Source organism: Phytophthora infestans, genomic scaffold (genome assembly GCF_000142945.1).
Source record: "Phytophthora infestans T30-4 supercont1.40 genomic scaffold, whole genome shotgun sequence".
NCBI classification, from domain to species: domain Eukaryota; phylum Oomycota; class Peronosporomycetes; order Peronosporales; family Peronosporaceae; genus Phytophthora; species Phytophthora infestans.
Window position 1 is genome coordinate 980,686 of NW_003303719.1, and position 64,212 is coordinate 1,044,897.

The following is a 64,212-nucleotide window of genomic DNA, read 5'->3' on the forward strand; positions in this document are numbered from 1 at the left end:
TAGGCACTAAGTACACCAAAAGCGTAGCAAACAACTGGCGAAGATGGTAGGGCATTTTGTATGCTGACGCCTCGGTCATACACGCAACCAATTCCTCGTCATTTTGAAGGTAGCCGGCATGCAGAGCGGATGTCTCATATTTCTGGTGAACAACGCCACCTACCGTCCCTAAATCTTCGAATGAAGTAGGACCTCTGCGATGACATAGCATCACGCGAAGGCAAAATCGCTCAGCATCCCGTATCGACACCTGAATTTATTTTCCGATTCCGAGCGATGCTTGGAATTTGGTACGGCGGGTCCATTGTTTATCCTTCCAACTGAATTTTTCGGTATCTCCTGGTAAAGCAATGTTTTTGCGATTTGATTTTTGGGGCATCGCTGGCACACAAATTGAAGAATCGAATAAGCCTCGTGTGCTCGCCATTCACAAGAACGGGCTCAGGTCGGTCGTTAGACTGAAAGGCATCCATCTGCCTCTCTTTCAGATGCACTGTGAGCTGCGCGACGGAATGACTCTTCCCTCAAGCGGAAAAGTCCAGAAGCCGCATGCAAGCAACAGGAGACATGTATCGTGCATTGGGATCGCGCAACACCTCATTTATCTTGTCGCGCAGTCTACCCTTCAGTTTTTCTGCTCACCATCCCCATCACGGCTTCAACCGTGAGTACTACCGTGTCGGAACCCTTACCCACATAGCTGTATAGATTCTTCACATCCGTGATAGCCGTACAATCGCCACGTTAATGTGACAGCTATACTTCTGCGAGTAGTACGGGTTGTAAGGTACAACCCACCGGCTCGCCGTCGCATTACCATATTCCCGGCCTCGCAATTTTAACACATCCTCCGACCGACGGCGACGCCTGTACACCGGATACTCACCAACACTTGCTCGGGTAATCGCAGCCAAAGGGTTCGGGGATTCCTTGGAGCACTTGCCTCCCTTCATACATGCGCACTGGGGATTGAGGTGTCCACATGAAAAATGCATCATGCACGTCATCACTATCATATACAGATCTGGGTTGCCAACTTCGTCGGGAATCACTGCAGATGCTTTTTTGTCGACATTATCTCGTGTCCGTGGTTTGGCTTCGTCCGCCAAAATGATCAAGGTATGAACGTGAGAGAGGATCGCTTTTGGAATTCAACAACGTAAAACTGCGAGCTTGGACGCGGCCGAGTGCTCCCTCATCCAAATCCTTCAATAGGGCGCGGAGTTTTAGCTGCCAAATCCGCGCAGTTAAATCAGAACGATCCTGTGCACTATAGCCATCAGGAATCCCGTTGGCAATCTCCCCCCACTCTGTATTGCACGTTATCGTTAAAAATATATCCGGTTTTCCAAATTTGCGAGCGATCGCCATTGAGGCCTGATATGAATTGTACCTCTGCCTCGGCCCACCAGCGAATGTCGCTGGGAGAATGATTTTCTTGCCAACGCGCCATAAGAAATGATGTTCCGTAGTCTAAGAAGACCCTGGGGTTTCTAATCGGCGAGCTTCTCGATTGTACTTGGAAATGAGCCCCCGCCCTCGCCTAAAACCAAGGTAGTCTCATCCAGATATGCGTCTGCAACACCGATGAAGAGCTCCACCCGAAGCGTCTCTTGCTTGTCGGTAACCCACCACAAAAAAAGCTGCTTCACTTTAGCTTGTTGGGCGACACACCACTGCTGGCAGAGCCGACCATCGTGTTATAAAGCGGCCCCATTGTCATCTTTTGGAAATAGTTGATACGCAATAATCTCTCGCAGAGACATCTTTTGTTTTTTTTCTCTGTATTATTGTCCGTTGGTGTAGGTATCCGTAAATTTTCCAACCGTGCTCTCCCAATCGAGAATAGCAGCGGATTCTGTAGCGGGGCATTCATCGTGTAGGTCTCGAAAATACGCAAGATTCCGTGCGGCTTGGTGTACAGCTGCAGATCCCGATACTTATTAAAGTTTCCATCTTCGACCACTACGGCACCAACCTCGTTCACAGTAGGTAGATTGGTTACCCCGTTCTGCGCTTGTCAGCATGTAGATGGTACACCACGTTGACGTAGTCGTTTCCCTCTGCCATATCGCTTCGGATTTGCTCTCCATGGTTGAGGTATTGCTAGTCCAATGGGCTGCAGGTAGCCATCATTAGCTCTAGGGTCGTCAGCTTCTCATGGTCGAGCTCAGCGAAGATCCCCTTTCGTCTCAACGTTCTTTGCCTTAAACCATCATCTACGATGCAGATCTGCGCAAGCTTAGCTGAAGAAACAAACCCAACCGAACATGTGGTACATACGAGGTAGGAGAGGGCTCAAGTATTGGCCCATAGCCTCTTGGGCTCTGTAGGTGCACATCCCGCGCTATCCTTGCACCGAAGTATCTTCTCTAACGCCCTGAACCCCACGGTAATCACTGCGAGCAACCTCGATAGAGGTAAAAGCAAAAACTTGGTTGTACGCGCGAATATACTTCCTGAACTCGCGATACCCATAGTACTGTAGAAGCACAGAAGGCACTCGCCTTAAAGCCCGTGGCCGTACCCTGCCTGAGATGCAACACGACATTTGAGATTCATCTGGCCATTTCCAGGCTCCACACCAACCGCACGGATACATGCCAGTGTCGGCCATCTGAAACGTTTTCCCTGAAATCCGAGATCTATCGAAAACGTCGTGGTTACAAAGTGCATGCCCCTTGCGCATACATTTACGTCGAATTTCTGCTGTCTCCTTCACCGTCTCTTGCGCTTCAATAGTTTGAGCCGAACGGGCATCAGCGTGACGCTAGGGATCGATTTTACGGTGATGAACTGCTTGGGCTTGCGTAATGTGTTCACGTATTTGCCGACGGAGTTCTGACTGGTATTCCCTTGCCGTTGCTTGAGCTTCATTCGAATGGCCGGCACGATGCGTGCGGTGCCGCTCGGTATTTGTAGCCCTCTTCACAGAACCCGCAGCAATTAAAGCAGGCTCTCCTTTAGCTTCGTGCGTACGCAGATCCTCCATTCCTTGTTGAGTCGAAGTCGTTGCTGGTTCAGTCTCGCCAAACGCCAGTGCTTAGTATCCGAATCTTCCACACCGTTTGGAGCCCTGTTTACTTGCTCATTTACGCGCATAGTTTTCTCAATCTCAGCACTTGTTCGACGTCGCCTGACCCGTCTGGTACCACCTGCCTGTTGGGGGAAGCCCACCAACCTAACTACCACCAGATTGAGGAGTACGGCATGCAACGAATCTCGTGCCTGGCATAACGTATTGTGTCACGAGACAGTGGCCTCTCCCACGCGAATACTGCATGTCCATTGATGTATTTTTCGCCGCAACGGCTAGGCGGGCATGGTACGAAATTCAGCAATTAATGCTGATGTACTGCACTCGGAAGCCGAACGGGATGTCGCGTCTCGCTCACGCTTATAACAAGCTGAGCAACGCGACAGCTCCGGCCCAGACACCAATCCCACGAAAGGATGTGTTGCTGAGCAATATGGCCGGATGTTAGCTGTACAGTGCGCTGGATTTCGCTAACGGGTACTACCATATCATGATGCAAGAGAGCGACTTCTCGCTTATCACGGTGACCATTCCAAGCTGTATGCTTTGGGAGTGACTCGTCATACCGCAGGGTCTGTTTAATTCGCCGGCGACATACAATCGCTTAGTGACGCAGCTTTTCATATCGCTGCGTGCCTTCTTACAGACGTACTTCGACGACATCTTCCTCCACAACCTCCGTCGAGTGTTTGGCTTCATTAGAGCAAACGAGAGCTACGTCAATATCGACAAATGCGTATTTGCGCTACCAGAGCATAAGGTTCTCGGTTGCTTCGTCAGCAACGTCGGCGCTCGAGCTGACCCAGACAAGGTCAATACCATTGCAGCATTGCCGACGTCTCGATCCCAGAAGGATCTTGAACGTGGTTGGGCTTGAGTAACCATCTTCACACATACAGCACAGAATGCAAGGGTTTCGCTAAGGCCTTGGCGGGTCTCCTTAAGAAGAACGCTGACTGGCGCTAGGAGCGAGAGCATCAGGCTGCTTTGACAGCACCATTGTCAGTCTCCAAGCGGCTTCTGACCTGGCCCTGCCAGACGAGACGAAGCCGTTCGGCGTCGTATGCGGTGCCTCCGACTATGCAACCGGTTGTACATTGCTGCAGACCGATGCAGCGAATTACAAGCGAGCCATCGCGTTCCAGTCCCGGCAGCTCAAGGCCGCCCAGCGGAGCTACCTTGTCACGACACGGGGTTCCTGACAATGAAGTATATCCTCGTGAAGTTTCGGGTACATCTACTGGCGCAAGGCCCTTTGTGATCTAGTCAGACCACGCATTCAAGTGGACGACGATGCATTTGCCGCTCCTCTCCCAACGGATGACTAGGTGGCTGCCCTTCTTCGCGGAGTACCACTTTCGCGTCGAGGACAAGCCGGGCAAGTTCAGCGAGCTTGCCGACATCCTGGCGACTGGGCTACGCGTTAGCCCGCATCACGCGGGTGGCAGCGGATCTCTATGACCGGATACGCGTGACGTATCGAGACGACGAGGCTATTGCGTCTATCGATAGATTCCTGGTGGCAGGAACGACCGCACAGTCCGACCGGCTTTCGTCGCGACACCGTTCCAAGCTCCATTGATATGAATTGAAGGATGGCCTCCTCTATTACCGGTAGGACCTTCGGACCCACCACGGGTTGGCGTGCCCAACGACGAGGATCTGAAGTTTTACATCCTCGTGGAGGCGCACGATGCGCTCTCCAGTGGTCTCTTGAGTCGTGAGTAGACATTTCTATCGGTCGCTTAGGCCTTCCAGTGGACCCACATGTACAAGTGGGTCGCCAGGTACGTGAAGACATGCGAGCCATATCAGCGGGTAAAACTTGCAGAGCACGCTTCGGCTCCGTTACAGAGCCTTCCCGTGCCTGCTGACTGCTGGAAGTCGATATGCCTTGAATTCGTATTTCGACTACCCGTCGCTGCATATGGTAACATCGGGGTTGTGTTGTTCGTGTGTCGGCTGCACAAGACGGTGCATCTTGCCCCAGTGCCCTGGGACCATCACACTTGATCAGACCTCGAAGTTGTTCGTTGACGGCGTGTTCCGCTATCACAGTCTCCCGGAGACGATTGTCTCGGGCCGAGACACGCGATTCACGGCCGCGTGCTGCTCTCTTTGTTCGATCTCGTCTGTAGATGTCCACAGCCGACCACCCGCAGACGGAGCGCGTCAATCGAGTGCTCGAGGACACTCTGCACAGTTTTGTTTTGCGTGGGAACCCGCACGCCTGGTAGACTCAGCTCCCGGCTGTTCCGTTTGCGCTTAGCAACGCGGTGCACGAGTCCATGGGGCTCACGTCACTTTACGCGAAAGGCCTCTGCCATCCCAGAGTGCTTCTCACTATTCCAGGAGACGCAGCGCTCTCTACTTTAAGTAAGAAATTAGATCACACTCCCCTGCTCCCCGGGTTTCGGACGTGAAACCGGTTTCGCTGCTGCGTAAGTGGGTTCCTTTGTGGACACCAGCCTGAGTGTAATCAGCAGGGTCTGCCATGCAATAGTGGCGACCCAGAACAGCCAGAAGGATCACTCTGACAAACATGGAAGAGGGAACTTAGATGTGTTCAAAGTGGGTGATAGGTGTTACTCGACACACGTTACCTACCGCTAGACACTGTCAGCTCTGTTGGCACCAACAGGTTGAAGCTCCGTCTCATCGGACCGCTCCCCGTTCTGGCCAGACACGGTGCGCAATTCACCATCGACCTACCCAAGTCAATGAAGACCCACCCAACGTTTTAGCTCGGACGTCTTAAGCGGTACCATGGTCCGCAGGTGGTTGCCGACTCGCAGACTCACCTTGTCCCAGCTCCTCGAAAGGGAGGAGCGGCCTCAGACATCGACGGCGGCGCCGCCAAAGTCTCGCGCTGGGCGGCAAGGCGGCGCTCGAGACCGTACGCCGGACGGACCCCAGGGGCGTATATCAAGTACGCCGAGTACCTCGGGTACGCACTATACTCATACAGCTGAGAGTGCGTCTAAGGCGGCTTAGGACATTGTTGTAGATCCTCGATACGTCGGAGCATGGAAAAGGCCTTGTCAAGATCAAACAAGGCGGTCAAGCAGTCAACCTGCTGATGCAAGCCCGAGTCCTCCCGTTCCAACTAGTTCAAGCAGCCTGCAGCTCGATCATGAACGCCTTGATTCTCGGACACAATAGCAGCATTACCGCCAGACTAAGGCCAAGTGCAATTTCAGGCACGAAGACGCGTTGACGGAGGTGGTCCAACCTCTGGGCCCTGCGTCGTACCCGCAGGTGGTAGAAGGGCTACGGAGGCGCCTTGTAATCGTACACGTACGACGGCACCTCTTCCCCTGCTTGACTAAAACGGAGTAGCCCGCTAACATGTAGAGCGGGCTCTTCAGGAGCGGCGACTTCGCAGAAAGATCCAGCTTCTTGTGAGATGGGACCACTCCGGGAGTTCGTGGGAGCCGATTGAACGCATCCAGGCTGACTGCCCAAAGAGTGTCGATCTGGAAACTGAAGTGGCACCTGCTTCATAGGTATTCCGGGGCTTCTTGCCCAAACAAGGTACGGACGTTGACGACAATCCATACCCGCGCTCATTGTGAAGCCGCGCGCTTCAAGATGTCCCTTGGCAGCATGTACGTGCTGAAAATGTGGGCGAACCGGACACGACGATCGCGCTGGTCCAGTATGCGGGACAACGGCTGACCTTCATGGCGTTCTCGAAACTCCGAGGGTAATTATTTGAGCGACGCCGCCAACGCCAGAATATGTCTTCGCATTAGCTCCAGCTCGGACAGCACTCAGGAAGAACCCAGGGGTAGCCCCATTTAGAGTAGAGGCGATCCCGGTTCTAAGGCTTCCCACGACAGGTCGTGAAGTTCTTAGGAGGGATTCGGTGCGGTGCTAGAAGCACGCATCGGGCCACCTCCAACCTGACGGCGAAAACCTGCTTGTTCTGGATCAGGGCACGTTCAAAAACGCCCTTCAAAGTGAAGTCATCAATAATATCACGAGGAGCAATGCGTGTCTCCAGAAAGAGGTCAGTCCCAGATCTCTCTTTGGGAGGCCAATAACCTCTCGGGTGGATGACAGCCCCCTGACAGACCGGTGTCGCAATCGGGCCCCCGCGCATACGCTGGGTAGCTTGGAAGGCCCCCTGTCGCCGGTCGAGGTCAGTAAAGATTTTCCAGGGCTCATATATGGCACCCTCCCCTTCCTCATGTTCCTCTTCATTCGAAAAACCGAAGAGACTTCGATCAGAGCATCAACCTCCTCCTCACGGAGTAAAGACTTCGAAGTCGTCGGCTTCTCTGACAAATTGGCCTCTTTGGCTACTGCTTTAGCGGTTATAGCGCGCGCAAGACCCTCGGTAAACGAGACATTCTTGAGAAGTTTATCTTCCTTGTCATCGCCCGCTTTGAACGAGTCTGTAATGGGCCCCTCCAAACCATAAGTAGGTAGATTTCTTTCCATAAGTAGGTGCATCAGCACACGACTAGCGTGTGCTGAAATGCTGTCATGCCATTGCCTGATATATGGTGAGCCAGACCCATTATTAGCCAATTGGACTATGACGTGTATTTGAGTGGCCAGGGCTGTGGCCTTGGTCCTAATATAAAGTAAGTGTTGAATTTTACTTAAACCTAAGACGCAGTTGTCCTATTGCGCGCTTCCTCAACACTATACTGTAAGCAAGTAACGGAGTAAATAACTGACCCCTTACAGAGTCCTTAGCCTTGTCGGCAGAGCGCTCAGAGCACTCAGGCGTCTTAGGATCGTACTCCACCTGATTGCTAGCGAGCGAGCGCTCGCTGGCGTCGTCGTCCTCGCTAGGCACTGAAATGTGGCCTCCCACGGAGCCTACAGGTACATTGTGGAGGCTCCCGGCCCGGCCCCGTCCTCACTACCCGGCCTGAGCTCACGATACGTGAAGCGCGAGCTTGGACGGTTGTCTGGGGACACCGAATGTGACGGTCTGTGGTGTTTGCTTACGCGCTTTCTCACAGCTACGGCACCGATCCTATCGCGTCCAAGGTCATATCAGTAGCCTCATTGAGTGCAGAGCCTTTGCGGCGAGTCTTAGTTTTCTTTGCTTGCGCCTTTCTGGCAGCAGCCTCGTGGTGTTCTATCGTACCGCTCTTCGCAGCGTCTTGAAATATGCTCAAGGTTGAAGTGGAGACCGAGCGAAAAAGCGCGTGTGCTGCTCGAGTCTCTAATTTTAAGCTGAGCCACCGAGGCGCTCTCGCAGCCAATTCGACTTTAAAAAAAATGAGAGTTTGTGAACGTTCGCTCCCTCATTCGGGTTAGTCGGTAAACCGAATCTAAGGGAGGGAGGATGTAGCAGGGTACGAACCAAGTGTACACCCAGTTACATGAAGTGTGATTTGTGTGACTAGTAACTCTTCTGGATACATGGTACATGGTACATGGTACCAGGGGCTCCAGAGCCACCCTTTGGCTAACTACATAGCTTCACTAAAGGTGATCTATAGTTTGTATATTTAACTGAAGCTTTGCCTACCTAGGAATACATTCAATTTGCAAGCTACCTTTAACCAGTGTTGGCAAGTGGTTTTTGTTTCCGTGGATTACCAAAACCTATGGTTATACCTGGTCCAAAAACTAGTAGCCACCTAAGCCTCTGGTCTATGGCTGGTTAGTTACAGATCCAGTGTGTAGTTGTCACAAAAATAGCACTATTTGCCTTCGAACCAGACCAAGCCTACTAACGGCTTCAGGGATTTCTCATTAGACTTTGATGTTGCCGCAAATGCGGATTCGTCCTGGGATTCAGTCTAAATGATAGCCAGCATAATGCGGTTTTCGCGGCAAACACACCCTCCAAACCACGCACCAATTCCTGTCATGGGGCACCCCACGAACGAAATGTGAAGATTGACGGTGGGAACAGGAGGTCGTGGCACACGTGCAGACATTGTCAGCAAGCGCATATCGATTCCAGGCATCAAGATGGGACTCACTCACTTTCGGAGCCTAAACCGATTAAAGATCGTATAGAGAACTTAAGCGCCATCTTAGGCGCTGTTAGCACTTTATCGCACATGCGAGTTCCCGTATTGCGAGCGGTGCATCTCGTGTGATGACGTCGACGAGTGAAGGTATCCAGATTGGTAATTTACGTGCTGAAATTGAAACATGCAACACCCCAGCGCAAAAAAAAGCAAAAACGCATCGACGATTCCTACGTTGGAATATCACAAAAGGACGAGCACGAGCATTGGAACGAACTATTCTTGAATTTTAGGCGGATGATAACCTTGCGTTTTGCGTAACGCAAGTCTTTCTATAGCCTCTTTCGCTTAGTGCATGAAATGACCATTGCCCTAGAAATACCAAAACGGAGAACGTTTGGAGAGCCCATTTTAAATCGCTGTGCTGACGCATGTGCGGGTCATGGTCTTTCTTCTATTTCTAAATGTCAGAATACTACTCGAGAATGCGTCACCTTTCACTCTAACGTTTGGAAACGCATAGCCAAGGCCCATTTCATCGGATGTCTGCTGTGGTTGTTTGGGAAGCAGGTGACGTATGGTCTGTTTCCAACCGGGTCACGGCACGATGGTGTAGCTATTGCGCAGCATTTGGAGAAAGTGCTGGTCAAGATGAACGAGGCGGGCTGGGTCATTGGAGCGTTCGTTACAGACAATGCTGGCCAGTGTGACCGTGCCCGAAGCTTTTGGTCTTCGGTGGCCCGGAATTGCATTCGTGATATGTTTTGCTTACGAAATGACCAACATGGTAAATACTGTTCTGAAGTCGGAATACGCAAAGGTCACAACAGAGGTTTCTGATGATGTGAATACTCTAAACGGTTCTTAGGGCGAAGTGGTTGGTCGAGGCTCAGATTTGCATGACGGACAGCTACAGATACGACCTCAAAGAAAAGCAGCTTTCCGAGACACGCTGAAATGCACGGGTGCTTCGCTTACTTATTGCGCGTCCTTATCGCTCTAAAAATGTTGGAAACCAAGTTTCAAGGCGAAGACGAAATTCCAAGTGCATTACATGTCGTTGGCAAAAGAATATTAAAGGAGGCACTATCGGACGCTGAAGAAGTCATCCGTCCATTTGCATTTGCACCGCTCAAGCCGCAGCGTAACGAGAATACGAGCTCAGACGTCGTCCTCAGCGATCTCGATATTTTCACTGGCTTTGCGGCCCGCCTACTTACCAGATAAATAGGCTGGCACAAGTTCGAAATCGAGTGCAATACCTTGACTGCGTAGACGAAGCTAAGTCTGCTAAGAGGAAGCCCCTCACCGATCCTGCTGAACACACCGGGCTTCGAGAGCGCGCGATGACAGGTTCCAACGTATTGAAACCCAGGACAGCGATTCAGGTGACGAGGCCGTTGTTGGTCCCGACCACGCATATTTATACTGGCGTGAATCGCTTTTCGAGCTTGAGAATGCCACCGGTAGCCCTTAACAACAATGATGCAGAAAGAGGACCAACCGCTGCATCAGTAGCTGGGCAAGAGAAGACTTTACCACGAAAGTGATAGTCATTAGACGTCAATCTTTAGAGTGAATGCCAGAAGGAGATGGTACAGCGCCCGCCAAATCATTAAGTCCCCCAATTTGACGGGACACTTTTGACGATATCTCGGCTTGTAGCCCGAGTTAGGAGCTACTACTGTAATTGGTTCTCTCGATTAGGCTTCGGAAGATGCCACTTGTGTAAACAACTTAGATTTCTAAGTGTCTCACAGCGCTGGTATACAAATTCAAGGTTTTAGCACCAGCGCCAAATTATTATGAGCACCTCTTTTTGTGATAGAAATTCACTTTATGAGCAGACCATACAAACATCTATATTAAAAGTTAGTACTTAGTCAGTCCACCTTTCTTCTTGATGACCGTTAAACAGCGGCAAGGCATGGACTCTACCAGCTTTAGCAAGTACTCCAGCTGAATCGAGTCCCATGCAGCCATGATTGCTCCAGATCAGCCACGTTTTGGTACTGGCGGCCATGTGCGTACACATTGGCCGCCATCGCCGACCACACGCTCTCGATGGGGTTGTAATCTGGCGAGCGGGCTGGCCATACCATGGTGTTGATTTGCATCTCCTGCAAGAATTGCTTCGTTTCATGCGAGGCATGGATCGAAGCATTGTTATGCTGGAATACAAAATTAACACCATAGTTCGAGTGAGCGAAAGGAAGATATTCAGAAAACGTTTAAACATAGCCACCTGAGCTCTGATGTCCTTGCAAGATAGTCAGCTTACTCTTACCTGATGTGTTATAAGCGCCCCACACTATGACGCTCCCTTCTCCGTTTTGGCGACGCAAATAAGACCGTGGAGGCTGGCGCATGTCCCGCCAGTAATATTTAAAACCGTCAGGGCCATCTAGACTAAACTTCTTTTCATCTTAAAAAATGGTATAAATCCAAGTTTCTTAAAAACAAAAGGAGAAAGATGTTAGAATCCAGAATAAGTGAAAAAACTATGACAAGCTTACAAAGCTTCAGTATGTACTCTCCCGCCCATTCCATGCGTGCTGCCTGGTGCGCTGCCGTGAGGGGCAATGTGCGATCCATCTTGGTGTAGACCAGATGATCCATACGCTAAAGAACCCGCTGGATTGTCCTCACGGACGCCTTAATGCCGAGCTTGTCCTTGAGCTCGGCTGCGAGGACCGTGCCTGTCATCGCGGTACGCACTAGCTGCCGAAGCTCTCGTTCCGTCAGCGCTGGTTGCCGCCCAGCCCTTTGCCGCGCACCGATATCTTCTTGTCCACTCCCCCGATCCGCCTTGACTGCGCTCCGGACGGACGTGCGAGACCGGTCTGTCTTTCTAACGATCTCGCGTAGTGAAACGCCTCCATCGTAGAGACTGACGATGAACCAATGCTATTGCTCGATGAGGGCCTTGCCGTAGCCCATTCACCAATGAAAGGCTCGTAGCCTCACTAGCCTTCAGGTAACAGCATGTTTCTGCCAACCATCTACTTGTTTTAATCATCACTCTTTTAATATAGACGTTTGTATGGTCTGTTCATAAAAGTGATTTTCTATCATAAAAAGAGGTGCTCATAATAATTTGACGCTGGTGCCAAAACCCTGAATTTGCATACCAGCGCTGCCAGACACATTGAAATCTAAGTTGTTTACACAGGTGGCACCTTACGAAGCCTAATAGAGAAAACATATTAAAGTAGCAGCTCCTAACTCGGGCTACAAGCCGAGATATCGTCAAAAGTGTCCCGCCAAATCGGGGGTCTAAATAATTTGGCGGGCGCTGTAATTACCTGGTTGAACCAATGAAGGACTCGATTTGCCCACTAGCCCACATTCTGCCCTGGCAAGCCTAGAACCTTCTTCTCCTGCGGAAATTACCGAACATTGAGCTCTGGGAAAGGCGTTCGAGTGTTTTTCGCGCTACATAATCTGCTCAACTAACACTATTGCATGTGATGCCGATTTGAACAGTATGGCACTTCGCAAGTCCACCATCAATCCGTCGCAGGCGATAGGGCAACCAGGTCGCGCTTTTGCGGCTTGCATCTAACGTTAGCACTAGTTGCAATCCAATTGATGAATACAGAATTAGGTAGCTATAGCTTTTATTCGTCAAGCGACTATTGTGCGGCAATAGTAGCACTAGAACTGCGTAAAGTTACTTTCCTTTGTTAACGTGTTAACGTAGAGATTCAGGCATACTATGGCCCACAACCAGTGTAACACCGTGGAGCTCGATGCAGCACTTTCGATCTGAGAGGTCCACATCAGGGACTGGTCACACAAATGTTTGAGTCGATGGCCAGCGCTCCCCGACCGACTCGTGCAGAGTGTACGAATGCCGCCAACGCCGTGCTTGATGGTACTGGCGCAGTGATGCTGTCGAGGGAGACTGCGAACGGTGACTACCCGACGGAAGTGTGCAGATGATGTCCAAGCTTTTTGTGCAGACAGAAGGAGCCATCCACTATAACTAGTTGTAACAGTCTCTGCACAACGCGGGGCTTGATACTTACGGTCAGATGGATATGCCGGAGGGCGTCTGGCAGAATAAACTGCTATCGACATTAACGCGAAGATGATTGTGGAACTGACGGGTTCCGGTAACACTGCATGTCTGGTGTTTAAATTCCGTCCTTCGATGACCATGCTGGTTCTTACCGTCCTCAGTGGAACCGCTCGCCAGTCTGAGGACTTCAATAAGAGAATCACTACATGCTGCATGAAGTCGATTATTATCACTGATTTAAGATCGCCACGAGCAGCCATAATATCATCTGTCTTGTAAAAAATATCACCAAAGTTCTCAAATTTTCCCTCATTCTCAATCTTGGCAATGACCTTGATAGCGCGATCGAAAGGACGAAGCACCTGGTGGATGCTGTCGATATCCTGGCTAGTGCGCGCAAAGGAGGCAGCAATATAGTTGACGTACTAGACGGGAGTTAGACAGGTCATCCTCGTCCTTCTTTGTGGGTGTGGGCAGCATCGCGTTGCAGCTAGGCAAATTCATGTTCTTGCGCTCGCCTAAAGTGACCGAGTTGTTGGTCCGCGTCACGACACCATATTCCTGAAACTCCGCGACTGTGAGCACAAGATAGTCGTCGGCTAAGAGGATGGAGATGACAGACCGTGGTAGATCTGGGTACGAGCAGGCGAGCTTCGCATAATCTCCAAGGAGCTCGTAGTCCATGCACTAGTATAGGCTATTAGCAAGCTGTTGTCCCCGGAACCAGAACGCTTGACCTCATCCACGAATTCGCGACGAGAGTAGCGCGCGAGCACTAATAGAAAAATAAGGTCTTACATAAGCTTACATAAAACAAAACAAAAACCTGGTGATGCAACAAAAGAACAGGCGCATCGGTCGTCTTGGTTTTTGCAATCATTGGTTTTGCCAGCACTATTATGCTGTCAAATCGCTCCCTTTATCAAGGGACGTGTGAGCTGCTGTTCACTGAGAGTTTGTATACTCTCGGAAGCCGACTTCCTCAAGCGCAAGGTGCTATGTGACGCCACACTAAGTGTTACTCTTGACTTCTCTTCAGCGTTCGTCTTGACTGTGTGAATCTTCGTCGTTTTGCCAACTAAACTACCAAAAGCTGTAGATTAACCGGTTTGTCATTTATTACCCTTCTTTGTACATTAATGATCCATTTAGAAGAAAATGGTGCTGGGGCCATCGTTTAAAGTAGCGGATCGGATTTTAAAATTCGATTAGACAGCAAATATGTTTAAGTCGTCGTGGATTTGCGCCATTGCCTTGCACGGAATTTTTAAGCTTCAGTATTTAAAAAAAATTAAAGCGGTACACCCCAACATCTGGACATTACAAGAAACGGCCAGGAGTTAGCGCCTTGGCTTGGGAGCAATACATGTACCATCATTTACACGATTTCTATTTTATGGACCTAAACCCCTTTCCGACTTCTATCCGGGGTATGTTCATCATCATGCCCAACAGGGCGAGATTGGACACTCAAGTGTGTCACTAATAACAGATCATTTCTGAGTATTGTCATTTTCCTAGGACAAAAATCACAGTTTAACTTATGTTCAATAATTGGCAACAAAGAACCGGTAGCCCCTTTTTGAGAAAAAAATCTGTTATATCAGACATTTCGCACATAAGCCGGAGTGTTTAGAAATTTTGTGTCCTTTTCGCTGATTCTAGGGGCAAACTCCGTCGTATTTGAGCGAATTTTGGTTCTTTTTTCAAGGACAAAAAAAGTTGGGACAATGTACCGTAAAATTGGCAATACAATGATTGGGGTACTGTAGTAACACGGATGGTACCCACTGGCGAATGTGTTCAACGACATTTACATGTTCCATGAATTTGCCCATCGCTGGTTTTGGGTCGATGCCCAATTTAACAGGAAATTTGCAGCGAGGACAGTATCTGAAACGGCGTGACTGCAATTGACGTCGACAAGGCATGACGCCATCCCACTGACATTCTCAGGCTGACCACTTCAGTAAAACTGCATAATAGTGGCCCACTGTAGTAGACCGTCTACATCATTAAAATAGTTGTGGCGGGACTTCAGCTGCTAAACGACGCTCATAGCGAGCTTTAAAGCGTTAACAAGACTACTACAATAATTTATTCTCAGGTACCGGTTGCCACGGTGCCACTTCAGCCCCATATCGTCAGCTCAATCCTAAGAGAAGATGCACATGTATCTCTTCACCGGAATGAAGGTCAAAGGGAGGTGCCGAAGCACTTAACACCTTGCTTACGAACGTCGTATAAGACGACATATTATTTTTGTTACGTCGTATATTACGACATTGCACGAAGGTCATTAGCAAATGGCTCGGAAAAGTTTTTTCAATACTTTAATCAAGTTACCACAAAAATATAATCTGCGAGAGGTCATTTTGCTACAAGTCAAAACCAGGCCAGGGGAAGGGGATCAGCCACGCCGTGAACAGCCACTCATTCGACATTTTGCTGGATGGTGCGCATACGGAATAGTCGACGCGAGAAGCCCGCCGCGCCGGCTGCCGCTACACACGATATTGACTTTGGCCACTTATGGCGGCAGCTTCGGGCGGCGGGGTGGAAGTCCAAGCGTCCGAGTGGCCTCCAGACTGAGTGGAGCTACTCGAGTCCTGACAACACGCACGTCTTCGTGGGGGAGAAATCAGTCGTGGACTACGCGTTCGACAGTGGCTTGCTGGAAGAGGCGGATGCTGATGCTCAAGTCCGAGATGAAGAAGGTGGGGAACTAGACCAAGCAGGAGCTGGTAGTAGTGGTGAAGAGCAACAACACGAGGGGGAAGACGTCGTTCGGCCTTCCCAGATCGACACGAGTGTCCTTCTTTCGCAGCATACCATTGATCGAATGTTCGGCACCCCAAGTGATGATGACATCGAGCTGTCGCAGACTGCAGTGAGCAGAGCATTCAATCTATCCTCAGAAAATCTACAAGACGGCGGTGCCCGCGAGGCCGCTGCTGGACTGCATTTACTTTCGGAGGCTTCTGGATTAGAGAGCGAGGGTGATGTAGACGAAGAAGAAGCCGCTGCGTCTCAACCTCGACGACGGACACTTACGCCGTTATCAGGCAAAGAGGACGTGAATGTTTTGCTGGATGGGGAGAAGCCGAGTGACTACGAGAACTACAGCTCGGGTGATAGCGACGACGACGGCATGAGTGATATTAACAGCGATTCCGGAGCCGGGATGTCCGAGGAAGATGACGACGTCCTGTCCGACAGTGACGCAGTTGAAATGGACAAGGCTTTCATTGCGGCACTACAGGTGGGCAATAACGCACTTAGCAGAACCGCTGCAACGGAGAGAGAGCAGACACTACGAGGAATGCAGTGGACGCCAGTGTCTTCGGAGTACGAGACAGATGCTGCTGCGTACCCTGGACTGGGCACCGAAGAAGCAAGGCCTGTGCCCGACCTGCTGCAATTATGGAGATCGCCAATCCTCACCTTCTTTTATTTCATGCCGAAATCTCTGTGGTTTTCTATCGCGGCTGAAACGAACCGATATGGTCTACAGCAAGCTGGCAAGCGCGCCCGTAACATTCAGGCACGGCAGACTGACCTTCGGCGTGAAACTATCAAGCAGATTACACGTCGTTTGAAGGCTAAGGCAGCATACTCTACACACGAGATTCTTCACGTTGTTGGACTCCTCGTTGCACGGATGCTCTGCCCTCAAAAGAAACGATTTGGTGCGCACTGGAGTATGGTGGAAGACGGTGCTGTTCCCGCCGGTCTTTTCGGGCGGTTCATGACGCGTGACAGGTGCCAGAGTATCATGCGAGACTTGCACTTCGTAGACAACACGATTGACCACGGTAACGATAAACTCTGGAAACTTCGCCCCGTTGTTGACAAGGTCCAAGAGCGCTTTTTGCTGGGGTGGTCTCTTTCTGCTATTTTTTCGTTTGATGAGGGTATACTGCCGTCCACGTCGAAGCGGAACACGACCCGGATGTTCATGGCCGACAAGCCTCACCGCTACGGGTCCAAACTATTTATGGTCTGTGACGCGCAGACGGCATACTGCCACAGGTACGTTTAAAATTTGTATGTCGTAACTATCTACTTTGTGTTTGCCTGACAACAGTGAATGTCGTAACTATCTAGGTTCGAAGTTTATGTGGGTAAGCGTGCATCTGCTGGTGGACCTGACACCTCAGTTGACTTTAAGACTGGAGCTGCAGCCGTGGTCCGGAATTTGAAGATTGTTCTCGCCCAGTCTCGTCACAAGTGGCATACCGTCGTAATCGATCGCTACTACTCGTCCGTGCTCCTTGCGATTGAGCTCCTGAGTATGAAGGTGTATGAAGGTGTATGTTATTGGCACGATCATGACTAACCGGCTTGGATTCAACCCGAATCTCAGGGCTACGAGCAAGACACGCCCAGTGAGCATACCCCACGGTACATTCTCGTTCTCTCGCTCTATCGCCATCCCGACCATGATTTCCTGTGTTTGGTGGGACCGGAAGCCCGTCTATTATCTCTGTACGGGCTCCATAATGGCGGCGTCGACAATTGAGCTAAAAATAAAACGTATCGGTGCGGTTCGAGTGCTGTGCCCCTCTGCTGTATATGACTACCAGAACTGGATGAGCGGAGTTGATGTCCACGATCAACTCCGTCTCCAGTCGTATTCACTGCAAATGTCGACGAGGTACACGAAATATTATAAGAGCCTATTCTTAGGTTTGCTGGACATGGTCATGGTAAATGCGTATCTTACGCACAAAGAGGGGCCCAAGATCAAGGGGATGGGCTGCTATGAAGCGCTCAGAGTGGTTTTGCGTCCTTCAAACTCAACTTCTCCAACTCAAAGCCGAAGATTTTGCTGGAGTGGAGGCAACACCGCCTCCTGCGAGCCAAAAGCGCCAGCGCACCCCAGTACGCCTCACGCACGCGCTGCAGCAGTCTGAAGATTGGGTTACCGTTACTGGGGTCCAGAAACGCCGGCAGAGATCGTGCAAGGTCTGCGCGCTCTTGCGTACTGAAAAGAAGAAGTCCTTCGCAACAACGTTCTTTTGCGAACGCTGCTCCGTTGATAATGCGAAATGCTGGTTGTGCAACCGTATTCGACGGGAATACAAGGGCGTTGCGAAGACATGCTATGATATCTGGCATGATGACTTCGACGCCGGGCAAGCTATCCCACCAAACTTAGGGAAGCGCATTGTGCTCCGTCGGCCCGGCCAGAAAGCTGGCCAAAGAAAGAAGACGCGACGGGAACTTCGACTTGGGCACGATGCTGGCAGCGACGACGGCAACGGTGGTGACAACGAGAATGGTAGTGATGACGAGTGAGCTTGGTTGCGTGTCAGTTGATTAGTGATTTGTTTCAAATACACAGCTTCTTGAACCATCGTACCTTCGTCCTTGCGTTTCTTGATTTAAGTGGACTGCCTGTGAAGCAATTTAGCCATCTGTTGACTGCACTTGCAGTCAGTTACGACATTGAGCAGGCAATACTGTCGCTGAATCCCGTCAGAGTTACGACATTGAAAGAAAAACCTGTTGAAAATTAATGCACCTAACCTCACGTCAAAAAGTGCACCCATACAAATACGTAGTAACATTGATATACCGTATCTTACGACATGCGCTTACGCGTTCTGGGCAAGTACCGTCCGGACGCAAGGTGTTAATTGATCGCTGATCCTTTTATTTTTCGATACAGTGTACCAATGCCATCATCACATCGCTGGTTTTGGGTCGACGCCCAATTTAACCGGAAGTCATCATACCTCGTCTCTACTATTATGCCTCTCTCCACTAAAGAGCCATAAACGAGTCTAGTTTTGGGTAGCCCCGTTCACTATTCTAGGGTCTGATGATGCCAATCATCTACCAGTAGTCGAACCTTCAACGACATACAGTACATGTACCGCGATGTCCTCGTACATGTGCACCTCCATCCAAGTCATTCTGGAATTTCCCGTCTACCTGCTACCACCAACCGAGTCAGCGTCCAAGGGATCTACCATGGACTCGCCCGTCGCCACCGCGGAGCTCAGTTACGAGTCGGGCAAGACGCTTATGGCCAAAGGTCCGCAAGTGTTGCACGACGTCATGGCCACCAAGATCCCTGCTGCAACGGGACGTCCTCTACCGGAGATGGAAGTGCGCTTCAGTAACCTCTCTTTATCGGCCGACATCGTGGTAGCCGACGACCATGCCACTAAGTACGAGCTTCCTACGATCCCAAACGAGCTCAAGAAGACGCTTATGGGTCCCAAGAAGCTCACAGTCCGTAAGGAGATCCTCAAGAATGTCAGTGGTCGCTTCGCTCCGGGCAAGATCACGTTGCTATTGGGTCAGCCGGGCTCTGGCAAGTCGGCCCTTATGAAGATTCTAAGTGGTCGATTCCCTATGAGCAGAAATATTACTATGGAGGGGGACATCTCCTTCAACTCCGTCGCTCATAAAGACATCGTGGATCGCTTGCCTCAGTTCGTGTCCTATGTGAACCAGCGAGACAAACACTTCCCCACGTTGACCGTCAAGGAGACGCTCGAGTTCGCGCACACTTTCTGCGGTGGGAACTTGCTGGAACAGGGCAAAGGGATGCTCGAGATGGGCCAGCACCGCAGTACCGACGCCGACGCTCTGCAAGCCACTAAGAAAATCTTTGCACACTACCCGGAGATTGTGATTCAACAGCTGGGCCTTCAAATCTGTCAGGACACTATAGTGGGTGACAATATGTTGCGTGGTGTGTCGGGTGGCGAACGGAAACGTGTGACGACTGGCGAGATGGAGTTCGGCATGAAATACATTTCGCTTATGGACGAGATCAGCACGGGGCTCGACAGTGCAGCCACGTACGACATCATCAGCACGCAACGTAGTGTGGCTCATCGCCTACGTAAGACCGTGGTGATCGCACTACTGCAACCGTCTCCCGAGGTGTTTTCCTTATTCGACGACGTCATGATCTTGAACGAAGGGGAGCTGATGTACCATGGGCCTTGTAGCGAGGTGGAACTGTACTTTGAGACTTTGGGCTTCAAGTGTCCACCGGGGCGTGACATCGCCGACTACTTGTTGGATTTGGGTACAAAGCAACAGTATCCTTACCAGGTGGCTAGTCACCCTACCAAACAGCCACGTAGTCCCAGTGAGTTCGCGGATAGTTTCAGTCAATCTCGGATCTACCGCAACACTTTGGCGGCTCTGGAAGCTCCGTACGACCCGAAACTGGTCGACAGTGTCAAAGACATCATCGACCCCATGCCCTTGTTCCACCAATCAGTGTTCGCCAGTGTCTTGGCTCTCCAATGGCGTGCGCTCTTGATCACGTACCGTAACAAGGCCTTCGTGATGGGCCGACTGATGATGGTACTTATCATGGGCTTACTGTACTGCACCATCTTCTACGACTTCGACCCCACCCAAATCGCTGTAGTCATGGGTGTCATCTTCGCTACCGTCATGTTCCTATCTATGGGACAAGGTTCCATGATCCCCGTGTACATCGCTGGGCGCGATATCTTCTACAAACACCGTCGTGCCAACTTCTTCCGGACGGGCTCCTATGTCCTGGCAACTACCGTAAGTCAGATCCCCTTAGCTTTAACCGAGACCGTCATCTTCGGATCCATCGTGTACTGGGTCTGTGGCTTCGCGTCGGATTTCAAGCTGTTCATCATCTTCGAACTGGTGCTCTTCTTGTCCAATCTGGCGATTAGGATGTGGTTCTTCTTCCTCGCTGGCGCTCTACCGGATGCTAACGTGGTGATGCCGGTGGGGATGTCGTCCATCCTGGTGTTTATTATCTTCGCTGGGTTCATTGTGACCAAGGCTCAGATCCCGGATTACCTCATCTGGGCGCACTGGATCAGTCCCATTGCTTGGGCTCTCAAGGCCTTGGCTATCAACCAATACCGGTCCGATGACTTTGACGTCTGCGTCTATGGAGATGTGGACTACTGTACGAAGTATAACGGGATGACTATGGGCGAGTACTATTTGGACCTGTTCGGCATGGAGACGGAGAAGAAGTTCATCGCGTACGCCTTCGTCTACCTCATCGCCGTGTACGTGTTCTTCATGTTCTTATCGTACTTAGCGATGGAGTTCATCCGGTACGAGACTCCGGAAAATGTCGATGTGTCGGTTAAGTCGATTGAAGACGAGAGCTCGTACGTTCTAGCTGAGACGCCCAAGGGGAAGACCGGGAACGCGTTAATTGATCTCCTGGTTGCAGCTCGTGAGCAGAACTTCGTACCGGTTACCGTCGCGTTCCAAGATTTGCACTACTTTGTTCCGAATCCGAAGAATCCCAAGGAACAGCTCGAATTACTTAAGGGTTCGCTGTTCCTGGCTCCATCACGGCATTGATGGGTTCTACTGGAGCGGGTAAAACGACGCTGATGGATGTGATTGCTGGTCGTAAAACTGGCGGCAAAATCACGGGAAAGATCATGTTGAACGGCTACGAGGCTTCGGATCTGGCTATTCGACGCTGTACGGGGTACTGTGAGCAAATGGACGTGCATTCCGAAGCGGCGACGATCCGAGAAGCCCTGACTTTCAGCTCCTTCTTACGTCAAGATGCCTCGGTTTCCGACGCCAAAAAATACGATTCTGTTACGGAATGTATCGAGTTGCTCGGACTGGAAGATATCGCCGACCAGATCATCCGAGGCAGCTCGGTGGAGCAGATGAAGCGCTTGACTATCGGCGTGGAGCTGGCTGCACAGCCCAGTGTCATTTTCCTGGATGAACCCACGAGCGGATTGGACGCTCGCTCGGCAAAAATCATCATGGACGGCGTCCGCAAGGTGGCCGACTCCGGACGGACCCTCATCTGTACGATCCACCAACCTTCGGCTGAAGTGTTCTACCTGTTCGACCGACTTTTGTTACTACAACGTGGTGGACAGACGGCGTTTTACGGAGATCTGGGCGAGAATTGCCGGAATTTGATCGATTACTTTGAGAACATCCCGGGTGTGGCTCCGCTTTCGGTTGGGTACAACCCGGCGACGTGGATGTTGGAGTGTATTGGCGCAGGTGTCGGACATGGAACCGAAGACTTGATGGACTTTGTGAGTTACTTTAAGAACAGTCCGTACAACCAGCAGCTGAAGACGAATATGGCCAAGGAAGGCATCATGACGCCGTCTCCGGAACTTCCCGAAATGGTCTTTGGTAAGAAACGTGCTGCGGACTCGAAGACCCAAGCGAAGTTTGTGATTTGGCGCTTCTTCCAGATGTATTGGCGTACACCGAGCTATACGTTGACGAGGATGTACTTGTCTATCTTCCTGGCCATGCTTTTCGGATTGATCTTCGTGACCAATGACGATTACGCATCGTATTCCGGACTCAACTCCGGAGTCGGAATGGTCTTTATGTCCGGATTCTTCAGTTCTATGGCAGTGTTCCAGAGTGTCATGCCGTTGACGTGTCTGGAGCGAGAATCATTCTACCGTGAGCGTGCATCGCAGACGTACAATGCCTTCTGGTACTTCATGGCGTCGACGCTAGCCGAGATCCCGTACTGCTTTGTGAGCTCTCTGATCTTCACTGCCATCTTCTACTACTTCGTGGGCTTCACTGGCTTCGCTACCTCGGTCGTATTCTGGCTTGCATCGGCGCTTCTTGTGCTCATGTTCGTGTATCTGGGCCAGTTATTCGCGTACGCCATGCCGTCCGAAGAAGTCGCACAGATCATCGGAATTTTGTTCAATAGCGTCCTAATGATGTTTATCGGATTCAGTCCACCCGCGTACGCTATTCCGTCGGGCTATACGTGGCTGTACGACATCTGTCCGTTCAAGTTCCCCATCGCCATCCTGGTCGCGCTGGTGTTCGCGGACTGCGACGATGAACCGACTTGGAACGAAACTTGGCAGACGTACGAGAACGTGAACTCGCAGCTTGGCTGTCAGCCCATGTTGGATGCTCCGGAGACGGTGGGCCACATCACGATCAAGGGATACACGGAGGAATACTTCGGTATGAAGCACCACCAGATCGCCCGGAACTTCGGGATCACGATCGGAATCATTGTGCTCTTCCGTATCTGGGCTGCTCTGGCGCTGCGTTTCATCAACCACCAGAAGAAGTAGGCTCTCCTGTGTAGATATCAAGTTCGTATGAATACATGTGCAATGCCAATATAAACAGAAATATTTTGCATCTAAAGTACTTTGCGATAAAGAAACCAGAAGTGCATTCACGAACAAGTGGCCCAGTTCTCCAAGTCCAACGATAACTTCATTCTCGCACATGATTGCGACCTCCTTATCGACGCTATGCTGACGCAAAGTCGCTTGATATTAGAAACATGTTCGCGATTTATGAGTTTCAGTAATCAGCTCTTTAGTAAACCCGCCGTTTCTGGAGAGCAGCCTAAAGGTGAAAACCAATAGTGCTCGGATCATTCGTCCTATGGTGCTGTCAAGCGCAGATTGTAAAGTGAATTTTGAAGTGTGCTTTCTTGCCGCCATGCCGTACTATATAGTCCAACAGATTGAGCTTTCAATAGGATACCTCCTCGTCAATGGTATAACGAAGGACCCCACTGATGCAAATAGCTCCGCACATTTGCTACTTTTCCTTGTTGCTTTGACGGAGAAGTGGAAAAGGAATGGAGGTTTCTTGACACCGAGCTATGTCAATATATCCAGTACTTGGGTGACATGCTTTAAATTTAATTGTTTTCTAATTCTGCACAAGCGTCGGCAAACTTTTTGACAGATTAACAGGAGGCACGGGTGACCCCTTCACAAATAATAAATATCAGATAATGAGCTGTTATCGTAATGAATAGATACTTCAATAAACGTAACACCCCTTATAATGAAAATTACAGGATTAAATGTTGTTCTCCAGCTTCGCTCAAGGTTACACCATGCTGAATTTTGTGCATATAGTCCAATAGGAGCCTTTCATCCAGCACTGCTTGAGCAGCGTCAGGAACAGTGTGGTTGTCAAGTGGTCGCTCTTAAGCTAGCGTGGGTCAGCTGCTCGAGCTGAGGCGATCGAAATCACGCCCTTTACCGATGAGCTCCCATTTTTTGGTTAGTCATTATTCTGTTTTAGCAACTACCGGTAGCAACTATTATGATGACGAATCCGTGATTTGTTGTGTGCTACATGTAAGAACTTTCATTCTCTATTCCGCGTAAAAAACTCTTTATGCGTGAACACCTCGTTTTAAACATGCGACGTCTGTGGTGATGTTGCTTGCCAAAGTACCAGTACCAGCAGTTGTGAAGTAATCTTAGTATTCGCTCCAGTCTCGTAGTAGCTGAGCGCATTAATTCTTTGAATTTTAATTCTCCAAGTCCGACATTAACCGAAATCCAATCCGCTACTCGTTTCGGTTGCCCATTCCTACCCATGACGGAAACAGCAGAACGAGAACACATTAAATGTGTAAAATGAAAGAAAAAAAATAAAGAAAGCGTTCATTTTGGAGCAGTTGTGAACGCTGATAAATCAAGGAAAATAATTATTCGAGTACCCGAATCAAATCCGAACAGCTGCCAAATCGACCGGGAATATCCTCTACTTGTAGGTCGGGTACGCTCTGCAGCTCACCATCCGGCCCCGATCATCATCTCCCTCGTGCACACCGTAGTGGCCTTTGGAGCAAAATTAATTTGAAGTAATACACTTTGGTTTAAATACATAATATATAATATTGACACTACTAACAGGGCTACTTGCTTTTTACGTAGGGGAACTTGTAAGAAGCCATTTGTTTAGATAATTTTCTAAACAATCGCATGGAAAATCGTGCCCCATACAGATCCTTCCTTAGCTCTGAAATAAATTAGGTACAGATAATAGAAGAGGGTGTACTTTATTGAAGTATTTTGTAATGTGGATTTGTTGAAATTTGTTTGTTACTTAGAAACTTGATCTTTCTGCAGGTAGCCGATGTCAAACAAACGTGAATAATTCCAAGGCCACTAGCTACTAAATGCCAAGCACTAGCATTTTCTCCGCCAGCTTGCGAAATCGAAAGCTACAATATACATTTGCCCACAATAATGCCCCCGTAATTTCGTAGCAAGTCTGTCATTCGGGCAATATCAAGGGTCTCTCTTTGCTACTTGCCTCAATACGCCTTAAAATGGTCGCTTATACTTGTTTTTATTTTTTTATCATACCAAAATATGTTTTCATGTTTTATTTTTTTTGTGGTTAACACTTGGCTGCCTGTTATCACAAATGCACTACCCAAGATGCGCGCCCCTGAAACTTCTTGTGCATTGTTTTTTTTCCAGCTAATTCATGTCAAATTGACGTTTTCGAGCTGCGGGTCTCTCTTCGGTAAATCTCCACGCTTGACTAGTGCGTTTTTCTTCTCCGCCGCCTCCAGAATCTTTACCATTATTGGGCGCCTGCCAACCAGTTTTTTCGCGTTGCCAATCGGGACCTATAGTGGTTCACACGCACGTAAGCTTCCCAATAATGCAAAAACTATTTTTTGCCGCATATCTACTCACATCAATTCTGTAGCGGGAGCTTTCGGCCCAATCGTCAAAGCGTTGGACATCATCCATGGTGTAGGCAAATAATCCATATCCTTTGTCGCCGTCCTTGTACGTAAACTTGCCTAGGTCGTGATTCAGACGCGCTTGAATCTGCAGAACGACGATTAGTAAAAAATATTTATAAATATACAAAAAAACATTGCAAAAAAATAGACGTACCCCTGCTTCCTCTATAACCTCGCGCAATGCGGCTTTCTCAATGCCCTCGCCATGGTCCCAACCTCCCTTTGGAAGAATCCAATCGTTCGGTTTTTTCGAGCTTGAAATGAGGAGGACGTTATCTCCATCACCGATCACAACGGCAGACAGCAGCCGATTATTCTCCTTGTCGACGAGCTGGCCAGCACGTGCTACATGGGCTTCTAGATATTTCTGAGGAGCAATTTTCATGCCCTCAAAGGGCTCGATCTTTTTTCGCATTCCACTGCCAGTTTTCTTGTCAAACACGCGATTATCTTTCAGCCTTTGTTCGTCCACTTTCGCCAGCTGTCTCAGTGTTGTAAGGCTTAGCTTGTCGGCAACCGAATACTTTCCGGAGAGATGCTTCACGAGACCTGCATGCTCCATCTTCTCGACTGCTGTCTTCGTTGTCGGTGCTACGTGCACTTTACCCAGCTTACCAGCAACGTCGTCCATCTTCCCCGTTATCCCCAACGCGTCGTCTACTTTCGTAATCAGGTCATCCACCTTGTCAAGACCACCTCTATCTTCATCATCGGACTCGATGTCCGCCTCCTCTTCGAGGTAATGTCGACGCAGGAACCGGTGGACTTCGGCAGCAATAGGGAATCGCTCGGTGTTCGTGATACCGACGTGCTCCGAGGAAGTAGCCGACGCAGATGAAATCAGGACAAAGAGAATCAATAAAACTCGCATCTTTTGTGGTGGAGTTCGGTGTGGTGTCTTGAGGTTGCGAGAGCAGATTGCGAAGTGTAAATCGACCGTAAATGTCTTCACTACATGTATTGTAAACGCTGGCTGGTGGCGATCCAGATCGTTTTAAGTTTTCACGAAGCATGTAATCACACGAGATCGCAAACAAGATGGCCAGTCCAAGCACACTACCGTACTAAATGATGCGCTTAGTGACTGAAAATGAAAGGGCTTGGGATGTGCTTCACAATGTCGAAGCACGATCGTCCTTGTCGGCCAACCAAACAACGCGATGTTAAAGCTGCCAACCGGTATCCTGCATCAGAATAAACCTTTCGAGGAGTTGTTGTCACAGCCGGCAGACTGCAATTTGCAATTTGCAACCGGATGGCATCGTAAAACTACTAAATAGTGGTTATGAAGATGCAAACCATTTTCAAAATAGTTAAATTTTGAAGTACACGTATCAATAAGAAACATGTTTCATTACACACTGAAGTCGCGCGCTGTTATAAATAATAAAGCACATAGTCATTCACAGTAGTTATTGTGAAGAGGGAACCAGTTTTGGTTTTGCTTAGCACGACAGAACGGTTACTAGAGCATCTACAGTATCATGAAAAAAAACAGAAACCAGCTGTTCAAATTAATCGTCCTTTTGTGCAAGGTTATCCTAGAGACGTGCACACCCCAAGAGCATTCACACAGATCGAGTCTTTTCTGCTTGGCTACACGAGTTCCTTCTGTAGTTTACACCTGTTCAGTGCTTCTTTTCACCACTCTCTTTGAAAATGCGATCAAGATATTATAATGCTGAAAAACTGGTATGTGATCGTGCGTAGTGTCCTCTGCTATAGTCAATAGTTTTGACAGAAAATAATGATATACATGTAGCTGCTGTTTTTGAGCCGTAGCTTGCAACTCCGATTTTTCTACGCCATCCATTGCCAATCAGATATCCCCATCAGGTTGCCTACAGCAAGAAGCTATTACGAGGTGTGTTACAAGATCGGAACGTTGACTCGCGCTATTGATCGAAATGTACTGTATCGCCTATAAATTATGACAAAAAGCTTTCTTTGCTCTAATTCACGAGGAACCGAATGGCGCAAAGGAACGAGATAGCTCACTCGTTACCATACTATAACATAATTTTGCTTTTGCAAGTCATATTTAGCCGCCCTCTGTGACTAATGATGGCCTCGACACGACACCGGAGAATAGTTAAAATTATGCTTACTTAATTATTAAATCTCGAAGATTTGTCACCACAAAAATGGTTTTGTGGAAAATTATCATCTTCAAGTCATTCCATTCGATTCTATTATCTAGTGACACTTGGGAGTACTAAGCTGTACTTCTTTCTGGGCTCTGAGGAGCCTGATCGACTGATTAATTATGTTTTAAAAGCATTAGGATTTTTTTCCTTTTTTACGACTCAGTTCCTCTGACTATTTCCCAGGCCCATTACTGCTGTTACTTTGTGATAAATAGTAGTAGCATTGTAGTTGTAATGGAAGTTGTAAAAAAAACTGAGGAACCAAGTGTCAGACAATTAAAAAAATCTGATCACGTTTATCTTAAAGCTTGTCGATATTTAGAGAAATAGGCTTTATTCGGAAGGGTGCTTTATTCGGGCGGATCCGCTTGTGTTTTATAGTAGTATTGCAGTAGCCCATAATACTGATTTATATCCACTGATTTAGACCTGCGTAAGTGCATAAACCAGCTGAATATCATGCTAGAGCGAAGTCCAATATTTTGGCAGCTTTTTTTTTTAAATGTCCAGATGAAAAAATCGACGACTTTTATGTAGCATCATATTAAATCATGTTGATGCAAAGGCTGTTTCATTTGCACTTCATCGTTTCCCGCGCAGCACGAGGAAGTGCTACCTTCTGCACGTTTTACTTCCGAGGTGTATAATTTTAAGCGATCATAGTCCGCTACATGTGCACATGTCCGACTTGGACCATTTATTCTACTCTAAGTCCATTCAATTCAACCACTGTACCCATTTATTGGTACATTTGGCAACATTCTACCCATGTCCTTCATCAAGATAGCGTCTACAAAAGTGTGGTGGGTCACTTTCGACACAACTCCGACGTCGCCACCTCCGCGAAAATGTTGTTGGTTGCATGAAGAAGGGACGAAAAGCAATGATCCTGAATCTTCATTTCCTTTGAAATACTCATAATGTTGCTGCGGTTTGAAGACATGTACATCTTTACGATAGCCTTGTACGCTGTAAAACAGCTCGTCGTTCCGTTCAACATAGGCGAGTACCGCATTAAAATACTCTGCCAAATACATGTCTGGTTTTGGCTGCTCGTTCTGCATTAAGTATTTTGGAAGATCGCTTGGTAAAAAGTGTAAGCGTCATGGCCCTGTTAAGCAGAAGCTGGGATCAGGAGCCTGAGCAAAACGTTTAAAGCTCCGGTTTCTACCTTCGCGATCTTTGGGAGTGTCTCTAATAGACTACTATCATATTGCTAGTCGTCTTTATGGGGCAGACCACTTATTCTTTGTCCATCCACACGTTTTCAGCGGCTAGCTAACTGAAAAAAACAGTCGGTCTCTTCTAGAAGCACTGTACTACCGACGCGTAGCTACCTGCGGACGCTGTGTTCATGCTGGTGTAAGACAGCCTGTCGTGGATGTGAATTTCTTGACGTTAGGGCCGTCTCATCAGCTGTGTTAAGCCCCTATTGCTGTTACATATCAAAACTATCATTGCAGTAGTCGTACTGCAAATGTATAAGATATTGCAGGTATGAATCAATTTAATTATCTCAGATCGAGCTGAACAACTGACTGATCTATGCTATATTAAAGGAATTGTAACACCAGCTGTATCATGTTAACCATGATGGTAAAAAACACGATGGGCGTCATTTATTGAAATTTATCCAAAATGATTGGGAATCTCCGGCTGCTATCCTGCTTAAGCCAATCGTAGAGACAGAAACGCTACGTGGCAGGCTATTAATTGCAAAGAATTCTGCAGCAAATTGTGGGTCTTTTCGACAGCCAGAATGAAGGGATAGGGCTTCGAATTTGCAGAATCCGACGTCAGATTCGGACTCAGCACCCATTTTTACCCTATATATCTAAATGTCGATATAGGTTTTAGAGCGGCAAAACACCTTAATTATAGCGCAAAGTCCGTCCACGGTTTGGTGGCCGGGACAATAGTTAACATACCCCCGTAGCGACACCAAGTGGTATTTTGTGACCAATCCACGCTGGATGTAGGCTTGAGCATAGCCAACGATTATTGATCTAATGTCTCAGCACCTTCATTCCGTGACGGCCGCAGCATCTTTTGCACGTCTCCTGCTGCATTTGTGGGGTTTCTCGTGGAACGTTTTGTGCCATTTGTGACCAGGTTCAGTGAAAAAAAGGTGGTATTGAAAACGTTTTCCCCGAAACCTGGAAAAATGTCGCAATTTGTTTTGGGCTCCAGGTTTCAAGCACTAGCTGAACAGTCCCATTGTATACCAACATCATCAAATCGAACATTCACCACAAGGCTACGGTTTTTGAGCTCTTGAGACGTCTCACGCAGGTATCGAACGATGTCTAGAACAGGCTGTAAGCAAATTAAATAACGACATCGTATGAATCCGAGGCAGGAAATTGATTGTGCGGCTGCAGAAGCGATCGAAGAAAGAGAGAGTGATGCGTCTACCGCTGCAGCTTCAGCGTTGCTTCACGAAGACTGCCGCTTCAATCGCTGCCAAAACAAAGCTACCTGGTGTCCGTCATCCATAACGATCTCCATATCCATAGGAATATTCGGCACAGCAAACTACATATGTGCCGTCAAATGGAGCGACATTAGGTTCAATGCGTTCCACCCTGTTGTCAACCTTGTCCTGAAATGTACAATCGCCATCAGCATGTCAGCCAATGTAGCGGTGCTCTAGGAATTATAGGGCCCCTTACCAAATCTCCGTCGTCTCTAGGCGCTATCTGAGCGATGTTTCCTCGTGCCGGCTCGACGCCTGTCGTGATGAGAGTGCCAGCTTCTTTTTCTAGACCCAAACGAAGACGCCTCCATGGTGCTAGGTCTGCCACGTAGGGTTCTCCCCAGAAAGTACGAAATAGGGAGGAGGGGGTAAATGTCACGAAAGTAGCGAGGAAGCGTAGGAGCGTAGACGGCGAGTACGGCGCCGTAGACAGTTGAAGGGGGGGAGAGGAGTTGCTGCTCGAAAGCAAATTGAGAAGTGATTAATCAGTTAAAGTTGGCGGCGGCAAGCTAGTAGCTGCCGCACAACCAGTAGTTCTTGACAGCCGGATATTCACGCACCTATCCAGGTCCATCCTAAAACCTATCTTTCTCAAATCCTGATTTTCTCTGTAACTACCAATGAAAGCCTATGAATCCTAATTTCTATCTTGGTCGAAAATTTCGCACAGCGTCCCATAATCACAATTTCCGGCTGGAAGCTTGATTGTTGCAAATCCATGGGATTTTGGACCAAAAGGATTGTAGTATGATGTAAAGACACGCAATCTTAAGTTTACGCTGATCAGAATAATCTGACCAGCTGAACTCAAATAATTGACGTGGCAGTTCACTGCCATGCCATTGGCTAGTGACCACCACGTCACATGACCTCCCTTCGAAGAAGAGCCTCTCCTAGAGAAAAGGGTTCTCTTTCTTCTTTGACTTCCAGTAGAGGTCGATGAGTCCGCGAATTTGCGTTAGATTCTCTACGGGCTCCTAAGTGGCTTCCTTCTTGGTTTCACCAAGCCACCAGATCTTGTATTGCGGTTTTTTCTTGTACTTGCGATGTCCAATGACGGCTTCAACGAGTTGGCCCTTGGTACCATCGGCTAACACAACCATATTCACCTTTTGCCTCCGCTTGTGATCTTTGCGGTACGGCTTCAATAGTGACGTATGGAACACCGGATGCAGCTCCAATCCTTGCGAAATTCCTAACTCATACGAGTCTCGAGACACCTTCTTTAGTATCGGGAAAGGTCCAATAAATCTCGGAGCTAACTTCTTCGACTGTGCATACCCCTTGTGGCGGATGTCCATGTTCTTTCCGTCAAGTAACACCATATCACCAGTCTCGAAGTCTTGGACAAGTCTGTTCCTGTCGTAATAGTGTTTCATGCGTTCTTGGGCTTCACTCATACGGTCTTGTGCTACCTTGAGGAAGACCTCTTGCCGGAGTAAGAACTCTTTTGCTGCTTTCTCCAACTTGTTGAATTCCGGATCTAACGAAACCTCGTCGGGCATGTACGGAATATACCCAAGATCCGCTTCAAACGGTGCCATTCCGATCGTCGAATGCACACGTCGATTGTAGGCAAACTCTGCCATATGAAGAAACTCATCCCAATCGCTCTGGGCTGGGTTCACGACTCCACGAAGATAATCCCCGATAAAACGGTTCGTACGTTCCGTTTGTCCATCCGTCTGTGGTCTAAATGCCGATGACAGGTTATGCTGCGTTCCCATAGCAGATATAACAGCCTGCCAAAAATTGGACGTAAATTTGGAGTCACGATCAGACACAATCGTCTTCGGAAGGCCATGATCTTTTACATAGTTCTTAATGAAGACATGCGCGGTATCTTCTGCGCTATCTGTCGTCTGCGTTGCAATGAACTTTGCACGCTTGGTCAATCGATCTACGATGACCATGATGGCATTACAACCATCCTTGCTGGGAGGTAAGGACACAATGAAATCCATCGAAATGTCGATCCATCTACCTCTTGGTACTTCCAGCGGTTGAAGTAATCCCGGCGGTTTCACTTGTCTCGCCTTGTTGCGCTGACACATTTCACAAGTGTTGCAATAACGCTGGATATACTTCATCATCTTCGGCCAATAATACTTCTCTCGTACTGCGACGTAAGTCTTGTACGATCCAGGATGGCCTGCCGTTACGGCATCGTGGTTCTCGCAAATGACACGGTTTCTCAGATCTTCGTCATCCGGAATATACAGTCGCGGACTTTCATCTTCACCGGTCTGGTAGTATAAAACACCATCACTGAGCGAGTAATGCGGAACGTTGTCTCCAAGCTTAAGCTTCTTGACAATTCCCTGCAAGTCCTTGTTCCACGAATACATCTTCTTTGCGGACTGTGCCACAGTCACGTTGTTCGCTACCATGGTTGCCACAATCTCACGGTTTTGAGCCGTATCAAGAAGTTCCTGAAGGCTTACTTGCGCAGCCTTATGCTCGAACTCAGGGTTTCTTGATAATGCGTCTGCGACTACATTTGTTTCTCCTGGGATCCACTTGAACATGGGTCGAAACTCCGCGAGTTCATTGAACCACCGCGCAATGCGTCTATTCGCTGTCTTCTGCGTAAGAATCATCTCGATGCTCTTATGATCGGTTTTGACAAGAAAGGCTTGTCTAGCAGATATACACGCCATGCCTTTCGTACGAGACGGATTGCGAGAAGCTCTTGTTCGCGTACTGGGTAGTTCAGCTCTGCAGGTTTCATCTTCCGTCCAGTAAAGGCAATTGGATGTTCCAACTCTCCCTCCTTTTGGAATAAGACTCCCCCAATTGCGAAATTTGAGGCGTCCATTCGAATACCGAAAGGCTTGGTGACATCAGGAAGACGGAGAACCGGTGGTGATGACAAGCGTTTCTTTAGCTCATCAAAACACCGCAGCTGGTCCTCATTGAGTTCGATCGCATCTCTAGAGCGTTTTCCCTTGATACATTCGTGCAAAGGACCTGCAAACTGAGCGAAATCCTTGCAAAATCGAGAAACGCAGACGGTTGTCCCCAGAAAGCTTTCCGTTTGCTTCTTTGTCTTGGGAACAGGCCAATCTGTGATAATCTTCACCTTATCGGGGTCCATTCGAACGCCCTTGCGTCCGACAAAGTCACCTAAACATGGGATTTCGTCGACACAAAATTGGCACTTGGACAGCTTGATGTATAGCTTCTGCTCTTCACATCTCCTCAAAACCCTGTATAACGCGGCAATATGCTCGTCGACATCTTCACTCTTGGTGTACACGTATGTCGTCGAAGTAGATCCGCATCACGTCACGTAAATCCCTAAAAACCTTCTGTAACAACCTGTTAAAGGTTCCCGGGCTACCGCTGAGTCCCATGGGCGTGACGAGATATTCAAAAAGACCGTCTGGAGTCGAAAAAGCAGTAAAAGGTATATCTGATTCACGTAGCTTAACTTGGTAGTAACCGCAGAGTAAGTCCATGCACGAGTACCAATAGCTGCCGGCCATCGCGTCAAAGGTGTCTTCTTTGCGAGGCATCGGAATAGCCGGTAGAACCGTAGCTAAATTCAACTGACGATAGTCGTGCACAATTCGCCATCCGACTGGTTTCTTCACACAGAAAGTCGGTGCACAAAACGCTGACGTACTCGGTCGAATGATACCAGCTTGAACCATCTCTTTGGTCCATTCCTGTATCGTTTTCTTCTGATCAGGACTTTGGCGCCATTGTTTCACCGAAATAGGCGAAGTATCAGGCTTGAGCAGAATCTCATGCTCAATCTCTTCACGTACTGGGGGTGTCTCATTCGGAAGTTCCGTGCGAAAAACCGTATCCGCATACTTACGTAGCGTATCGTACGCCGGATTGTCCTTGAGAGCATCCCATCCTTGACTCTTAAAGCGTTCCGCCTTCTCCGAGTCATGCGGATTGATAACAAACACCGCTTTGATGTCCTTGTCCCTACGCAACATTTGCTGGAACTGGTTGGACGAAATAACCTTCGTTCGTCCAAACTGGCCGTTGTGGCCATGCTGCCGATAGTAGTTGTAGATCTCACGGCTCTGCACAATTCTGGCGCGGCGTTGTCCTGCCACCCAACGGGCTGGACGTGTCTTCGGCAGTCCCAACTTCACAGTCTGCGTGTTCTCCACGTTGATGCGAGGTGCAATCTGTCCAGTACTCCAGTCGATGTCAGAGTTCTGCTCCCGCAGCCACATCATGCCTAAAACTATGTCCTTTCCCTCAGGAACAGGCATGACTTGGAATGTTCCCGTTGTCAAGGTAAATCCTGGTAACTGTTGAGACATCTCTACAGTCCGACGTGGACGATGCACAATCTGATCATAACTGAGATCAACTTGCATCATGTCACCTTCAGTGACATCCAACTCAAGCTTCATCACTAACTCCTCAGTTACGCCGTTCAGGCTACTGCCGTTGTCAATGAATATCGTGACGGGCCTCTCTTGGTCTTCCGTCTTGAATGCTCGAGCTTCAGCCTCTAGGATCGCATACACTGCGCCCTGCATGTACCGGTTTGCTTCCGTACGTTTTGGCTGAGTACAACCTGGAGAAATGTGACCAACCTTGTCACAATTTCTGCACGTAGCTGTCTTTTTCCAATCATCGTTCTTGCCCTTTTTTCTTTTCGTAACGCTTGTTGTTCTGCTGTTTCGATTTAGGCGGATGATGCCCCGAGTCCGACGACCCTTTTGAAGGCTTCGAAGGTGCTCGAGGAGGTTTCCCGGAGTAGTGCGCAGACTCGATGTTCGAAGCAATTTCAATGGCTTCTTGTAGCGTTGATGGACTCTTTTCTTTGATCTTCTTTGCTGTTTCTTCACGTAACCTGTTTTGCAAGAAGAATCGTTTCTCCAACTCACTGATCGTCAATTTCTGTCTGCGACAGCAAGTCTTGAAACTTGGAGACATACTCGTGAATAGTCTCGGTCTGTTTGAGACGAAACATTCTCTCGCGAAGATCATACTCGAAGTCCTTTGGTCGAAAGCGCGTGCGCAGCTGTTGCTTAAACAACGACCACGTGGGGTTTACACTCGCTCTCTCACATTTGGCTATATAAGCGCGATACCAGTTCAACACTGACTTGCCTAAGTTGCTGGAGATTATCGTCACGAAACCTGACGAGTCTGCCTCCATTAACTCACGTCTGCTTGCGTAGTACTGCTCGGTGGCAAAGATCCACAATTCAATGTCTTCACCATACTTTCCTTCATACATCGGAGGGTCCTTCTTCTTCTGCTCACCCCTAGCGGCAACGAGATATTCGAATCTCGCATTAGTTTGTTGCATTTGGGCTTGCATTTGCGCTTGCATCTGAGCTTGATACTGCTGTTGCTGCTGCGAAATGTATACGAGCAGCTGCTGCATGGACATGGTCTCAGGTCCAGCCGCATCCTGAGCAGCATCAGTAGCAGGGGAGGCTGACTCAGCCTGTGCGTTGGCACTGGCCCCTTCTCTTGACGCTTGCGATCTTGTATTTGTTCGCATCGTGGGTTGGGTAGCTTCAGCGTCGCTCGGAGCACTAACACGGCTCTGTTGACGAGGACGAGGGTTCGGTGACGGGCGCTCAGCTGCACGACTCCTTCTTTGAGCCATTACAAGCTGGACTTGTCAGCGCAAGTCTTTTAAGATACCAGAACCCTATACCGAAGTTAAACGAAGCGAAAAAAGGTTCCGATATGTAAAGTTCCTCCCTACAATCTACGTTTCTTGTCTACGTGGATGGAGTGATCAAAAGATCCTTCAAGAATTTCTTGGGTTTGCTCAATACGTTTCTTGAGCAATTCACTAAAGTCGTGAATGACGTTCCGGGCGGCTGCGTCCTTAGAATCCGGAATTTCGTTTCGGATCAGGCGGACGAGCTTAAGTTGCTTGACCGTTGTTAGCCACAAGTCCAGACGAAGCTGATCGAGCTGCTTGTGTCGATCAGTCAAGGACTTTGTGCTGTTTACAAACGGATCTTCGGGTTGACGAGTCTTTCGCTTACCCATAAACAAGCACACTGAAACAAATGCAGTAGCAACGGATGTAGATCAAGCACAACCAGTGAGTATCTAATCGGACGTTCGCTCCTTTAAGCTCTGATGCGGGATAAGGATCCACTTAACCTGAAAGCGTTAGACCCAAGACCACCAGAAAGAGTTTCCGATTGTGTGTACCACACTAGTGCGCAACCACACCAACTAGCCACTGAACGTAACAGTTCGTGCTGAGGCAATACCCTTTGTGATCTAGTGCTTCCCCAACTATGTGGCTGGCACCAATAACCTCAGGACAACTCGCTTCTGGCTATGCCACCACGAGTGCCCTACTTGAATCGAAGCTTGACACGACAAGTGCTACTATGTCACGAAAGTAGCGAGGAAACGTAGGAGCGTAGACGGCGAGTACGGCGCCGTAGACAGTTGAAGGGGAGGAGAGGAGTTGCTGCTCGAAAGCAAATTGAGAAGTGATTAATCAGTTAGAGTTGGCGGCGGCAAGCTAGTAGCTGCCGCACAACCAGTAGTTCTTGACAGCCGGATATTCACGCACCTATCCAGGTCCATCCTAAAACCTATCTTTCTCAAATCCTGATTTTCTCTGTAACTACCAATGAAAGCCTATGAATCCTAATTTCTATCTTGGTCGAAAATTTCGCACAGCGTCCCATAATCACAATTTCCGGCTGGAAGCTTGATTGTTGCAAATCCATGGGATTTTGGACCAATAGGATTGTAGTATGATGTAAAGACACGCAATCTCAAGTTTACGCTGATCAGAATAATCTGACCACCTGAACTCAAATAATTGACGTGGCAGTTCACTGCCATGCCATTGGCTAGTGACCACCACGTCACAGTAAAAGCCAACTCGCTCGGCAACACGAATCCATGCCTGTGGAGATCCGTGTGCGACGCACGCGGGCTTAAACCCAGGACCAGGCATGGCTAAGCCTCGCTCGGCCCTATAGGGTTGAATGCCCAAGAAGACCTTGGTTTGGGCTTAGGAGGGTGCTAGAATTCACGCCAAGTCCTCCACTTTTGGAAATATACACTCTCTTGTGTCAATAGTCTCTGCCAATGCTAATTTCGATTTGTACATGTATACACATCAGCGTAATTACTATCGACGTATGTAACACTCGCTAATAGGCGCTCGATTGGATGGGGTTTTACTGCTTATTAAGGCGATATGTATCAAATCAGAAGAAAATGTCATCAAATCATCGGAAGAAGCACTAAACAGCATCAGCCAATGGGATCATTATAGCATTTTCAATACAAAAACGAAATTCCATTAAATTGGTGGGACTCAAAACTACGAGTAATCTGCAAGTATCGTATTTCAGGGATGCCGAATACGGCATTTTACTTAATCAACGAGGGAACAAGAAAATAAGCTATGGTACTGCAGTACGAATGGAGGCAACATCAATTATTTGCATTGAAAAAAATTAAAAATGAATTATGGCCCTGTTTAAACTGCATGCTAAAACGACAGAGCTCGAGAGTAGAATCAGATCGCACTGTCAACAGTGCGGACGTCCCAGTACGTCGTGTTTACACGTAGAAAGAGAATCATCTCTAATGTGTACGGGTTCAAACGATGTCGCTCGTGGCCGAACGTGATCCGAGCAAGGCTGAAAAACATCTCCACCATATTCGAGGTTGGAGGTACAGAGGTTAGCAGGTGATACGCCTGAACTTGCTGAGCGCGCTTTCGCTGGCGCTCGAGCTGCATGACAAACGACTCGTTTTCGGAGTTGTTTGTCATGCGCGAGGTATCAGCGCTGCTACCTCGTTCGAACGGCTGTAGGATGTCCTTTTCCGCGCGATTTAGCTCTGCAGTTCCCCCATTGAGCACGTTGACGCATCCAGCCTCAAAGTCCGGCGAGTGAACAATATCAGCTCGAGCGCCTAAATATATATATATGTATACATATAAAAATAGTTAGTGTTTGAAAATTGTGAGACAACACAATGACAAAATTAAACGTACCCAGGTAGTGACTGAAGCTTGGCTCGACTTCGACTAGACCGTCGAACCAGACACGGACATCCAACATCGTGATACCGTCCTTTTGGATGGCCTTGCTCACGTTTTCAACGCGTGCAAGCTCCACCATTAGTGTCTTCAAGCGCTTCAATGTCCGTGGAGTCGGCAGGAGATCCGCGATCTCGTCGTCATCCTCAGGAAGGAACTCAGCCAGTCGAAAGTAGCGCTCCACCATTCGGTATGCCGAGCCCCATCGTGTGTCTTGGCGAAGAATTGGTCGGAGAGGCGCTTAGAAACTAATGTTCATAACATAAAAAATAATTAAAGGGCAAAAACAAAATTATTGTAGCGCTGCGGAGAGGTTCAGCGTCTTCATTTTACGCATGAGAGCTTGTATCTGCGCCAAATCGTCCTCGTAGGTGCTCAAGTACACCTGCACCGCTAAATTCAGGCGGTGGCTGGCACATCCGATCAGCGGAACACCCATGCTGGTTGCCAATCGCTTGTTCACCTGGCAATTATCTCCAGCAATAAAGAGACAGTTGCTCACTTGCTTACCGTAGTCTCGCTCTAGCATTGTAGCTAGGAATACTTGGTGCGTGTGAGCACCATGGTCATCGTCCGGTTCGTTGATCAGAGGGGCCATGGACAGTAGTGGGTATTTCGTGACTCCGTCCACTTCGTAGCAGGCAAAAACTGCTAGGAAGTGCTCGGAGTCGTGCGACCATCCGTCGATGACGAGACCAAACTGGTTAGGCATCTCGTCCTTAATCTTGGCCTCTACTGCCAGCGTTACCCCTTCCATGGCCCCGCGCAATGTCTCGACAGAAACTGGAGATAGGCTAGTGTAGCTACACACAATTAATTAGTCGTGAAAACGATATAGCAGAAGAGACACAGTATCTTACCATCTCGCCCCAGCGTTCTCACAGAAACGGAGCGGTAGGTTGCTGGATATTATCCAGTCTATCCACCCGTGTATGTCCCTTGCAACGTTGACGAATCCATGGTTCCAGGGTGCCGCGACCGGTGTCCGCCTCGCGCATCACGTCCACGTAGTCAGGGTGTCGGCTACGTACGTGCTGGATGAGGTTGGTGAACCCACTTCGGGGTGCTTGTCGACGAACGGTACCACACCGGCACCGATAGAGACCCTCAATAGTTTCATCGAATGCATCCGTGACGGCTGAAAAGTAGAAACCAGAGATTCGAGTGTTGGAAAAGGCTTGGGTGGCCATGGTGCAGATAGCAAAGTGAGTGTACGTTAGACGGAAGAAGGTGGGCTCTTGATAGCCATCTATCTGCGATTTCCAAAGTTAGCCCACAAGATAAGGTAAATTATTTATGGTCAGCCTTAAGGTCCGAAAATAAATAATTTCAGGGTCGTTATTGTATTGTACGGGCAATCAATGTATTTTTCGGCATCCCTGTCGTATTTCGTGCAGCACGTCGATTCGTGTTTTCTTGCTCACAAAAATTGCGTGCGAGTATGCGGTTGTATTCTGTGCAGTTGTCACCACTTCTGCGTTTCTCGCGTGTTCTTCTTCAGTGGAGGCTAGACACGCAGCGGTAAGGCGCATATCTCATTTTCGCCTTGACACTTGATAAGCTTACTAGCGTATTCCCTCTTGATCTGTGACGAACCCTTGCTGCTTGGGGTGTCGTGCTTGACAAGTAAAATCTGAATTTATCAACCAGTCGCCACTCACGTGCACTTATGCAACCGCGCAGCACGTCGAACCTCTGTGAAGGTTGTCATTATAAAACTAGCTGCAAACACCTCATACTAAACAGAGATGTCCCATGCTGCCGCCGTGCTGGTGTTTCGCATCCTCGCCGGTTGTTCCTACATGGTCATGCTCATTAGTCCGTCTCTCAACATCTACCGGGTATACGAGGCTAAGAGCGTCGGTGTGCAGTCCATCTTCCCTCTCGTCTCACTACTCGCAAATTCCCATGTTTGGTGCGTATGCTTCTGTTGAGCAATACAGTAAGTTGCATTCTCTAAGGGGGAGGTCGGAGTACAAAAAGAGCAAAAAATTTAATAGCTTTCTTGGACCTGATTGGCCGACTGATTTTCGGTTATCTCTTTAAAAATGACCACAGGTTGGTCTTTTAAAAAAAGAGATCACACATGAAGGGGAGGAAAAAATTGGCTGCGCTCTCCCTTGTATTTGCCTCAGTGGCTACTCTTGCCAGTGACAAGCGTCGATGGCCCAGGAAACCTTCCCGACGCTTCTCCGTGCGGAACACAACATGGCAGCGAGTTCTAGATGACCCCATATTTGCAGACGGCTGGTTTCCAGTGAATTTTCGATGCAATCGTGCAACTTTCCTGGCTATTGTATCCCGTATCGAGCAGAGATGGCCGAGCGTACGCCCAGCCCCTCGCCATAACGCACATTTTCCTATTAGAGATCGAGTGGCGGTGGCCGTTTATTATGTCACTCACGGCGGCAGTGCATACGCGGCTGGACAGATTGTTGGCGCTGGCAAAACGCAAGCACTACTTTTTATTCGCCAAGTTGTTCATTTGGTGACATCGTTTTCATAGCATTTAATTTGTTACGTAACTGATCTACAACGGCCTTGGTTTCATGCTGCTTGTTAAAACGACGGACCACACGGCTCCACAGTACAGTCAGTTGCGATCTGCTCTTGTGTTTGTTAAATTGATCACCGTACGCAATCAAACGGAGGTGGAGGAGAGTACGCAGACGAGAATCAGTCCACACCAAGCGAGGTGCCTTTTAAGTAAGAGCCTTGCCAAGAGGGTCAGCCGCAGAGTCTTCTTCTGGAGAGGGGGGATCGCCTCCATGAGCACCGTGTCCTCCTTCCATCGCGAATCGTTGAATGTGAGCTCAATTTTGCGGTACATACCGATTTTGACATTAAATAAACAGGTATTTTACCTCGACCCAGATCAGCTGCAATGCTCTTTTTTATTTGCTCTTTTTGTACTCCGACCTCCCCCTAAATATTCGTGATTACCAGCGGCTTCGATGTCTTGTCTTCTTTTCGTCCATCGATACAGCGTAGAGCGGTGGCACTTATTTTCGGATGCCAAGCTCGTCGAGACACCGCTTTCACAGGCCGCATCCACCGCCTTGAGGCGGTGCGCGTTTGTATGGAGCGCTTCGCGCACCGGCTGTCAAAACTTGTAGTGCTTTCCAGCCACTGGTTCGGAGAACTATGTTTGCAGTTTTTACCGATTTTGATTATTTACAATTTCTAATGATGTAGTTTTTACAGTGGTTGCACGAAATGCATGTAGTCCGGTACATGTATCTACAGGATAATGTATGGCTATCTCGCTAAGATCTACACCTTTGCCAGGCCAAGATGGTGCTACTCCACTTCAAACCGGATTTTTTTTTTAAAAAATGAAAACAAAAATTTGATTACGAAAAAGTAGCACTAAAAAGGAAATTCAAAGTGGCGAAAACGCAGAGCAAAGTGGTCCCCTCAGGCTGAGCTGCAGCTAGGTGCCGTACTGCATGTCTTCCATGCGCTCCGCGGCAGCAACGGAATGCTGGCAATGCAGTGTCAACCTGTTAGCAAGGTGCGTGTCGATACATCCGATGCGGCGTCTCGCCGCGCGCTCCAATTTTTCTCCATCCGAGCAGCCGCAACCGTCCCGCGAGGATGCTCCACAGCCAGCCCTTTACGGGGCAAGGCAAGGTCGGCCTTGATCTTGGCCTTAAAAGCACTAAAACACCCTGTAGCACCAGTTCAAAAGTCGGTTAGTATGCCATCTAAAAAATATTGTAATACAGTATACTGCGTACCTTGAATGGGGTTACATATTGAAGAGTACGGAGCCAGCCGTACAAGTACCAAGTCGGCTCGTTCAGCGACGTGTGCTTCCGTTTGCTTCCACAAATCGACGTGATGTGGTGGCGGGGATTCCGTTGCGGGCGGCCACAAGCGTCCAGTCACCGCCGACACGGAGGCAGTCGAGGACACGAGCTCTAACAAATGCGAGGTGCGGGGCTCTGGGCATCTTGGGGTAGGTAGAGGCTTGGCTTGGTTGAGGGCTTGGGAAAAGATTGATAAGAGAGAACGAGGAATGGCAATGAAGTGCTCGCGCACACGCTCAGGAGGGTTGATCCGCTTTGAACTGCGAATAAACCACTTTGAAGTACGGAGTGCGTTTACTCGACATATTTGTGAAGTGACATAAACTCTAATGTAAAAATTAAGAATAATTTTTAAAAAGGTTTAGTTACTTCATCACTTTGAAATGGAGTAGCACCATCTTGACCTGGCAAAGGTGTACTTCCCAGTCTTCTCGTGCTTCCTTGTCGGTGATTTTGCTGCCATTATCTACTTAACTGTCTACTACCGCTACTCAGACAATCGCACATACGTGGTACGCTCAATCACTACAGCTATTGTCATTATTACCATCCTGAGTATCTACGCCATCGTCGGTGGTCTTGGACACACAAACCAGTCTTGTCACGTGTCAGCACTATACTCGGCTTCTTCGCCGATGCTGCTAGTCTATGGTTGTACTGCGCACCGATGGAGAAGTTACTCCAAGTTCTCAAGCACAAATCCGCCGTTTTCATTAATTTGCCGATGGTACTTGCTGGTTACGCCAACAACATGATCTGGTTGACATACGGCTCTTTGATCCAGAATTGGTTCATGATCTCCATCAACATTTTGTTCTTCTCCATGAGCTCATTTACACTCGTGTTGTATCATATCTACAACCCCAAGACGCACCCTCTCAAAGACGACTGGGACTCCAACACAAACAAAAACTCCGAAGAGTACGTCCAGCTCCACATCCACGTGGACAGCTCGGACGCCGATATCAAGGACAACAAGAACTATAACGAGCGTAGTCCCCAGTACGAAGCAATGTCCTCACCAATTGTACTTTCAACTTAAATAAAAAAAAAACATTCCTAACCTGTTGCGTACCGCTTTGCGACATCTTATCCTGCAATATGCCGGTTTAGCTATCTCTGTTAGCCTATACCATACAGTAGGGTTGGCAATTCACGACTATTAACAGGTATATTAGCGATTATAATCGTTTACATTCCCAAGTTAACATTAATATTAACTGTGAATATCGAATGTTCAATTTCTGGCGTATGGTGATGCTGCCAGTAGGTTGAAGTCCGGGGGCGCTAGTTGTGTTGTGCAAGCTCCGTTCATCTCCACAAAAGCTCAGCCCGACGCTGCTGGATATAGCCCCTTCTGACGGTACACCAATTCTCGCGCGTGTGTGCGACGTTCAAGTCGCTTTCAAACATATTGACACAGTCTGATACAGGGTGTGAGCTTAATACGAGCGCTCAACAGTATGGCACCGTCACAGCATGAGATATGGAGGCTTTACACCGTTGCAGTTGCCCGCGTCAAAGGAGCTAAGCCCCACCCGGACGCCAGCCGCAATGCATGTGGCGAGGTGCTGAAGAATGCGCAGCCTTCGCGTAACATGCTCACACACGTGTTGAAGTGTGACAAGGTCGACGCTGAGTCGAAACAGTGGTGGCTTCGGTATGACTCACAGCGTCGTCACGAAAAAGCATCTAAGCTGCTGACCCCAGCAAGACGCTCAGCTAAAACTCCGTCGTCTATTAGTAAGCGCTTATTCCATACACCCCAGAGTGGGTCTCCACGCACGGGCTCACGCAAGAGACCACGCAGTTCTTTAAACAAGTCGATCAAGCAGAGTGAGGAGGACAATTTCTTACGGGTTGCTATGGGGTTCATTGCTACCGGTATTCCTTTTCGAGTGATTGACAACCCTCATTTCCGTGCTATGTTTGATTACAAGCTTCCATCTCGCCGGCAGCTTTCAGGGCGTCTGTTGGATTTAATTTTCAAGCGTGAGATGGACCGGATAATTGCTTTGATGAGTGGAGTTTCCGGGTGGACGCTCGTGACGGATGGCTGGTCCAACGTTAATGGTGACAGTATCACTAATTTTGTTTTTGTGAATCCTAAATTTCCTCCTGTCTTTTGGAAATCAATTAATACGAGAGCTGAGGTACACACCGGGCGTTATATTGCAGACACTATTCTATCCACTATCATCGAGCTTGAAGAAGCGGTCGGAGCTGGGGCAGTTACCGCCGTCGTTACCGACAACGCCGCGAATATGAAAAAGGCTTGGAAGCTTGTCCGGATGGAGCGCAAAGGTATGGTGTGCACTGGGTGTGCAGCGCATGGAATGAATCTGCTGATAAAAGACATCTTTAAAATGAAGTTTTTTAAAGACGTCCTCGACAAGGCACAAGCCCTAGCTCGTTTCATCAGGGGTCGGCGTGGCCTGTGGTCGCGTTTTCGGGATACTTAAAAACAACTTAAGAAGCGAGGAGAAAAACGCCGTCGTCTCTCGCTGACGGTGGCAACACGCTGGTACACCCATGAGAAATGTATCGCCAACGTGGTTCAAAATCGAGATGTCATTGCTGCTATTTTTTCCGACACAGCCTTTCGAAGGAACTACAAGGGCTCAGACCTGGAAGAAGCGACGAAGACCTTCAAGGATGAGGAGTTCTGGCAAGACGCTGCTGTTACAGTCGCTATAATCCGGCCTATCAACACGAGCCTTGCTGCCTTTGAGCGTGATGATTGCAGTATTTCGCTTGTTTACCACCAATTCAGTTGGCTGCGTACTCACGATGTCTACACAAAATCCTTGGATGGATGTAGTACGGAACTTCAGCTGCAGGTGCTTCGCGCAATCGAGGACAGAAAAAAGAAAATTTGCTGGAAGCCACTGGGGATTGCCCATATGCTGGACCAAACAAAATCGATGGATGGGCACGACTCAAAAAAACTGATAACTGATGCTACTGAACTTGCCAGGAAACTAGAGCTTGTCGATCGATCTCAGGAGGATACGTTCCACAATGAGCTGCAAGAATTCGTTCTGGAAAAATGTAGCTGGAAAGGGACGGAGCGCTTAGACAACAATCGGTTCAGCCCATTGAACTGGTGGTCACTTCCTGATACCAAATACCGTCTGGTGCAGTCGTTTGCGAAGCTACTATTATCAATACCGACATCGTCAGCTTCTAGTGAGCGTAGCTGGAGCATCCACGGATTTATTCACACTAAACTGCGCAATCGCCTTACTCCTGAGCGGGTTAGCAGACTCGTTTTCGTGTACACCAATATCGCTCGGAAAACTGAAGTGAACCATATCATGTACCAGCTCTTTCCTGAAGCTTGTGACGGTAGTGACTCCAGCGATAGCAGCGACGATAGCGAAGATGATAGTGGGGAGCTCACAAACGACTACCAATCGCCATCACCCACAACAAGGCATCTGCGGACAAAACCAACTGGCTCTGGATCACCAACAGCAGTACTTCAAGAGGTAAGTCTTAATGATAGATTCACCACTCCAGTTTTCAATGGACGAGAGCAACCGATATGCCAGACAAGATAGATTGAGCGGCAAAACAAATAATATATATAATTCCCTTCTCAAAATACTACCGCACACACACAAGATGATAGTCAACACCGTTGCATCCACAAACACACTCGAGACGAGCCGGTATTGGTGCTCGCCGGGCCCGGTGCACCATTTCAATGCAGAAAGCTGACCGATCATAGTTCGCCACTCAAAAAATTAAATTCATCCATGAAAGGGAGTCTCAATGACTGCACTGTCAGCTCTCCTCACTGGGTGTATGCAACTTTGAGCACGAGGCAGTCTTCTTTTCATCAATTTTCCCTTCTTCATGACCACGACTTCATTTCCAGATCAGCGTTTAGCGCAAAATCATCTGTAAGCTGCAAAATTGTTGCTCCAGTGCATTACCTTCCTAGCGTTTCCAAGTTATTGATCATTTTGCAATTTGAAATGCTAGACTATCACAATAGAAGCAATAGAGTTAGCAAGACTCACGCACAACTATGTCGACAAATATTGTAGTGCTACTGATCGCGATATCTTTAGGGTTTCATACCGCTAACTGATGTTTCGGCTGCACTTGACCGCAATACCTTATCCTCGGCTCGGATCTTCCAACCATCTCAGGTAGCGGTGCTTGCATTGCACCAAACATTCACAGATTTTTCCGTGAAAGAACCAATCCAAAATTGTGCCTGGTAAAGACTCCATCATCCCATAGAAATTATCTCGGAATGGCAGTAGCTAGCGTCGTGACCGATGTGCGTACTCTTGGCTTCTTGCTCTTGCGTTATGAGCTCCGTCAACTAATTTCCCTCATAATTACTGGTACCTCACGATAATAACTGCTCGAGTGCCGCAGACACATCAAATTTCTAAGAAACAATAACACATAGTCACCTGCGTTTCCTCGAAGAATACGTTGTAGCCTCTCAGGCTGTCCACTCGAACGATCGCCTTCCTCGAAGCCTTGGGAGCGCATTATTTGACAGTCTGTACCGCAAAAGATGCAGCAGCAGGCGTTGAGCTTGATCTCTACGGTGAACACGAGAAGTAGTCGAAGACAATGCCCCGGTCTACTGCGGTGCAAGAGTACGCCGTAGTTGAGGGAGCAGAGTGCATTGTGGTCGCACTACAGCCGCTGTCTTCGGCAAACAGATCCAGGTAGCTACCGCATAGCTTCGGATTTGTAGCGCTCTCCGACTAGTGCATACCCATGCTCAATTCTCCTTGCCATAACCGCATCGCTATGCGAGTGGAAGTCGGTTGTACAGTAGCCCGATTGTTTGTTTGAATTGTCACTGTGAAAATTAGTTATTCATTGTTATTAACGATTAATAACCCATTCAGCTAATTTAGCTGATATTAACGGTGAATATCAATTGCCAACACTACCATACAGCTTAACTTCAAAAAAAAATAAACGTTTTGTGTCCTGTCATTTGATTTCCCCACTTTAGGGCAAGCACGAAGAGCGTCCTCCTACATTCATGTAAACTCCAACTTCGCTACCCTGACGAATCCTTTGCCTATCTTCGTTCATTTCTTCGTCCACTGGCATGTTTAAAAAGGGGGAGGGGGGCTCACACACTCTCCTCTTGTCTGCAGGGCGCAGTCGGCTGCCTTCCTTGAGCAGACGTTGACTATTTCCCGGTGCGCATCTAGATGCTGTACTCGTCTGTCTCGATAAGAGCTGGCGGCGGCAGGTTCTTAAAGCTGCTCTGTTGAAGTGCCAGCTGCTCGAACTGCTTGGCCTCGTTGTCCAGTTGAAGCTCCGGGGTGAAGTCGAAGTCCTTAAACAGACGCTTGTCGTCCTTATGTCCGTTCGGGTTGGGGCGCTGCACCTGGGCGGCGTTCGGGTCCATCAGGTCGAATCCGCGCTCCATCTCCGAGATCTCCTGGTCCGTGAACGCCTGCGGGAAGTTCGAGGTATCCGGCACTCCAGACGGGTCCTTCTTGATCTTGGGCTGGAACGGAGGCGACAGCTCACGCGCCTTGAGTTTCTCCCAGTTAACACTGGCAAAGAATGGGTGGTCAAAGATCTCGCGGTCCCCTGTAGGACCAGATCCCAGTCGCTGCTTGGGGTCCCGATGCAATAATCTCTGGATAAGGTCGCGCGCGTTAGCCGACAAGTACTCTGGGATCACCAAGTGGCCACGTAGAATATTGTGGAACAGCTGCTTCTTGTCGTTCGTGTAGAAGGGCGGGAGGCCTGTAAGCAGCTCAAAGAGTAGAGCACCGACCGAGTACCAGTCCAGAGCGAAGCCGTGGCCAGAACGCGACAGCATCTCCGGTGCGAGGTACATGGGGGAGCCACAGAACGTGTTGGCCGACGTGTGATCCTTGATACCTTCCTTCGAGATACCAAAATCCGTCAGCAGGCAGTGGCCGTCCAAGTCCATCACGACGTTCTCTGGCTTCAAATCACGGAACACGATGTTCTTCGAGTGCAGATGCGACAGCGCCAGCGCGATTCGCCAATGTAGAAGGCTGCTTCGCTCTCGGTGAACGCCTTCCGCCGCGTCAGCGCCGAGAGCAAGTCGCCCCCGCCACAGTACTCCATAACTAGGAACAGACGGTCCTGCGACTGGAACGCGTAGTATAGCGTCACAATGTACGGGTGGTCCGAGCACGCTTGCAGTGCTGCCTTCTCTGTGTGGATATACTGCGCCTGGTTCTTCTGCACGATCGCCTGCTTGTTGTACGCCTTCAGAGCGTACCACTTGTCTCGGTTCGAACCTTTACCGCGTACCAGATACACTTTAGCGAACGCACCGCGTCCAAGGACCTTGACGAACTCGAAATCACGCGGTCCTAGAGCGAGATCCTTCTGGTACTTGTTCTTAAAGGCCAAGTGGCTAACCTGCGTCGCGTTCCCTTCACGCGCAGCCATCTCGTTGCGTGGCTTGGGAGGTTGCGACGGGTTCGTCGCCGCTAAGTTCGATCCGCTGCCTAGAAGCACACGAATCGGGTGGCCAATCGGCGACAAGTGCACTGGGAGACTACCACTCGCGTTGGGCGCATCAATACGAGCGCCACGAGCCACCAAGAGCTTCGCCGCGGGGATATCACCTGATTCAGCAGCCATGTGGATGGCAGCGTTACCCTGGTAGTCCGTCACATTCGGGTCTGCTCCTGCATCTAAGAGTTCCTTGACACATCTAAATAACATACAGGATAAGACAAAAAAATCAGTTTTAAACAGCATCATACAGGATAAGCCCCCATCACGCGTACTCGACGTTGCCCGCTTGCACTGCGATATGCAGCGCCGTGTAGCTATCTCCCGTACGTGCAGACGGGTCCGCTCCACGCGCCAGCAGCTCCTTAACTGCATTCGGGTGATTGTTCCGCGCAGCCAAATGCAGCGCCGACGTCTGGTTAATCCCCACGCCGTTCACATCCACCACGTTATCCCGTAGCAACGTGGCAATCAAGTGCCAATTGCCCACTTCAGCAGCATCAAAAAGCTGGAATTGTTTCTTCTTCACGTCTCGTAGATCCAGAATCATCTGCGGCGCCGTGGATCTCAATTTGCCTGCGCCCACCGCTGGAGCTTCCAGAGAGCGTCCTCCATTGGTTTCCAGCTCGTGAATCACTTGGTCTTTCATCGTCAATTGCTCGCGCAACGTCCGATTTTCTTCCAATAGCTGCTTGATCACAATGTCCTTAGGATCCGACGACTTGTCAGCGCCACGGACGATCTCATGGTCTTCCAGCATACTGGGACGCGAATAGTCCGTGTCCATGGAGCTACCTTGCAGCAATGCTCCCATGCCTGCCATAACCCCCGGACCTCCCGAAGCGCCGAGGTTCACAGGTGGCGCGTCGTGGAAACTGCCTCGCATTTGGGTCTTCTTAAGCGCATTAATATGAGCTCGTACCGACTTGACCCAATCTTCCATCTCTCGGGCCGTACTGGCCTGACAGAACATTTTCTTAGTGGGTGTCACCACTTCGAAGCAATTGGCTTTGTCGTCAATATTGCTCTTCCGCACGATCGTATCGGGCGTGAGCTCTAGCTCACTCTTCAGATGGACAATGTCCTCCTTGCCAGTGTTAAAGAAGCCTCCGCCTTGCTTATAGTAGGACAGATGGCCTTCCGCTAGCACGAAGAAGCGCTCCTTCCAGTTAGCGAACGCGTCCATGCTCGACATGGCGCGTTTTGTGAGGAACCCCGTCTTACTGGACACGAAGCCCGACGCGTCGTCTTTGATGGAGCTCATGTGCTGTCCCGGAGTCGTCGCGGGCGACGAGGACAGCGCCGTCTTGCCGAAACTGATGGTGTTACGATTACCGAAGCTACCCACGGGACTCATCCCCCCGAAGGTACTGCCGCTACCGCTGGAGAGAGCCTCCCCTTGGCTGTTACCGCGTCTTCGCGCCTTGTTAAAGCGCTTGCTGATGGCGCCGCCCTGCCCCGGGCTGCGCATGCTGCCGCTGCTCGACATGGTAGAGAGCGGGGCGTCTTGCGTTCCTTCTTTCGCTTTGCCTTGTCCCCCTTCCCCGGTGTTTTTGCTCTGTGCGTATTGTACTGGTGGTGATGGAATTTTGGAGCGGATTTTACAGATGATTGATGATAATTGTATTGGTTTATAGAGAGTAAAATAATTGAAGTTAGTAAAGGGTGGGTTAAATAGTGGAATGCTGTATGAAAGGTTTGCGAATTGCGGGGTTTGAAGGCGATTGTGCTCAAAAAGTTGAGCCTGGAATGTATCCAGCACAAAACGTGGATTCTTTTGGGTCGGAAATGGATTTTAACCAATGGAGCGATGGGACTTTTCATATTCCTCCAATGAGAGGTTGCAATGCTGACCATATGGCATCTGGATTTCAGTATGGAGATTTTGCTTCAACTAGGCGTTCGTCAGTAATTGTCGATGCGAGGCTTTATAATTGTGCGCGGCATGTAAGCTAATGTCGTACCAGTTTCCACTGGAAGGATGCAGTGTGTTACGCATTGAAACAAATGGCCCCAAAACGCTGAGCGTCCACGCCGTGGACTCCACGGTGCATCTACCTTTTGCAGTGGTGATCGCCTTCGCGGGGTTGTGCTTGGCCACGTAGGTTAACGACAATATGCACGTAGATGGTGGTCACTACGATGATCCGGCTTTAAACATCTAAGCTCTCTAAAATCCAATGCAAAGACAGCGAATATGCTGTATGTTTCGTACAGTATCTAGTTTTTTTTTTTTCACGTCGTGGTCATCTTTGTTTAGGGATGTATCTGTGCGTGGGTGTTATTATGAGTCTTTGTTCTCGTCACACCCTTTCTTGAGTGCAGGTAGTAATAAGAGTTTATCGGGGATCGAGATCACGTAGCTGCTACAATAGACTGCCGAATGTCAGCCAGATCATACTGTTCATGTAGCCAGTCATAGGTTGACTTGTGCTTGAGATCCATGTTCAGCTTCTCCTTTGAAGCGGTAGAGGCAGGCGTTTGAGCACCGTGCTGACTTGATAATGAGTCTGGTTGGTAGCACCGGAGCCACCTAAGACCATATTCTCGGTCAAGATGGAGAGGATAACGACTTCATGGTATAGTCACTGTTGTCAGCAATTATCATAAAGGCTTTTCCAATGACCTTGTCAATCAGCAGCATTAAACTGCATATTGGATTGTCGGGTGGTTGACAACATGAGACGCATCTATTGTGTTACAAACAAAATGCTTGCAGTTACTTAGTTATAAGTCCTTCCGCTTAAATTTTAATATAGAAAGTCGCTCGTTTTTGGCCTTGGTTGAGCGAACAACCTAGAACACCAGACAGCTGCGTTACCGCTTGCTCATAAATGCACCGATCACGAACCATGATCATGACTCACCGTCATTTCGAAGCCATCTTTAGCGAGAATAGCAGCGATTTCCTTGGGTTTGTTCTCTACTACTACAACCATGTAGAAAACGCCTTGCGGCGACAGTAGATCATTGATTTTGGGCAACAAGCGGTCAATAACCTCACGTCCGTGGAGTCCACCAGCCCACGCGGCTTCAATTCCACTACAATAACACATACATTAGTACCAAACACTCCAACTATAACTTCACTTTCTCTTTAATGAAAGTCGACCACTTACGTTGATCCAACCTCCTCAGATGGTGTAGGCACATACGGCGGATTGAACAGCAGCACGTCAACGTGTCCCTGTGTTGCAATTTACCTGTCATGGAGAACGCGACAAGCAGCGCTATTGCAGCTTGTCTCCATACCTGTATCCGCGGCTCGTAGCATTGCAACAAGTCTGTCCGCACGACGTCGAACGCTTCAGCTCCGTTATTCTTTGCCGTTTGTTGCGCAACTCCAGCAGCTAACGGGTTGATATCCGTGGCCAAGAACATCGCTCTCGTCCCCATCTTTTGCAGTTGCGTCGCTAAATACACAAACACCGCGCCACTTCCACATCTACCAATGTGTCATAATTCATTGAGTCAAACGAGTATGATCTTTTGAGTTAATTGCCTCCACCAACCCAATTTCCACACAGATCGCCGGGTTCAAAGCCACTAATTGAGGTAGTTCGTCTTGCAGTGCGTCAACGAACAAGTACGTGTCTTCTGCTGGCTCGTACACGTCGCAGTCGTACGCCATGTCGATCTCCGGTAGCTCTGCCATGGTCTCCGTTATAAACTGTCACAAGCACGGCCAGTTATCCGGATATGTGAACCACATGAAACTTGCGATCTTGAAGAGACGCAACAGCGAAGAAGATGGACTTGACGGTAGACGACAACAGTAGCACAGGCAGCGTTGACGAGGATGCCGAGCTGGAATTATCCTGTGCGCTGAACGACCTGGCAGCGAAAGTGAAAGACTTCGAGGCCAATATGCAGGGGCGATTCCGACAAGGCTTGGACGACGACGACGAAGAAGAGATCACAGAAGACATTGACCACTTTGAAGAAGAAACGGGCTTGAATTACGATAGCAGACATCGAAAGGAGTCGCCCTTGTCGTCTCCAAAACGTAAAAACAATAGAAGAGTAAAGAGCGATCACAAAACAGCGAAACCAGAACAGGACGACGATGACGACGACGACGACGAGCTAGACAGTGATGGAGAAGATCGAAATGAAGCCAAAGGAAGACACGACGAGAACTTAGACGAATGGGACTCTCAAGAAGGGAAAGAGGAGTTTAGTGAACTCAAGCAGAACATTGCGAAGTTGCTGCAGAGTATGCAGGAAGAGGCCAAAGCTCTCGATGACAACCAGACAGACTGCAAAGCTACAACTTAGGCCACAGTACGAAGAAGAAACACGAGACTAATGTGAGCAGTCAATTCACCCTCTTGTACGTACTATGCCAACACATTTGACTCTGCTCTTTTAATGGCTTCAAGAGCCATCGCATTAATGTATGCAGCTCTACTTGGACTGTAAATACTCCAGGAACCGCTTCTGCAGCTCGAACTCCTGCTCCCGAAGCTCCGTCTCCTTCTGTCGCTGATCCATATCGAATTGAATCTTGCTCTCAATTAGCTCAAGAACCCGCGCACGGAAGTTCTCGCTGCTACTAATCTCATGAGCGTCCGACACAGCAACCACTTTACCACTTGCGGAATTCTCCAATTTCCGTCGCTTCTGCGCCAAAGTCGTGGGGGTCGTAGCAGAAGTATCCGTTGTGCCATCACTTTTCGCTCCGACGACTCTCTCCTTGCCGTTGCCGTCCACAACTGTCTGTCCTGCCATCTTGTGATTCTTTCGAAGAAGCGTCTCATTGATCTCACGCAGAATTGTCTCCTTGCGTGCATTCTCCTCCATCGTACCGTGTTTAAATAACTTGTCGTGCTTGCCATCTGTATACATTTTCATCAGCGCCGTCACGCGATCACTACAATATTAAAAAATTAAATATTAGTGAACATTGTTTCAATATATCGATCAGCTCCTTTCTTACCGGCAGGTGTGCCATGAGAAGGCTGCTGGGTTCTTAAACACCTGCATGCCAATAGCTTCGGCCACATTCTGCCACATTTGCAGCCTCGTGCCATGCTTGGCTGTGAACGGATTGTTGATCTGTAGCGCCTCCAGTAGCATCACGTCCATGGTGCCATTGAACTTGGCATATCTGCCACGCACCACGGGCTTCTGTTGCGCCGTTGGCGTTCTGCCTACATTGGATTAAGTAGAGTAGGTTAGATGTTGTTACTAGTGCATACATGTGCCACCCTGTTAACCAGAACAAGTGATGTATGGAGCAGGGAGCAGAAAGCGAGCTGACACTATGGGAGTCTCTACGGCACCACACAGACATGCAGCCTACCTCGCTCTACTGGCAAAGTATACAAAATCGTACCGGTGCTCGCCGGTGCGATCCCCTCGTCCGTCATGTCAAGCGAACACTCGCAATATTTACACGTTAGGCTTCCTCGCGCTGAAATTCTCAAAATGGGGGGCAAATTCTCTACATATCGATTATAACAGGATTTTTTCAGCAACATAAATACACATGCTGCCTGTATGTTGCTGTAAGGATCGATGTTTTCTTAAAATTAACAGAGCTCAACGAAGTCGAAATGCAACTTAATAAACGCATGTTGCGCAGCTTCGAAAAAAATAAATTTCCGTAAAATACCAGCGAACCGCGGGCTAATCGTAACAGGTCATTGAGCCGGACCGTGAACCACAGATCTCAAAATCCTCTCATTTTTAGAATTTGCGATCTTCCCGCATGTCGCCCCAGAAGAAGAACCGACGCCAGATGAGGGTGACAGCGACCTGGACCTCTTCGACGAAGACAGCGACGTCGAGCCAACCGAGGTGACACTCTCCACACAGCGCATCTGATTGGTGATTTCTATTTTTATCTGATGCTAATTTATTTTTGTTTGTCTTCCTTACAGTCTCTTCGGGTGTAAATCTGGCGATTGCTCCTTTTTTAATACAACAAAATTATTTAATACAACAAAAAAGTATGCTGGGCAAAACGTTCTACGTCGGACGACTCAAGCAATACCTGCCCGCTACGATACCTTCTTCGACTCAGTCTCCTGAGCCGCCGGCGCATATTACGGCCGCCCCGCCCGACGCGCGCGCCGAGCCATCGCGCCATTCACACCAGGCGCCTGCTCCACCGTCCCGCTCTGCAGACTACCATGTACCGCGCGCTCAAGAAGCCTCACGCGCGCCAAGAGTTCCCGATTCGACTGACGAGTCTCAGTCGCAGTCCTCACGGCCTTTGCAGCCGCGTCCGGGGCCTCCTCCGCCTCCTGATACGCCGTCCAGAAGCTCCCCGCGAGATCTTCCTCGCGGCTCCCAACCAGAACGTCAGTCGTATCAGCGGGACGGTCCCCCGCCGATTGTCGACTCAGCTGGCGAGATCCGCTGGAAAGTCGAGAAGATTGTCGATCACAAAGACCCGCCCCGTCGGTCGGGGCAGCGCCATGTGTCCACCAGTCGCACGGCTCCCGCCGCGCGCCGCTATAGGGTACGATGGCTTGGCTTTCCGGCGGACCATATACGTGGGGGCCCCGCGCGAATCTCCCTCGCGATGTTTCGGATGTGATCCAAGAGTACGACTCCAGTCTTCCTGCGCCGGAGAGCGCCGCGAATAATCACGCGGCGGCCGAGAACGAGATCTCCAGTCTGCACGACCACGCGAACGTGATCGAGAACGACGCTGCTGGCGATCGCGCGAGCGCGACCGAGAACGACGACCCGAGTTCTCGAAATCCCAACGGAGCGGCGGAGATGCGCTTCGTCGAGATGAGTGTCGGCGCGAGCCGGCGCGACTAGCGGCACTGGCCTTTTCGGACAGCGAGCGACGGTAACGCTGGATCCAGGCATTCTCGCGATCACTGAGCGGATGCTCGGCGACATGGGCTCTCCACTCGTCCGTAGTCGGGCGAGACGACACACACCTCCTGCAGCCTTCAGCAACTCGCACGTAGCAGATGCGGTCGTCGGCGTTCCAAGCGCTGTCGCAGATTCGTACGCGCAGCTCGCCCAAGGAATGGCCCCCGATGATTTCTTCCCGGTATGCGATCCAGTCGACGAGATTCTCTTTCTGCGCTTGCGTCCGGTTCCAGCGCCGGATGAAGGCGCACCACGACTCCTGTAGCGCACTGTGGTCGACGCCGTCCACCGGCTTCTGGCGCAGCGCACGAAAACGCCGGAAGAGGTCCTTCATCTCGTCCAGAGACTCCGGATCTTGCGCTCCGGAGTTGTCATACAGGGCCCAGGGTCTCAGCGCCTCGTTCATCACGTGGGTGCCGCGTGCCGCGGTCGTCGCGCTCGTCAGCGACGTCGCCGTCGCTGGAATCTGCTGCTGTTGCTGTTCCATCGTCCGCTCCTGTTGTCTGCTGTGCAAGTCGTGTTGTACTTCTTTTGCGTGGCGCAGGATCTGTCTCGTCCCCGCCTCGTTCGTTCCTGTTGGCCACGATTTTCTTTTCGTTTCCCTTTTGATTGATTTGTTCCTCGCCCGTCGCTTATGTTGCGTACGTGCAACTTTAAGAGGGGGGTGATGTAGTGGGCCACGCCATTACATAAGTAGGTAGATTTATATTACAAAAGTAGGTGCAGCAGCACACGGCTAGCGTGTGCTGAACTGCCTTCATCCTATTGGTTGATATATGGGGAGCCAGACCCATTATCAGCCAATAAGGGTTTGACGTGTATTTGAGTGGTCAGGGCAAGCTGCCCTGGACCTAAATAAAAACAGAGTTGATTTTCTTTCAGACTAAGCACTTGGTTTCACTATCGCGGAACTTGCACGCTTCCTCATTATTACGTGTAAGCTAGTAACGGACACTCTAGGCCCGTTACACCACCGGGGCTGTAGGTGTTTGCGAAGCGGTCTAAAGCAGCCTTGGCTGGCCAGAGATTTCTTGATTCCGCTTTTTAACCGAGACGGATGTCCGCTGGTGGAAGATCTGGTGCGTTTCCGCTTGGTACTTATCCATGTACGCGCGGAAAGCGTCCCAGTCTTCGTGCCATTCGACGTCAATGGGCGGACAGACCCACGTAGTGTCCGGTGGGACTTGTAGCTTGGGCTCACTGTCGCTCATGCTTCTACTTGACTCTAACCTTACAAGCACAACAAAATTGCGTCAATACGTATACAGCTCATCGTGAACCTCAATTTAATTCCCCTTATAGCCGTACACTGTTGCAGAAGTATCCTCTCCAAAACGCAGGTTTGTGTTGAATTTGCGCTTTTCCGGAATGGACGGACGAGGATGGGTGAAAGGGGGAGAGGGTGTGTCACTTTTCAAAAGTCATGAGATTTCAAATGCTGAAATACATGTATTTTATGAGCGTAAATTACAGATGCTGTACCGTGTGTTAGCATTTAGGTACGATTCTACTCGGTGCTTCCAAAGTTTTATCCAAAAATTGCATTAAAACCTGTTTCTTTTGATTAAGGTCCTTTACTTGGTCTCCTCAGGAGCCTCGAGCGACTTGGCGGCCATCTCGAGTGCACCCTCAAACGTGCGGTTGCCGCCGATGAAGCCGGCATTGTGCACGAAGGTGCAGCCTTCGACGCCCGAGACACGCGATAGCTCGTCGTCGCGCAGGCCACGCCAGGCCTGGAGCAGTCCCTTGCGCAGTGCAAATGAGCCTGGCTCAACATTGAGCGCCTGGACGCGCGTCATGCTGCCTGTAGCATCGTTGTAGAGCACAAACTTGATCTGACCGGGGATCATGAGCTTCTTTTCCAAGTCGTGCAGGTGCGACTTCCACGGGCAATACTCGTGGAAGTGCACAATCTCGCCGGACTTGTGCGTCTGGAATCGGTTAGACACAGCCTTCTCCACGATCTCGCGGGCAGGCAGCCATGAGTGCACGAGGTCGTGGATGGCGTCAGTGAACTCAGAGATGGTCATGTACATGGCCTGTTGGAATTGTTCATTAACGCGCTTCTCACTCTGATCCTCATTCCAGCGCGGATTCAAGTAGCCCACACGGTTGCTCAGAGTGGAGGACACCTGATAGTTGTAGGTCAGTTTGGCATCTCCAGCAGTAGCCACCTCAACGCCGTTATCGATGCCGTCAATGTGCTCGACAAAGTTCTTATACGCCTTCTGGTGTAGAATATCCAAAGTAGCGTCGTCTAGCGTCGTAGGTGCAGCCAAGTGCTGGATGATCTCGCGGCCGAAGTGCTTGTAGACCAGACCGGCACTCGAGAGTTTAGTGTCGCGCTGGTCGAACGTGCCCGTGAAAGTACGTTGGTGGTGGTCGAAGCGCAGCGCTTCGGGGTCGTAGATACCACCCACGTCCACGACAGCCTCGCATTGGGCCAGCTTGGACTCGTCGCGGGTGCGCAACACGTCGTGGGCCGCGAACTTCGGCAGCAACTTGAGCATCGACACAGCCAGCGCCTCATCACAATGGAACGTGCCATTGTGCGTGCCAATGTACTTCTTGGTTGCACCCTCAGCTAGTGAAGACGTCACTTGCGCGCTGCGGAAGGCAGCGAAACACGGAGACGAGGCCACGAACGCAGCAGCTTTGGTCGGGACAGCCATTGCGACTCAATTTGCTCAAATTGAAAATGAGCCCACACCACTGGAATCAAATTACTAGAGCTCAGTATGGACCCAAAAGATTATTGTGGAACAACACAAAGAGATTGAAGCAAATGGACCACAGCATTTCAAAAATCTATGAGTTTTCTTCTAAGGCGCTGAGATCTCGCCGAATGGGTCCAGTCTTGACGAACTTTGCGCAGAAGAAGCCCATGGTGTCTAGCTCAGTATTCGCTGGGTCGAAGCGCTGTACAAGCGCTACTTCTTCCTCATTAAGACCCTGTCCAGAGAGACCATGGTCGCCAAGATGAGCGTCGCCTTGAGAAACCAGCTTCAATGGGTAGTTCTGCAGCGCGTGATGCACCATCTGCTCGTTTTCCTTCGGGTTGATCGTGCACGTGGAGTACACGAGGGTTCCGCCAGGCTTCAGCAGGAACGCCGCGACCCACAGGAAGTTGCGTTGCATGTTCGTGTACTCCGCCAGGTTGTCAGCGTCGCCAGCATGCAACAACCTCGGACGCAAGCCAAGCGCAGAGCAAGGTGGATCCAATAAGATACGATCAAACGTCTCGAGATAGAACCCCTCTACTTGTAGCAAGCGTGTTTGGCGTGGTGTACTCTGCTTGGCTCGTGCTAGAACCTGCGCTACGCTGGTAAAGTCTCCGTCTCGCGGCGCCGCGTCCACCTTGTCTTTGGGCAACAATGCGTGTGTAGAGTCCATCTTCAATGGCTCTACACACTCAAGATGGAGATCTTCACACAGCGTGCGTAGCTCTAAGGCTTTTCGCTTGGATCTATCGCACGCTACGAGCGTTCCCGTATTCCTCATCAAAGTGGCTACATGGGAAGTTTTACCGCCCGGAGCTGCGCACATATCGAGAATCACATCACCTTGTTGTGGATCTAGTACATGGGCTACCACTGAGCACGGCAAATTCTGTACGTAAATCTGTCCACGTAGCACGCCGTTCATGGGCGGTGCATCGGGACAAACCCTCACCAATTGAGTCACTGCCAGGCCTCGTACAGCTCGGAAGATCTCCGTTCTGGCCATCTTGGTCACTCCGTGTGCAATTAGCAGCTTGCGTCCATTGTGCGTTGCAAAATCACTGCCTCTTGTGTGGTTGTGGTCCAGATCGACGAAGACATTGACGTCGTCTTCGGCGTTGATACCGGCGCTGGCGCTCATGACTCCTCGAGCGAAGATGTCGCTGCCACGCAGCACCGCTTCGCCGCAGAGTCGATCCACTACTATACTTTTGAATTCCGGGTTATACTGAACAGAAGCTTGTCCGCTGGGCGACGATGGGATCATCAGCACGTCAGGCAGAGACGCATGGGCTAAGGCCTCGATAGGCTGACGACTGGCGTCCAAAGCAGCCAATTGAGCGTTAAATCCGTCGAGATGAGGCTTCAGAGCTTGGAGAGCTTCATCTCGCGACAGCTTTAATGTGTTGACACGAACGGCAGTGAACGCGGGTCTGCACAGAGAGTTAGTCCACTTAAAAAATGGCAAGTTGGACTGCTGTAGACGTACGGCCGGGCGAGAGCACGCTTGATATTGGTCCAATGCGGCTCGCCATACGCAGCTCCGAGCTCTTGCTCCACTTGGTCAGGGAACGACACGGAGAAGGCGTCCATCGTCGTGGCGCCCACCACGCTGGACGTGTCCTCGAGCGGCGCCATGATGAATGGATGGTGGAGTCTATGCAATAGAAATTAGATCGGTGATTGGTTCAAAATGTCCAAAAAAGGTAAATGATGTTTAGCTGAAGTTTACAGGAGCGATGGTCACTTGAATCCTCAGTGCGTTGATAAAACCGCGGTAAATTTGGTTCATTTCCAAATTTGGTTCATTTCCAAATTTACCGCGGTTTATCAACGCACTATGGCCTCGCGCGCTCGCACCTCATCGTTACGCATTGCAACTCCGTACAATGAACGCAATAAGCTTCAAACTCGCATGAACGCGTCTCTGGCAACAGAGCAAATGGCCGTGATCAACTGGAAGAATGTGCTTGTGCCAATGGACTTGCTGGCTGTCTATCTGGGTCTCGGTGCCTCCCACACAGCAGTCAAGATAGCTTCTGTGCGATGCCAGAGCTCGCCAGAATTATTGCAGTCACTTGCGGCCATCGAAATCCGCGGTTAGCGTTAAAATGGGTCACCTACGGGTCCGGTCTTTTTCGGGTCCGCAGTGCAGCTACGATACTGTCGGTCTGGTCTCCATCGGGTCTCCTTTCAGCGTCACTAATACAATCACGAAAATAAAAGAATGTCTGCAAACACAAACCAAATCATCATTAGTTGCAATCTTGGGGATGAGTTGAGAGCCGACACAACCTCGTGCTTGTCAAGTTGAACGAGTGGTTGCCACGCATCGTAACGATGAATGGTGCGCCGTTGTTCGGCAGATATTCACAGGATTTTGCGAGCAGTCTCCATCTTCCTAACAGTCAATACGATGGCAGAGACCCCAGCGATCGAGTCGGGGCCACCCGACCCTCCACCAGCTCCGCAGCATGCTCAACGCTCGGCCCAATTTGCTACGGTTGTTTTCATCGACGGCTTTCAGTTCACACGGGCGCGCATTTCACGGCGAAAGGCTACCTACCGCTGCAGCAGCTATCGGCGGACGGGCTGCCGAGCTAAAGCTGAACGGACGCCACTACAGGATGCGTACACCGTCCTTGTCGAGCACACCTGCCAGCTTAGGGTTGCATTCGCTGCACAAGAGGCCAACGTCGTCGAGGAGATGAAGCGTCGAATTGACGCTCTTGCAATTTCGGAGCTGTCGAGTACTGCTCGTCACGTGTGGGATATTGTCAATCAAGAGTTCTACACTGAAGCAGAGCCTGGCCGTGCTGTCGTCGGTCTCACGCGAGAGCAGGTGATCACTCGTGTGTTTAATACAAGGTGCAATCACTACGGCGGAGAAGTGCATGGCGTCTGGAGATACCGCCGCTGTCACTGGTGAAGAGCTCAACTCTTCGTTTTTTTCAGTTCCATCACATCTACTACGAAGACATGCAGCGAAACCCAAACCAGCCGCAGAGGATTATCGGGTGGGCTCATCCCGAGTTAATCCGTCTGCTAATGTACGCTGGCACAACGATCTTCGTGGACGCAACATTCCGTTGCGTCCCATCGCAGTTTCGGCAATGCGTGGTTATCATGGTACTCGACCAGGCAACTGGGCTCTATGTCCCTATTTTCTACATCCTCTGCACGTCGAAAACACAATATACGTATTGGAATATCTTCAACTTCATCGTTGAATGCACCGACGAGAAGATTCGACCGGCGGCGATAGTATGCGACTTTGAGGCTGCTCTTATCAATGCTGTTGCTGTGCAATTTCCAGAAGCACAGCGCATCGGCTGCTTTTTTTACTTTAAGCAGGCGGTGAGGCGAAAGATGAAGAAGCTGGCGATTCCTGAGGTTCAAATTTGAATTGCTATGCAACCTGGTGTTCTTGATATGCTTACCGTTATCAAACGGAAGCATATCAAGACGAAGGGTGTGCGCTTTGTTCAGCAGAGTATTCGGGAGAAGTGCGATGAAGCTGGCATCGTCTACTCTGCAACTAAGTGGGAACGTTTCTGGCGTTATTTTGCCAAGGTGTGGATCAAAAAATACGGTCCTGAAGTTTGGAACGTCCATGGACTTGATCGTGGCCTGGTGAACCTGACTAATAATCCGTTAGAACGTTTTAATCGGGAGATGAACGGGGCATTCAGCGCACCACACCCTACGCTACCTGTTTTCGTCAGCACAATTGAGCGGCTAGCACGTGGACATGTACAGCGCCGCCCGGACACTCCCTCACGAGCACGCAAGCGCCCCCGCTACGACGTTCAATTGCCACGTGCAGCTGAATTTGAATCGACGGACGAGTCTGACGCTGCTGAGGAAGGTGTCAAATCTGGGCTGGGCGTCGAGGACTACTCGGATGATTCGGATAGCGCTGATGATGCAGCGGAGGCAGAGGATAGCGCTGATGATGCGGCGGAGGCAGCGGATAGCAACAGCGACTCAGACAGCAGTGCCAACAACAGCGACGAACATGCCCACGAGTTTCCGTTCGAATACGAGGGAGACGACGCGAGTGATTCTGCAGTAGTGTAGGCTGGGGCATTGCAACAGGTGTTTCACGAGGACTCACCTGCAGTAGGAAGTAGGTTCGATATGATACGTGTCTGGGCTGCTAGGAAGGTTTCCTCGTTTTGTTCCGAGCCTAGCAGCAAATAAAAAGCAGCAATCCTTTGAATTCACTGTCGGTCTGGTCTCGCAAATTGGTCTCGGGACCCGATCGAGACCAGACCTGTAGGTGACCCATTTTAAATACTTCCAAATCCGCATCATGGAGCTGCTAACGGAGACCATACGAGTTGTGGGCGGGCCTGTGTTCATCGTCAGCGAGTACAGCACAATTTACGTGGAATTAGTCAGCAGTCTCTTCTTCCCACGACTCACAGCAGCTCTTCGGAACGCCACAAAGGGCATTTACGTTGTCGGTACACCCGATACACAGCTGAGCATCCACGAGATGAAGCAATGGAAAGTCAATTTGCTACACACTGCCATTCATGAACATTTATTTACCGGAATGAGTACTGAGGCTACTGTGGTGTAGCGGGATCAGCAAAATCTGCGAGATTGCCAGATCCAACTTACCAACTGCGCCCAGACACCGACTAACGGAGGGGGTCCCCCGATGATCCGTGTTCTGCTGAACTTTCCTCACCTTGTGTACCCGTCGGTAGGGCGGGATCTGCTCTCTCGGTAACTTCCGAAGAGTTCAAGTGGTGAAGCTTGAGTGTCTTGGCGAGACGTGGGGATGGGGTGGAGCAGCAGTGGAAAATCTTCACTCTGCGTCCGTGGATGGTTCCGTATCCTAAGCGAATATTCGAGCTTATGGATCCGGGGCCTAGATCGTGGATCTGGCCGTAGGGTTGCCTTGCGGGTGTGTTCCCTTGCCTTTGTGTTGTCCTTTAAGTCGTACTTGCCGCCTCCTGTGACGGGATCTTGAAAGTTGAGAGCCTCTAGGGTGTAACCGACCAAGTAGTAAATTCGGTTAACCTGTCGGATCTGCACGAGTAAAGGAAAAGCTCACTAGGTTGTAGGATCTGGCCAATGTATTATCCAGTTATCACTACCAACACTAGATTCGCAATTCCCAACCTTCTCCGAGCTCGTACGGCCAAATGTAGTTCCGGTTCTTGAGGGCAGGAAGGCACTTGCGTGATACTGTGCAAATTGAGTTCTGTATTGATATTTAAGCCTATACCTGCCTGGGTTTCTACCTTCTATGTCTTTCATCTGCTAAATCCCTTACCAGGCTCGGCTGCATGTCCCTTCTTCCCTTGACCCATCATCCCAGCTGTGTTATCTTCAGATCCACCGGATATATGACGTAATCATCATGGTCACCCTATTATGGGTACACTCATCCGGATCCAGGTCGCTTGGATCCACCTCACTGTAATGGTACACTCGCCGTGGATCCGGGCTCTCCAATCATCCAACATCATCTCGCAACCGTCTGTGATCTCCGTTGTCCCACGAAAGTCCGAGATCCACTGTATCCCTCATCCCTATACCCTGGATCCAGGTCCCTCCAGGCGGGATCCTCCCTCCTTGGATCCGAACTCGGAAGTATGGGATCCGGGGTACCTCGCGGTGGATCTTGACTCTTCATTAGCCGTGGCTACTAGATCCACCTTCAGAGGGCACCGACCATCCTTCCTTCATAGGATCCACACTCGATCCACTCTTGTATAGTATATCCCATATCCATCTTAGTGAATCCAGGTAAGGGTGGATCCGAGGTAAGTCTTGGTGGATCTTGCCTTCTCGTACATCGCTCATATCAGATCCATCGTCATTCCATACGGGGTGCTGCTCGCCCTGGCTAATCCACCACAGGCAACTTGCACCCGTGCCAAACAACCCAAATCCTCTGTAATCACTTGAAATTGTCACTGATTCGGGATAGTGACCCCGCGTCAGGACCATTCTCTTATTTCTGAGAAAGCACTTCACCACAATCGCCTCCTGTACGTGGTCGGCGCTGCACAACAGCGTCCACGACGTGCACTACCAACATCCACAACCGCTTTCTCCTCTTCGCGACACATGTCTCCCGCCAAGCGTAGCGGCAAATCGTCGGGGCAAGGCTCCATCCACTACCCCTCCGGTCAGTCCGTCTTCCATGTCGCCCACCG

At 49.6% G+C, this 64,212-nt stretch overlaps 9 protein-coding genes across 9 annotated transcripts; 3 read left to right on the forward strand and 6 right to left on the reverse strand.

Moving 5' to 3' along the window:
- Window positions 1-18,985: 18,985 nt before the first annotated feature.
- On the forward strand, window positions 18,986-23,079 carry PITG_15731 (ATP-binding Cassette (ABC) Superfamily; the record flags this gene model as incomplete). Its single annotated transcript, XM_002897955.1, has 2 exons — window positions 18,986-21,311; window positions 21,359-23,079. The coding sequence occupies 2 exons, from the start codon at window positions 18,986-18,988 to the stop codon at window positions 23,077-23,079; spliced, it is 4,047 nt and encodes a 1,348-aa protein (XP_002898001.1).
- Window positions 23,080-25,410: 2,331 nt separating this feature from the next.
- PITG_15732 (secreted RxLR effector peptide protein, putative) lies at window positions 25,411-26,394 on the reverse strand (the record flags this gene model as incomplete). The annotated part of the gene is made up of 1 exon (XM_002897956.1): window positions 25,411-26,394. The coding sequence occupies one exon, from the start codon at window positions 26,392-26,394 to the stop codon at window positions 25,411-25,413; it is 984 nt and encodes a 327-aa protein (XP_002898002.1).
- Window positions 26,395-43,444: 17,050 nt separating this feature from the next.
- On the forward strand, window positions 43,445-43,821 carry PITG_15734 (uncharacterized protein; the record flags this gene model as incomplete). The annotated part of the gene is made up of 2 exons (XM_002897957.1): window positions 43,445-43,751; window positions 43,805-43,821. The coding sequence occupies 2 exons, from the start codon at window positions 43,445-43,447 to the stop codon at window positions 43,819-43,821; spliced, it is 324 nt and encodes a 107-aa protein (XP_002898003.1).
- Window positions 43,822-46,939: 3,118 nt separating this feature from the next.
- On the reverse strand, window positions 46,940-50,008 carry PITG_15735 (protein kinase, putative; the record flags this gene model as incomplete). Its single annotated transcript, XM_002897958.1, has 3 exons — window positions 46,940-48,004; window positions 48,073-48,675; window positions 48,752-50,008. 3 exons carry the CDS (start codon window positions 49,963-49,965, stop codon window positions 47,176-47,178), a joined length of 2,646 nt encoding a protein of 881 aa, XP_002898004.1.
- A 1,311-nt stretch (window positions 50,009-51,319) lies between these two features.
- Window positions 51,320-52,131, reverse strand: PITG_15736 (uncharacterized protein; the record flags this gene model as incomplete). The annotated part of the gene is made up of 4 exons (XM_002897959.1): window positions 51,320-51,518; window positions 51,596-51,663; window positions 51,729-51,921; window positions 51,989-52,131. 4 exons carry the CDS (start codon window positions 52,129-52,131, stop codon window positions 51,320-51,322), a joined length of 603 nt encoding a protein of 200 aa, XP_002898005.1.
- A 95-nt stretch (window positions 52,132-52,226) lies between these two features.
- Window positions 52,227-52,754, forward strand: PITG_15737 (uncharacterized protein; the record flags this gene model as incomplete). Its single annotated transcript, XM_002897960.1, has 2 exons — window positions 52,227-52,459; window positions 52,571-52,754. The coding sequence occupies 2 exons, from the start codon at window positions 52,227-52,229 to the stop codon at window positions 52,752-52,754; spliced, it is 417 nt and encodes a 138-aa protein (XP_002898006.1).
- A 129-nt stretch (window positions 52,755-52,883) lies between these two features.
- On the reverse strand, window positions 52,884-53,848 carry PITG_15738 (uncharacterized protein; the record flags this gene model as incomplete). The annotated part of the gene is made up of 4 exons (XM_002897961.1): window positions 52,884-53,099; window positions 53,163-53,349; window positions 53,416-53,629; window positions 53,782-53,848. The coding sequence occupies 4 exons, from the start codon at window positions 53,846-53,848 to the stop codon at window positions 52,884-52,886; spliced, it is 684 nt and encodes a 227-aa protein (XP_002898007.1).
- A 3,039-nt stretch (window positions 53,849-56,887) lies between these two features.
- Window positions 56,888-57,985, reverse strand: PITG_15739 (protein MYG1; the record flags this gene model as incomplete). The annotated part of the gene is made up of 1 exon (XM_002897962.1): window positions 56,888-57,985. The coding sequence occupies one exon, from the start codon at window positions 57,983-57,985 to the stop codon at window positions 56,888-56,890; it is 1,098 nt and encodes a 365-aa protein (XP_002898008.1).
- Window positions 57,986-58,121: 136 nt separating this feature from the next.
- On the reverse strand, window positions 58,122-59,671 carry PITG_15740 (uncharacterized protein; the record flags this gene model as incomplete). Its single annotated transcript, XM_002897963.1, has 2 exons — window positions 58,122-59,466; window positions 59,523-59,671. 2 exons carry the CDS (start codon window positions 59,669-59,671, stop codon window positions 58,122-58,124), a joined length of 1,494 nt encoding a protein of 497 aa, XP_002898009.1.
- Window positions 59,672-64,212: the final 4,541 nt, after the last annotated feature.